Source organism: Ricinus communis, chromosome 7 (genome assembly GCF_019578655.1).
Source record: "Ricinus communis isolate WT05 ecotype wild-type chromosome 7, ASM1957865v1, whole genome shotgun sequence".
NCBI lineage: Eukaryota > Viridiplantae > Streptophyta > Magnoliopsida > Malpighiales > Euphorbiaceae > Ricinus > Ricinus communis.
Window position 1 is genome coordinate 17,840,383 of NC_063262.1, and position 72,089 is coordinate 17,912,471.

At 34.0% G+C, this 72,089-nt stretch overlaps 1 protein-coding gene, 1 long non-coding RNA gene and 1 other non-coding gene across 4 annotated transcripts; 2 read left to right on the forward strand and 1 right to left on the reverse strand.

The window, feature by feature from the left end:
- Nucleotides 1-28,519: 28,519 nt before the first annotated feature.
- Nucleotides 28,520-30,730, reverse strand: LOC112535426. Its single transcript, XR_003079559.2, has 2 exons — nucleotides 30,182-30,730; nucleotides 28,520-28,783 (listed from the first exon to the last, which is right to left on the reverse strand). It is a non-coding gene; the product is annotated as an uncharacterized LOC112535426 (long non-coding RNA).
- Nucleotides 30,731-31,258: 528 nt separating this feature from the next.
- On the forward strand, nucleotides 31,259-54,255 carry LOC8266927 (pre-mRNA-splicing factor ATP-dependent RNA helicase DEAH1). 2 transcript variants are annotated; one of them, XM_048376498.1, is made up of 28 exons: nucleotides 31,259-31,492; nucleotides 31,832-31,933; nucleotides 32,059-32,189; nucleotides 32,319-32,537; nucleotides 32,630-32,701; nucleotides 33,648-33,734; nucleotides 34,116-34,149; nucleotides 34,264-34,318; nucleotides 34,414-34,473; nucleotides 36,225-36,296; nucleotides 36,650-36,713; nucleotides 38,365-38,444; nucleotides 38,581-38,648; nucleotides 38,736-38,793; nucleotides 38,995-39,052; nucleotides 39,141-39,209; nucleotides 44,172-44,240; nucleotides 44,428-44,517; nucleotides 46,252-46,338; nucleotides 48,126-48,241; nucleotides 48,323-48,389; nucleotides 48,647-49,687; nucleotides 49,926-49,988; nucleotides 51,578-51,701; nucleotides 51,798-51,898; nucleotides 52,778-52,840; nucleotides 52,949-53,021; nucleotides 53,851-54,255. In XM_048376498.1, exons 2-28 carry the CDS (start codon nucleotides 31,837-31,839, stop codon nucleotides 53,892-53,894), a joined length of 3,162 nt encoding a protein of 1,053 aa, XP_048232455.1. In that variant the 5' UTR covers nucleotides 31,259-31,492; nucleotides 31,832-31,836; the 3' UTR covers nucleotides 53,895-54,255. The 2 variants fall into 2 exon arrangements, with proteins under 2 accessions (XP_048232455.1, XP_048232456.1); XM_048376499.1 differs by lacking the exon at nucleotides 31,259-31,492 and having other exon boundaries at nucleotides 32,042-32,189.
- Nucleotides 54,256-68,747: 14,492 nt separating this feature from the next.
- On the forward strand, nucleotides 68,748-68,854 carry LOC112535427. Its single transcript, XR_003079560.1, has one exon. It is a non-coding gene; the product is annotated as a small nucleolar RNA R71 (small nucleolar RNA).
- Nucleotides 68,855-72,089: the final 3,235 nt, after the last annotated feature.

The window sequence follows — 72,089 nt, forward strand, 5'->3', positions numbered from 1 at the left end:
ATCGGGTGAAGTATTTGATTTGGTATGTAAAATGGTAAATCTTAGATTCTCCGCGGTAGTAATTAGTATATGTATCAGTTTGTAAATTTTCCGAGCTTCGGGTCTCGCCCTAGTATTTTCCGGTAGACCAAGTAGTTTTGTAAAGTGTAACTATTAAGATAATTTATGGTTTTAATAATATAAATTTGAGTTGAGATTTGTTTAAATCGTTGAGTGTCGGGGCTTACTACGGGTTTGGTGGCCTTAAGCCTACCCATTCCCTAGTCGGCCACGGGCCCACGGGTGGGGTCGTGACAAAACATATGCCAAATTCCTAAACGATACTGTCACGACCCGATCTGTGGGCCCGTGACCGGCACTAGGGAATGGGTAGGCTTAAGGCTACCGAATCCCGTAGTAAGCTTTACTAACCAATAATTCAATAAAATGCTTATAAAAATATAATATTAATCATGACTGACATGCCATACATAAATCTAACTGGTCTGTGATAACATTTCACGTCCATTATGGACCAGAAAAATCATAACAAATAAAAATATTCTACTGCGGAAGATCTAGAGTATAAAATAACTAAAAATATGAAAGTATAGATTATCTACAATAAGCCCGATGAAGAAAGAAGTCGGGATGTCAAAATGCAGGATAGCGAAGAACTCTAATTGTCACTTGAAAAAAAATAAGATTGAGACTGTCAGTCTCGAGAGTGAGTTAAAATCAAATAATCCTGTAACTATTGCAGTCTCCTCAATAAAATAATATTTATTAACTCAGTATATCATGCCATTGTACATAAGAAATACAAGTCATATTATAATTAAAAATAAAATATATTTAAAGACTTATGGGACGAGTGGCTCAGCAGAACCGTAACCCAAAACACTAGTAGCCTTTCGGCTCTCTCATCCCAATAGGTCTGGCGCCCAGAGAGCGAAGCTCAACCAAGATCCTTACATCCAGTCTGGACACTTGATTCCTAACTAAGCCAGCACCCAGAGAGCATTATTTGACCAAGGACCTTTCTCCGGCAGTCAAGCTTTCATAGCCCAGAGAGTAGTCATACTCGACCAGTGCAAAATCCAAAAATAACCTTGTTACCTATCTCTGATTATTACCGGTGCACACACAGTCATGATGTAACCTATCAGGTGGCATGTTCTACTATAGCCTCATCTTATTGTTACAATCATAACATAAATAGAATAATCATAAGCTGACATAATTATTTAATATCATGCTGAAAATAAAGATTTGGAAACCTCGATAAAGTGAGCATGCAAAATATAGTTCTGTCGAGATAATAATAGTATTAAAATAACATTATTTAAAATATAGTAATTTTAACGAGATAAATCAACTAATAATAATATTAATATTATTCATAATGATTATCAATTAAATGAAATTTATTTATAATAACGATAATGATAGCCATACATAAACACTGATCACTAATTATCGCATTAAATTTAGACATGCCAATTTACAGCAATTATATGACTTTAACTCACAATTCTGTCGCGCTCCTCAGTCCGCTCCTATGCCTCGGGTGGAGCTGGCGGAATAGACGGATTATCTATTTATGAAAACACTCAGTTAATAGACATTCTTAAATTTTTTTCTAGGCCTAGATCTCTAGATTAGACTGCCTAAAATTATTTTAGACTCGAGAATTCTGTTAAAAATTCGGTAGAACCTCCCCTAAATTATGGACGTGTACCCCCGTAAAACGGGTCCAGAACCTTCCAAAAACACTTCAAATATTATGCGATTAATTAACGGGAGTCGGGCCACTAAAACTGCTTTTTTTTTCCGAACTCCACAACTCATCACAATCACAATTAATTAAATCCAATTAATGTTTAAATTATTCATCACTGATAATTAATAGCCACAATATTTTTCTAAAATTACAACATAACTTTTAGGGTCTAAAAAAAATTATACTGAGTCGAAATTGTAATATTTCTAAGGCCCGAAACACCGGTCCTTTACAAGGAGTTTGAAAACACAAGAGTTTCGGTTTGAAACTCAGCACCGGACAGGAAGACTTGCTTCGGGGGTTTTCGGGGGTGAGGAGTTCGAATCCAGCATCGGATTTCTGAAAGGACGCCGGCAGGAGGCCGAATCGATGATGGCAACCTCTTCGTCCTTCTTCGGCGTCGCACGGAAGGGAGGGAGGAGGGGAAGGTGACGTGCGGTAGTGGGAGGAGGGGAAGGCGCTGCTGGGCAACATGCAGGCAGTAAGGGGGAGAAGGCAATCATCAGGGAGAAGGGAGAAGAGAAAAGAGAAAAAGAGGAAGGAAAAGAAGAAGACGGGGGGGGGGGAAGGGGAATGATAGAAAAAGGAAAAATATTTATTATTATTATTATTATTTTTAAATTTGGATATTCACATACATAGGATGCATGCTTGCTTTTAGGAAGCGTTATGATAAAGTATCATATCAAGATTAGATCATGATATGGAATACTTGAATCATCATTAAAATGTCTATAACTTGCAATAATTCAAATTGATAATGTTTTATAAGATGATGAAACCTAATTTTGTGAGACATAGTTATATCAATAAATAAATGTTGCAAGCCTTCTCATAGGATATATACTCTTATAACCATTAACTCCAATATGTTCCATTTATGATATTGATCATAATAAAGTCTATATACGATATAGACTAGTATATGATGTTTAAGAGAAACATACACAATTAGACAAAGTTGAAGGACTTGATCTAATAAATGTAAGTTTGTAAGTTATCTAAAAGGATTTTAGGATATCAACACTATCATACTCTTAAAACAAAAGTGTGTTTTTGGGATTTGTTGTCTTTAAAAAAAAAAAGAGTTTTCTGAAAGAAGCATTGGGAGTTTGATAGATCTTGATAGAGATCAAGATAAACAAACTAACATTAAAATGGAACAAAACTTGAAGGTGCTTAGCATAAGTGCACAACCTTAAGCTAATCATATACATAATTTTTAGTATGTAGTAAGACACAACATATTTATAAAAAAACGGAAATCTCTTATGAAATATGTAATTATATCTTATTATTGATGAGACTACTACAGTAAAAACTAATATTTGACATTAATTTTTAGAGTTGGCATCAAGCCATAAAATTTTATTATGGATGCCATATTGTTTTTAACTAAGTAAAAACTGTGGTGGAACCATCTAAATGGATAAGATCTATTAAAGTGCAATTGAATTCTTGAGAGAAGCTAATATGAAAGTCTTTGTATAAAGTTTGAGTAAAAAAAGCTTAATCATACTTAATCAGTATCAATTCAAATAAAATAAACAAGTGTATATGAAGGAGTTAGTAGGAGTAAAATAATGCTTCTTAATATTGTATGTTGTGGACATATAGATAAAGGAAAACTAACAAATTTATTATCATGAGTCTATCAAGACTTATAAATCAATAAAGAGTTAGAACATCCAGTTTACTTTTTTAGGATTAAGATAGAGATAGATGCTTCAAACTGCATGAATGTTCTAAACTTTATATACATAGACATATATGTTAAAAGGTTTAATATGGAATAATCAAAGAAAGATTCTTGGCGATGTTTCATGATATATCTCTTTTCAAAGAAATATGCCATAAACACTCATTGAGAAAAAGGTTATAAATAGAATAATTTATGCGAAAGCATAATATTCTATTATGTATATATGCCATATTATGTACTAGAATTTATGGTTATTCTAGATGTTGATTAGGAATCATATAATAAACTCACAGATAGATTCATTTCATTTTTCAAAGGAAAGCATGACTTTTGAAAAGAGTTCCAACAAGGTCAGTCTTACATATTGAGCTTAATACATCTCATTATATTTGAGGCAATATATGAGAGATATTTGAATATTTAATATTATTTTTAAGAATAATGTGTGGTTCTTAAGTATTGTTGATCTAAAGAGTCAAATAGACAATAGAGCCATTTTTGAAGAACCAAGGTCTCATCTACGATCTATAATATTGTATTGAAGGATTACCAATAAATGACTTTGTGGGCGGCAATGTCAGGTCCGCGCCCAAGTGTCTCTAGCGACTACGAAACTACAAGGCTTTTCAATATAATTGGGAACATGCTAACTAGTCATAAAGACTAGTGCGGAGATGGAGTCACCAGTCGGATAATTCTCCGGGACACTTTTACTAATTTAAGTGGCGTACTAAATTACCAAAGGAAGCTTCGCTACATGTAGAGATGGATCTGGAAGCCAACTTCTTTATTTGTGTATTTTAATCTTTAATCTTATTATTTAACAAGTTATTCCCTATAAATACAACAGTTTATATTTACAAGCATTCATTACAATATATGATAGTCTAACCTATTTTATTAAGCCCAGCCCATATTTAATTTATTAATTTATTTTATTAATTAATTATGTACAAGGCTTTACCTAGTCTAGCCCAATTACAATTTATGTTTTGACTTCAACCTTTAAGCTTAGATGTCTACTTTTTATTGCAGAGGCCAATTATGTGATCTTAAATCTAATATGGCCCAATTAATTTATTTAGGGAAAAGGCTCAAATTTGCCTCTAAAGTATAACCGCAGGTACAGATTGGCCCTCTATGTTTTTTTTAGCCAGTTGCACATAATATCTCACCAAACGAAGTTCTTAAGCCCCTCTTTTGATTTGTTAATGACGGAGCTAAAGAACGGAAGAAAGTATCGTTAAATACAACTGAGGTATTTGATTGTCTATGAGTTATTTCTCTTTCTCACCCTCACCTGTCAACTCCGGCGACCCTTACTTTCGCCTACAATCTTCCTCAAACCCGTCAGTTTAATCAACGTCAAGCCCCTTTGACCTTTGGCGACTGAAGTTGCAGCATCCTTCCACTGTAAAATCAAGCATTAATAGATATAGGATGCGTTGAACAGTTGCCATCGCTTGTTCCAATTATTGCAGGTGTCGCCGGTGTGTGGGACTACTGGAAACCGACTCCCCACCCTTGATAATGTCTGCCTAGAAAGTCTTGGCCGCCAAAATCGTCATAGGAGGAAGAAGCCCCTGCGTTGCAGATAAAACTTCAAGGGCGCAGAAGTTGTATGGTTGGACTCCTTAATGTGTACTGGTTAGGCCTTTGTCCTTCAAACTGCATTTGCAAAAATAACTTAAAAGCTTCAATATCAAAGTCATTTACAGTACCCATATATAAAAATAAACCATGTGAACGAACTCCTCATATTTACAATACCTAGAAATAACTCACAGACAATCGAACACCTCAGTTGTATTTAACGGAAGTTTCTTCTATTCTTCAGCTCCGTCATTAATAGGCCAATAGAGGGGCTTAAGAACTTCGTTTAGCGAGATATTATGTGCAACTGGTTAAAAAAAACATAGAGGGCCAATATGTACCTGAGATTATACTTTAGGGGCAAATTTGAGCCTTTTCCCATTTGTTTAAGCATAATAAAAACCACTAAGTCTATATTCATTTTAGATTTAGCCCAATTATCATCTGATTAACCTAATGTACTAAAATTTTTATGTTGGGTCTAATTTTTTAGGCTTAAAATCTATGTGTGCAGTTTTAATTATGCCATCACGTCATAACTATTTGGCATATATCATGCATAAAACAAAAATAAAAGTGCAAAAAATTAGAGCTAACTATTACAACCCTTTCTACAACTAAAAAGTGAAAGAAAAAATACTTAAAAAACTAAACATGGTATATAAACACTACTGAAATACATCAAAAGCTTGAAAATCAGGCTAAAACATGCACAACCAATCAGTCTAGGGCATAGAGCTCATCGGTTCTACACTGAGTCGATCAGCTTTAGGGCATTAGATGGTCTATCTGCAATTCTCTTTCAAATTTTTCATGCCAAGAACCCAATTTTTTATGCATAGAGGATAAAAATAATTAAAATATGTAAAATGTAATAATAAACATAAAAGAACATAAAACTTAATGAAGAAGACCTAAAATAATATGTAAACCCTAGAAATCAAACTAAGAGTAAGCGAATATAATATTTTAAGACAAGTTTCCAATTTCAATCATGCAACCGTAAGAATCTAATTCGATTAGATAGAAATATAAATCAGTTATGTTTCCCTAATCATTTTACTAGTTAGATGCAAAATCCAATAAAATCACATTATAAGATTCAAAGCCCTACATGTTCCTATTATTATATTTGAAACCCAATAAAATCTACATGTTAAATCGAGAGGAATCCTAATCTAATAATGTGAATTATGTTATACATCCAAAAATAAACCTAACCATGTTTCCAGATTTATAAATCAATAATTAATGATGTGGACTTGAGGGAACCCTCAAGTTCTCATCGTAGGCTACTGTTGTATAAGTCTCAAGAGACGAGGAAGCAATTGAATCGAAGATTGACTGAGGATCTAGTTCTGCTTGAGATCTAAAAACATATTGTCATTCTAAGAAAAGGGTTTCCTAATCTAGAGTCTTTTCTTAGTGACTTCTAAAAAAACTCTCCATGTTTGAACGTAGGGTTTGCTCTCAAAAGTCTCTGTCTCTTGAAAAAGTGTTGCTAATGCTTAGTGATTGTAGCTCTCAATCAATGAATGTTGCTCACCCTAGTGTCAGCATCCATTTTTTGGATCAAGAAAATGGAAAATCTTATGATAAAAGTTACTACTTTCTCGGGTCCCAAAAGGTGAAGAACAAATGAATTTGAGGGTAAGGTCAAGGTTAATCCAGCTGGAATTATCTTTTTGAAATCAATTAGGACCGAATTGCCAGAAAATTTAAGTTCGAGGGTCAAAATGATAATTTTACAAAATCAGGGACTAAATAAAATTTCAAAATTTCCTCTATAGAGCCAGTTAGCTCTTCATAGATCTGATTGGATTTTGACACCCCGACATTATTTTTTCGGATGATTTTAGGTCCAAATACAAATTCTAGAAGGTGTCATTGACGATAATTATTGTTTTATCGATAATTATTTAAATTTTAAATAAATTAGATATTTATTGATATTTCATAAAATTTATTTATTTCTCTAGGGTTTCATTTGAAACCCTACCTCTATAATTAGTAAGATGTGTATAGAATTTCATGGGAGAAATCAAGAACTCAAAATTGGCAAAAGTGAGATCGATATTTGAGAGATAGTGAGAAAGAAAATACATAGAGAAAATCGAAAGAGAAAAGAAAGAAAAGTATTATCAGTCTTATTTGATATTAGAGGATCCAAGCCACTAAGAAAGAACGATTTTAGGAAACAAGCCACTAAAGAAAGTGTTGCACTTAAAGTTTTCATCAGTTTAGGATTTTGTTCGTTCAATTGACTTCTGTCACCTTTATTTTAATATTTTTTATCCTATTTTCTTTTATTTTAATCAATTTAATATATGTACATGTGAAATTCGGCTCTAGGGATGTGAAAAAGTACTGAAGAATCATTGAAAGCCAGCCTGGAACCCTAGAGCCGGTCGGTTGATCAAGCCAGCCTCCTTTTTTTGTGTTTTTTGGTGATTTTTGATGTACTTTTAGCTTCTATATAGTTCTTAAGTCTTTTCCTTTCGCAATCGTAGTTGTAGGCCAGGTTATAATTATTAGGTTTTATTTTCTGTTTCATTTTGTTCATTTCGTTTATTGTATGGTTAATTAAATATATGATTATATGATTAATCAATTAAAATGGGTCACATGGATTTAGGCTTAAAGCTGGACCTAACATAAATCTGGTAGTCTAATAGGTTAATTAATATTAATTGGGTCTAAAATCTGAAAATTTAATTAGACTTAGTGGGCTTTAGCATGCTTAGTTAAGGCTTGGACTTAATTAGAATTAGGATCACACTAAATAAGACTCATCATAATAAGCAGTCCATTCGGTCTAAAGGCTAAAAATCCAAAGCATAACATGTAATTAGGCTAGACTAGGTGAGCTATATACATAATTAATTAGCAAACTAGGTTAACAAACTCCAATACTGTTAGGCTTGAATAAAAATGAGCTAGAATTAGGTATATTATGTGTATTATTTGGTATGCTTGTGTATAAATTGCTTGCATTTATAGAGAATAATTTGTTAAACAATAAAATTAAAGGCAAATATACACAAATAAGAAAGTTGGCTTTTGGATCCATCTCTAAGCTCTGTGGCATATTTCCGATTAGGTTGAAAAACCTTACAATGCCGTAGTTGCTAAAGACACTTGGATGCGCGCCCGAAACCGCTGCCCACACCTAGACCTAGGGCAAATTGTTATATTTATAGGACTAGGGTTTGAAAACCCTAAAGATCAGAACGATAAACTTCAATTTTTAATTTTAAAATAAAAAGATTTTCTTTTATCGGTCGATAATATCTAGTAAAAAACTCTTAAAATTCTCAATAATTATCATAAAAACTTTTTAGAAACTTATTTTTATATTTTTAGGCATTTCTAAAGTCAAAATACACGTAAAACGATGTCGAACCTCTAAAAATAGTCAATTGGCACTGTGTATAGCTGATTGAGCTGTACATAGAGCCGATGGGTTTGTGGTCAAGAGATTTGTAAGATTTTGACAATTTGGTCCCTAAACTTGCTGAAATGCCATTTTACCGTTCAAAGTTAATTTTTCTGACAATTAAATCTAATTGATTCTAAAAAAGTGATTTTGCTTTAATTACTCTCAATCATATCTTGGATTCGTCCGTCCTCAATCTCTTAAAACTCGAGAAAAGTAATAACTTGATCATAGGGCTTTATGTAATTCTCTCAATATCTAAATCTAGAAAATGGGTGTTGACACACTTATTAGTAAAATATAAAGATAAAATAAATATCCATTAAGGATGACAAAGTTGATTCTTTAACAAGATTGTTTGATCTAGCAAGAATATGATCATCATAAGAAAGAGTTCAGTATTGAATACCATGATGATTGGCTTTGATAGTGCTTTAGTGCAAGTGGGAGATTATTAGAGTATTCCTTAAAGATAAAAAGCTATCAAATAAACTGTGTTAATTTATACATCACAATTGATGGTATATAATTATAATAACGGCATTGTTCGACTCTGATGGTACGATGGATGGATCAAACGTGGGAAAATTCCACCTTCCTCCTTCAAAATGCAACATACCAAACTTGATTATGGATTTCTTCACTCTATCGTCAACTTTTGGTACCTAAATGATCATGTTTGCTAATTCAATGGTTAGGCGATAGTCTCAGGCGCGCTCCCAGGTGTCTTTAGCGACTCAAGATTGCAAGGCTTTTCAACCTAATCGGGTACACGCTAATTAGTCATTGACACTAGTATGAAGACGGGAGTCACCACCTGGGTAATTCACCGGGACACTTTTACTATTGAGTGACATTTCTCAGATTCCATAAGGAAGTTTACGCCACAAATCTAGATATGGATCTGGAAGCCAACTTTCTTATTTGTATATCTTAGTTTTTAATTTTATTGTTTAACAAGCTGTTCCTATAAACACAACAGTTCATATACAAGCATACCATTTAACACATAAAGTCCACTTAAGTCTAGCCCATTTATTAAGTCCAGCCCCATGTTAAGTTTATTAATATAATTTACTAATTAATTATATATAAGGCCTTCCCAGTCTAGTCTAATTATAAGTTATGTTCCACCAAGCCTTTAATCCTAAATGGACTACTTATTATGATGAAGCCCAATTTTTAACCTAAAGTCTATGTGGTTCATTTTAATTAACAGTCTATATGGCCCATTTTAATTAAACAATCATGTTATAGTTATTTGGCATGCATTCAACAAAATAAACAAAAATAAAGTGCATAAAGTAAATCTAGCTATTACAACCAAGCTTACCACTAAAAAAAGAAAGAAAACACCTAACATCTAGTTACAATACATAAATGTATCCAGAATCCATTAGAAACTTAAAATTAGGGCTTAGAGGGAGTTAAGCCGATTGACTATGGGCATAGAGCCGATTAACTCAACACAACGATTTTCCTCCGTTTCTTCGCTACTTCCATGTCACAGAGCCATGTTTTCATGCACAAAGAGATAAAAAAAAAACTACTAAAACATGCATGATTGAACAAATAACACACAAAAGAAAGATTGAATAATAGAGAAACCTTAATGGACATGTAAACCCTAGAATATTAAAACTAATAGTAAACAAAGTCCATAAAATATCAAACTGCGATCATGGGACCTTAGAAACATTTAATTATAAGAACATAAAATCATTATAAATCTAACCTACAACCCGAATCATATTACTAATCATTAAAAAGGAATCACAACCAAAACCTTACATGTTCTTATTATTAAATTCTATTCCTAGCATGTTCTTATTATCATATATTCAATTCACATCATATTATAACATGTTATTTCACATAAAACATAAAACATATAAAACAATAAAAAGGAACCCTAATCATGATTCTAAGAAAGCATAAAAGAACATAAAAATCGGTTTATTGGAAGATGATATGGATGATGGTAGATGTAAGGAACCCTCAGGTTGTCATCGAAGGTGTTTGTTCTGTGAGTCTCAGGAGATAATGATGCAGTTGAATCAAATACAGGTTGGAAATCGAGTGCTGCTTGAGATGTGGAAAAGCTTCTACCATTCATAAAATAGTTTCCTAATTTAGGGTTCTTTCTTAGTGACTTTGCTCTCCAATTACCAAAAAACTCTCTACTTAATCGGACGCAGGTTTTTAGTATATTTAGTAATAGTAGCCTCTAATCGATGTCGCTAGCCTTAGACCTAGGGCATCATGTTCCATTTATAGCAGTAGGGTTAGAAAATCCTAGATAACTACTTAATTATTTAAATTTTAAAAAAATAATTATCTTCTCCTTTTATCAAATAATTAAACCTTTTAAGATTAATATTCAATAAAATAAATCAAAATTCTTAAAATTTAAATAATTATCACTAAAGATATATTTTAAAATGCCAATGATTATCATAAAAAACACTTCTAAAAACTTATTTATACTAATTTTGGCGTTTTAAGTAAAAAATATATGTAAAACGGTGTTCAATTTCGATAATCAACCAATCGACACCGTGTAGAGCCGGTCGGCTCTACACCGAGCCGATTGGCTTTAAGGGTGAAATTTTTTAAAAATTTGATCAATTTAGTCCCTGAACTTGTAAAAGCTGTCGTTTCACCCCTTAAACTTAATTTTTTTAGGGCCAATTGAGTCCAAATTAATTATAGAAAAGTAATTTTTGTTTCGATTATCCTCAACCCTAACTTGGACTTGCCCCTCCTCAATCTCCTGAGACTTAAGAAAGGTAGTAACTTTCATCATAGGATTTTCTATGATTCCCTTAAAATCTAGATCTAGAAAATGGGTGTTGAGAACTGCTCCCGATTTGTTAAAATTCATAAGCGTGCAATGTGTTTAAATAAATTGAGACAAATTATAAATGTCAAGAATACTGTAAAAGGATATCTTTGTGAGCTGTAGAAGTTGCGCCTCATAAGCTTGAACTTTGATTATTGATTTGATGTGGGGACCACACCCGCTTGAATTTTTAAGGATTTGCTTGCTATTTGGGGAACCATGTCTAGTGATTTCGAAACCACATTCGTTGATATGGGGACCATGCCCGCTAATTTGATATTTGCAGAGACTTTCCTCCAATTGTTTTCCCTTTTAGGAAATAATTTATCATTTCGGGTCGATTTGGTAATTTTTCGCTTATGGGTACTTTTGGTTAGAGTTTTTCACCTCGGGTGTGATCTGATTTGGTTGATGTCTTCTGGAAGCTATACTAGTACTTGGCCCGTTTAAGGACTAAAATGTAATTATGATGGGTCAAGGACGAAATTTATAATTTTTTCGTGTCATCTAAGGACTTGTATCAATACTTGGCCCATTTAAGGACTAAAATGTAATTTCAAATAATCAAGGACTTAAATGACATTGTCGCTCCTTTTTGGACATATATACATTCTTCCACCCTATTTCATTCACTTCATCTCATTCTCCCCTTTGTTTTCTCCCTAATCCCTTTTTTCTCTTTTTTTGATTTTTCAGTCAATTTTCAACAAATTTCGTGAGATCAGTTTAGTAATGGCGGATTGTTCATCAAGATTCACTGAATGCACCCCAGGTGCACCAAGTTAGGAGTTTTCACCTCTAATTTCTTGCCAAAATGACTTAGGGCTTGTGAAAGGAGAGAAAATCACCCTTTTGGCGACATTGAACACTGATCGGGCGTTTTAGCCGTCGAGGAGGTATTTTTATAGCTTTAAACTTTGCTTCATGTCACTTATATACTACATACAAGCATTATTTGCTCAAAATTCATGAAAATTTATGAAAAAATATTGAAAAATTGCATGCCTAGCCCATAGAGCCGATTGGCTCTACACAGTTCGAATCGACTACGCACCGGTCGAAATAGGGTTTTCAGGGTATTTTTACACAAAATATCAATAAATAAACATATACTTACATATTTAGAGTATTTTTATGCGTAAATTGTGTTTAATACCTGTGCGTATAGCTTTTCGAGCAACGTTGTATCGATCCAATTCGTCAAAAACTTTTATGGGGCTCATGAGTAATTTGATGAACTCCCTAGTTATGTCTAGGCCAAGATTGACGATATTGGCTTCCGTCAATCTGTGGCTACACTTCCGTTAGTCATTAGGAGGACAAACCATACCTCCGTCTGTGCTTTGCCTGAGAGGTGGATGGACACCACCCACACCTTTCATACCTTTGTCAATGAACTCACTCTTTCCCCTTTCTGATTTCCTGTAATCATAGGCATTGATTTCACCGACATGTTCGTGCCATTTGGTGACGCGATCCATGATCAGCGCTTTGATGTCTATGAGTGCTTCATTACTGATTTAGTCGGGTTCTTGCCGGTGTGTAAGCACACCCGCTGCATTGCTTACTAAAGCATACCTCTTTACTATGAGGGCTTTGTGCCTTAGAATACTCGAGAGGTGGATCATATGGCTTGAGCCTTTTTGTTGTACCTTTTTAGCATGACTTTGTTCAGTGACTCGAGGAATCCATTGAACTTCCACTATTTGGCCCCCTTGCAGGATTTGGACTAGGTCTCCTTATAAAATTGAGGATTTGCGGCTCTCGCATACTTGTATCACTAGATAAACATTACTGTCCGAGGCAAGATCTGCGGCTTCTGGCACGCAATCCATGTAAGTTATGCTGTGACTCACTTTTCTAGTTTATTTTATTTGTATTACAAATGCTAATTCTTGTTTTATAGGTTTGAAACCTAAAGCTTGGCTTCTAGTGGGCTCACAGCCCATTTGCACCTTGCGGGCTTTCTCTTGCTTAAGTGTTGGGGCTCAAGTAGGAGCGTCCCATTGAAGTAGTCCCAAATTCATGTGCACCGCATGTGGATCAACACCCTAACCTAGGATAAGGTAAACAAAATTATTAGTCATACTCGTGATTTACTTATATATTTACTTACCTTTCTAGTTTATAGATTCTGGGTGATTGGCTAGGAGAGCGCTGTCACTAGGACCCCTACATACTTTCTACAGCTGACCTTAAGTAGAAGAGTATTTTGCTGGTCAGACCTGCCTGTCAGGTGTAGTACCTAAGCGAAAGGATCTATTTGTGGGAAAAATCCTTCATTTTGGCCTTCAAATCATTTTTATTTTTATTTATTTTCCTTTATTATTGCATTTATATGAGCTTATATGCAACAAAAACCAAAAAAATAGCTAAAGATCGACAAAATTGGCTAGAATTTGCACCGGGAGTCCATACAGCCGATCAGTTGTGTGCTAAACTAATTCGGCTTTGCGTATAACCAATGGCCTGTGCACTCTGCCAATCGACTGTGCAGTTGTAGAGCCTGAATTGGACACTGATTTGAGGCTTATATATACCCATGCGCCTCCACATTTTCTCATACGTGATTTTCACTTCAAAAAGCCAAAAACATAAATGCCAAAAGCCTGTAAACTCTTATCAAAACCCTAACAGGTGATGATTGGATTAAACTTAGAAAATTCCATTTTCTTCTTTCAAAACCATGTAACACACTAAGCTTGATTATGGGCTTCTCTATTTTGCCGTCAACTTTTGATGTCCAAAAGACCATGTCTTTAGATTCAATGGGCAAGAGTTGTGCCATATAACTAAAGAATTCTTTGACATTCTTGGAGGCCTTATGACTTCTACTCATCATATTGCCTTGCTAAAACTCGATGAGCCTTTTCCCAGCAAACTGGTGGAGTTTTTCGGCATTGCCCCCAGTTGAGATACTTTTCCATTCTATTGGTGAGTACATTACCCTTGCTTTTCTGATCTCCTATTGTGAGAAGAAGGAAAAGGGCATATCTGCTTGGATTCAAATGTTGGGCTTTTACTTTTATGCCAAATTTCTACTGATTTCTCCCTAGGGAGGGAGAGATATCAGGATTACTGGCATTATTAAACAAGTGGAGCATGGAGCAGATCTAATTCCAGTCATCTTAGCTGAAACCATCGTTAGGTTAGACATGTACAAAATTAATTAATGATTTGGTGGCAGCCTCACTCTCTTATCGATATACAACCATATCTCTTTTCTTTTGCTATTTATTATTTGCCTTAATTTTTGCTAAGTCGTTCTTTCGGGTTTTTAACTTAGCAGACTTTTATCTTAATTTTTGTCTAAGCCGCCCTTTCTGGTTTTTAACTTAGCAGACTATATTTTTGCCTAAATCGCCCTTTCAGATTCTTAACTTAACAGATTGTATTTCTGCCTAAGCTGACCTTTCAGGTTTTCAACTTAGCTTATTTTTCTTCTTTTTTTCTATTTTTCTATATTCTCTTTTTCTATCTCTTTTTGCAAATTTGGCTGCGTGAAAAGCTTCAGATATTAACCATCCTGAGGAATATTGACAAGTGCGAGCCAAAGCACATGAAAACTTGATCTGTTGTTAACCCACAGGGTCATGATGGCTGGATTTCCTAGATGAAGGGCATTCTAGACATACTCATTCGCTGGACTTGCCCTTGGTGAAGAATCAAGCATGTCACACTCATGGTGTATGGTGATTGTGTACCCTTACCTGGACTACGGGCATCCACCTTTTACACACCTTCGAGACTTTATCGCCAGTATGGGTAGAAGCAATGGATCTTAGAACTTCCACCTGAATTTGAAGGCTTCCCACTCATATAGATTTCTTGGATAAGATTGAGAGATTTTGGCCCCACCGAGATATAGAGCGAAACCCCGAGTCCAAAGGCCTTCTGACCATTGATGGCAGCTTCAAGGCTTGGGTTCAACTTTAGATCTCTACTTCTTCTGGTTTTGATGGTTTTTCAAGAGGACTCGAGAACTAACTACTCTATCTAAGGATGCAGATGCGAAAAGAAAAAGAAGATAGAAAACATTCTACTTTTTAGGTCTCATTTATTTTGCTTAAGACCTTTAGCTTTGTTTTTCTTTCAGTTAGTGTGTAGAATAGTAAACAGACATATATATATTTGATAAAAATTCTAAATAATTTATTCATTTAGTAAAAGCCTAGATAAGTATATTTTGATTTCTCAAGATATAACTCATGTCATAAGCTAGTCTTTTTAGATTTTCTAGCTGATTATTTTCTCTATTGTTTCCCTGATTTTTGCCTGACCAACCTTTTTAGGTTTTCCCAGCAGGCTATTTTTTCTATTTTATACATAGTATTTCTTGAGATGACCCAAGTTAATTGGTTTGGTGAACTCGTTCCCCCCATTCTGAGATCTTACTAACACTCTTAGGCAGGATCTTCTTTACCAAGTACAGGCCTTCCGAATTAAGCTTGAACTTCCCTCTTAAGTCGAATGTAGTAGATCTTATGTGCTTCAATACTAGATTGTCAACTCTGATTTTTCTTAGCTTCACTTGCTTATTGAATGCCCTAGCTATCCTTTTTTGATACAATTGCATATGGTATAGAGCTTTCGTCCTTTTTTCATCAACTAGAGCCAACTGATGGTATCTCTGCTCGACTCATTGATACTATGGTATTTCAACCTCTAATACAACTCTCAAAGACTTCAACTCCAACTCAACCGGTAAAACTACTTCAATTCTATAAACCATAGAGTATGGTGTTTACTTAGTTGACGTTCGCTTGGTTGTTCGATATCCCCAAAGTGCAAAGTATAATCAAAACAACTAGTCTAAAATATTTCGCACCATCTTCAAGAGTATTTCTTCATGTTCTTGTTGGCTACTTCTACTGCTCCATTCGCCTGAGGTCTATACGGAGAAGATTTGTGATGCTCAATCTTATATTCTGCTAGTAGGTCTACTGTCTCACCTATGAACTACACTCCATTATCTATCACGACATGATGTAGGACCCAGTATCTGCAGATCAGGTTCCTTTCTAATAAATCTGGTCATCTGCTTTGCCCTCATGGTAGTGAACGACTTAGCTTCAACCCACTTAAAGAAGTAGTCAATCACTACGACTATGAACCTGTGATCATTCGGGGGAGGTTTTATTTCTCCAATGATGTTGATCCCCTAGGCTGCAAAAGGCCAAGGAGACGTTAAGTTGTGCAATTCGGTTAGAGGTATGTGACTCAGGTCACTATACAACTAGCACTCACGACACTTCCTCACCAATGATATGCAAATCTTTTCCATTATTAACCAATAATATCCTTGACGCATGATCTTCTCAGTTAACATCATACCATTCGTATGAGGCCTGCGCACTCCTTTATGTATTTCTTTCATCACTAGTTGAGCTTCTGTTTTAGTCACACATCGGAGTTGTACACCTGAAATCCTCCTTTTATATAAGACTCCCTTACGGCTGATGTAATTCCTAGCTTGAATCCCCAAGACGTATATCTTTCCCTAGCAGTCACTTCCTCTGGATATTCCTATTTTCTATAAAGCTTTTCAGACTATAAAACCAAGGCTTCTCTTCTAGTCCCATTTAAACTTGCATTACTTGATCCCCTTGATAACAAGGCGCACCTGATTTCACAATCACCAAAGGATTCATTAAAAGCTGCGAGTGGTTGACCTACATAGATGATAGTAGAGCCAATGCATCCGCTATCTGGTTCTCATCTCGAGGCAAGTGTACAAATGAACACCTGTAGAAATGACATACTAAAGTCCTGAGATAGTTGGCATACAACTTCAACCTCTTCTCTTTTACTTCCCATTCCTCAATGGCTTATTGGATTACCAGCATGGAGTCCCTATAGACCATCAAATGCTTCGATCCCGCTACCGCGGTCGCTTCTAATTCAAATAAACATGCTTCGTATTCCACCATGTTATTGGTCATTCTAAAGTCTAATCTCTTGGCCATTGATGACATCTCTCCTTTTTTCGTGATCAAAACTACTCTTAACTCTGCGCCTTTTTCATTTATAACTCTATCAAAGTACATCTTCCATTCTCGAGTCTCGATTTCCTTTATATTTTCATCAGGAAACTCCAAATCCCAATGGTCATCATCTTTGATAGCATTCTAAGCTAAAACTTCCGCTACAACCCTACCATTGACTACCTTCTTGGTAACATACTCGACGTTGAACTCTGTGAGAAGTACTAACCACCTAGCGCATTTTCTATAAGAGATGAAGCTTCAAACAAATATTTCAGCGGGTCTATTTTTGAGATTGCCTACACGGTATAAGACTGGAAATAGTGTCTCAACTTCCTCATAGCCCATATCATAGCCAAACACATCTTTTCTACGAGTTTATACTTTGACTCGTAAGGCAACAACTTCTTATTGAGATAATAGACCGCATGCTCTATATTATTAGGTCCGAACTGCGCTACCATTGCCCCTCTGGCTTCCTCTTCCAAGGCTAAGTATAGAATCAACAGGTTGCCATCTTTTAGCGGCTTTAGTACCGGCGGCTTCATCATATACTTTTTGATTCTGTCAAAGGCCTTCTGATAATGTTCATCCCACACAATGGGTTGATGTTTCCTCAAAAGCTTAAAGATAGGATCATAAACCATTGTGAGCTTGGAAATGAATCTGCTGATATATTGCAAGCGCCCTAGAAAACCTTTAAAGCTTGGAAATGAATCTATTGTTGTATTGCAAGCGTCCTAAAAAACCTCTAACTTCTTTTTCTGTCTTTGGTGCTGGCATCTCTTGAATAGCCTTGACCTTGTTTGGATCGATCTCTGTGCCTCATTGACTCACTATGTGCCCTAATAGCTTCTCTGATGTAACTCTGAATACACTCTTCTTCAGGTTGAATCTTCTACTCATCCTAAAAACTTATCAAGAGCCTGAAAATCTCCTTCCCTTGTTTCAAACTTTACCATCATATCATCTACATACACCTCCACCTCCTTGTGCATTATGTCATGAAACAAGCTAGTAGCTGCTCTTTGATAAGTTGCTCTCGAGATCTTTAGTTCAAAATGCATAACCTTGTAGCAATACATTCCTCATTCGGTGATAAAGGACATATTTCAGCTTGTCCACTACTACCATCATGATCTGATTATACCTAGAGAACCCATCCGTATAGGAGTACATCGCATTCGAGGCGATGTTGTCGACTATTATGTCTGTGTGAAGAAAAGGGAAGTCATTTATAAGGCATGCCTTGTTCAAGTTCTGGTAATCCATTATACATTAATAATTGAATAAATATAATAAATATAGAAATTACATAGTTAACAATATTGACATGCAACAAAATATTTGATACATGTCAGCAACTTTTTGATAGATAACTCTTAGTTTAATCTTTAAATTTAATATCAAATTATTATAATAAAATTAGTATTTCTATCGTATTAGAGCATAATTTTTTGATTTCATAATAGTTAAATTTTAGAATTTAATTAGAATAATTATATAATATTATTTTATAGATATTTTTGTACTGGTATATATATTTTTTGATTTTAAGAGATTTATAGTTCAAGTTATTTTTTACTATCTATTATTGATAAATATATGATAATTTAAAAATAATTATGAGTTCAATTTCTATTTTATAAATTAAATAATAATTTATAATTCTATAAAGAATATGTTTATTATATTTAGATAATGCTTTATGTAAATATAATTAAACAACAAATTAATAAATAAAATTTTTCTCATTTTATATGGTGATAGTAATTACACTTTTTATTAAATTATCATTATATGTAGTTAATGATATTAATAAGGTCTTTTTATATAAATATATTTGAACTAAAAATATTTATAATCAAGAGTAAAAGTAACAACCGTATAACATGTAGGCAAAATGATTAATTCTTTCATCGGCTAAAGTAAAAGGTAGTTGACTACTTGACTTGACTAAGAAACTAAACCGGCCTTCAGAACCTCTAATTCATTTAGAAGTGAATAGTTGAATAATCAAGATTAATTTACCTTTAATTAATCTTTTAATAATTTATTTTAATTTAAAATTTTGAAAATTTTTATAATTTATTAGTCTATATATCATTAAGGTTTTAATTCGATCATGGTTTGAATGATATAAAAGAATTAAGATTTTAATTGTAATATTTTGAAAGCCATAATATTTTTTAAAAATTTATTTATTTAAAATAATTTTATACATTTAATATTATATATATATTTTATGAGAATTAAAAATTATGATTTAATTTAGTTTGCTTTTTTAACTGCTAACAAGAGTAATTGATAATAAGAGGAACTAAAAATTAATATATTTGTATGCTTAATTTTTTCTGAATATAAGTGGATCAAATTTAAGGATAAAAAAATTTTATTTTTATTAAATTAATATTTTTATTTAATATTCTCTTCTTTAGTAGTTAGATTTCTTGGATTATGGTTCAGGTTTAAAGTTGGCTCAACTTTGATGTCATGTTTTGGGATGATAGTTGGATGGATGTTTTTGGGTATTTGATTCAACTATACTCTAATAAGACAAATTCTAATAATAATAAACGAATTTTGATATGAGTTTAGAATTTAATTTTATTATTGGTGTCAGGTTCAGATTCGAATTCGTGGATATCCGTTACTCGTATCTAAATATGTAAATAGTACAAGTATAGGATACCCAAACCTAGTACCTGATTTTCATTTATATAAACGGTTGCCCTGTTCCTTTATACCTCTTAAGAACATTATTATTCACTATTTTGTTTTTTTGAGATTTGAATCTTGTACTTTTTATAATAAAAAAAAAAGAACATTCTACCACCAAGTCATCTAAGAATTTTTATTGTATAAAATAAAATAATAAAAAATTAAATTTTAATTATGTGTTTTTGTTAGTTTTACCGCAAGTAAAAATTAAATTTCATTTATTGATAAAAAAATATCATTAAAAAAATATTATTATTAATACTCAATTTGTTAACATTATTAATTTATTATTACATAGTGTTAATATAGCATTAATTATATTTATTATTAATAATGTGTCCTTTAACTAATTAATATGAATTTTTATCAATCTTTTTCAATAAAATCAACACTATTTCATCGATCATTATAATTGTTAAGAATTTATCCACATAGTATTAAGATGTAAATATTATAAGATCTTTTGTTAGCAAATTAAATATCACTTATAAGTGAAAGGAAAAATAATAATAAATATCATAAAAAATTTATTATAATATCAAACCCAATTTATTAACATTATTAACTTATGATTATGTAGTACTAATATGATATTAATAATATTTATTAAATAATCTTTAATAGTAACATGTCTTTTAACTAACTAATATGATATAAAAGAATTTTATATCATTTTATAATGTAGTAGAATTTAAATATTAACATTTAATTTTAAATATTAACTAACTAGTCTTTCTTTTACTATTAAAATAAAACATTAATAAGTATATGTATTGTATAGGAAAAGTATAGAATATTTAAATATATTATATAGTTTACTTTTTGCTGTTATAATGTCAAACTCAAGATTTATGTAAAAATAGAAATATGCAAGGGCTTAATATTTTTCTAATAATTATTTTATAATTTTATTAGTAAAATAATAACAAGAGTTTAATGTTTTATATTTTTAACTTTATTATTAAAATTATTCTTTATGCAATATTAGTTAATTAACATGTAGATTTGTTACTGTAATATTGATATGGCAAAACCTTGTTTAAGATTGAGTTTTGGCTGTTTCAGGATTGCATAAGCTTGTTTAAGATTAATATATTTGTTTTGATTGATTTTATTAATATTATTTTAAAAATTATTATTATAAACGGTTTGGTAAGTGAATATTTATTTAATTATTTAAATATTTTATTTAAATGGATATTTAAAGGGTAAAATACTCACTCTCTATTTAAATATTTATAAAATATATTTAATGCTATTTGATTTAAATAGATATTTAAAGGGTGAAATACTCACTCTCTATTTAAATATTTATAAAATATATTTAATGCTATTTGATTTAAATGAGTTTTAATCAGTTTCGCATAGTATGAGGTATTTTTATTCGGATTTAGAATGAGTTCGAATAGTAAATATAATTTTTTAAATGAATTTGTGACGAATTAGAGTATGTTTTTTTTAATCAGATTTAGATATCCTTAAATGGCAATCTCCTATCCATTATCGTTACTGGTCGTTTATTTGAGTGTTGCATGGTTGTTATTATTATCTTGACTATAAAATCAAGTTAATAGATACAGTTTAATATAAATTTTAATATTTAATATTAATTTATAAAATTTTAAAAGAAAATAACAAACTAACTATTTTTAAATATTCTTAATCTTTTTAAAATTTTAAGATTTTATTAATGCAATAATATAAAAAATTATTTATTAATTAATTTTGATATTATATAAATTAAAATATCAATATAATTGATATTACTATTTTTATGATTACAAATTTATTATATAATTAAAAATTTAATTTATTATTGAATATTATATTACAAATTTATCGATTTATATAATTTGTAAGTTACATTTCTAATTAAACACTAACTATAATCCTAAAAAATAAGATATTAATTATATATTAATATTATATTAACTAATAAGTACTATCCGTGTTGGGTTTGGGTCGGTTTCATGTTTGAACATGCGGATATCCATTATCTGAATCCGATTATATAAATAGATATAGGTACAGGGTACCCGAACTCGAATCCGGTACCCATTTAGCTAAATCGGTATCAGGTATGATACCTGCATATCCTATCCTCTTAGACCCGTTAAGAATAGTATTCATCATTTTGTTTTCTATTAGACTTGAACCTTGGACCTTTTATAATTAAGAAGTTCATTCTACCACCAAGCCATTTAGTAATTTTTGTTAAAATAGATATACTAGTTTTTTATTCATGTGCGTTGCACCTAAATATTAATAATTGAACTCGTTTATAGTAAAAAAAAATAAAATAATTACTAAATTTAGAATATTAAATACTATTAATATAAAATTGCATAATTCTTAAATTATAACTAGTTCATCTTATTTTTATTTTAGAAAACTAATTAAGCCATTTATATCTGTAAATGCATTAGTTGAGTAAATTTTAAAATTTTAAAATAATTGAACTTAATGTTCTCATAATTCAAATTAATTTTTCACTAACATTTATAATTGTAATTAATAAATTGATACATTATTAACCAAAATTGAAATTTTATTTCTCCAAATATTTCATCATATGTTTGTTTGGTAAATATGACTCATTCAATTTAAATATCTATAGTCTCCTAAATTAATTCATTTTACAAACATGTTATATATCTTTTATTTATCTATATTACATCCGATGATTTGTACTATAAGATAATCCTATCACACTTTTATTAATATATAAGTAAAAATAGTTCATCTGGTGCTATTTTACAACAAAAGTACACATAAATTAAAAAAGTTTTCATTTATAATTTTTTTATATTATATATTTAGTCTACATAATACAAATTTATAATGCACAAATTGAAAGAGTTTTGGATGAAATTCATTATTAGTATTCAATATAATCTAAATAACTTTTATGATTCTATCTATTTTAAATAAAGTTTATGAATTGAGTCAACATTCTAAATTATTGACTCATTTTCTTTAGTTTTGTATAAAATAAGTATGAATTTTATATAAATTTTTGACATTATTTAAATATATTTTCAAATGTTGTCCCTTGGAACTAAGAAAGGGGATTGAATTGGTGACCTATAACTGCGGAAGATAATGATTTTAGGTAAAAATACAAGAGATTAAGGATAATATAGAGAGAATAAGGGTTAAAGAAAATGACACAAAGATTTATAGTGGTTCGGGAACAAACCTCCCTACATCCACTCTTCAAGATCACATTTGAGTGTTTCACCATAATTACAAGGATTTCAAGCTTTGGATTTTATAAGTTTACTCAACAACTTGGTGTTTCCAAGGCTCACACTAAACCTCTTTCCTTAGTGAATCAATCTCTCACTAAGTCTCTTAACTCTTGAGTATTAATAGTTACTCAAAGACCAATTTCTTATGTTTTTAATACCTAGTCTTACACAACAACCCTTTTGAGTTTTAGTTGAATAAAGAGTTTCAACTTAATACACTTTACAAAGAAAGAAATTGAGTGTAGAAAGTTGAGAAATAAATTTGTAAGAGTTTTGGTATATCTAATTCACACACTTGGTTATAATATTTTTAAGAGGGATATTTATACACATAACAACCCCTTGGAGACGTTATAATGAGGCAAAAACTCTTTAATTGCAACATTTGATAACTTGACAAAAACTACCTAAAATCACGAAAAGCGCCCTCGTGCTTTTAGAAAAGAGATATTGGGACTCCAATAGCTCTAGCCACATGGCACTGATAAGATGACTGAAGTCTCAACTGTAACACCCGGAATTTTTTTTTATATATTTAATAGTGAGTTTTTATTTAAGTTAATTTTAGCTTTATTTTTATTCAAGTAAACTATTTGAGAAATGATTATATTTTGGTTATTCAAATTTTTCCAAATGCATATTTATATAAATAAAATTATATATTGGAAAATTATGATAGAAATTGTAAGGGATGTTTTTATAAAAGAATTTTGAGAAAATTGGTATTATAATTGATTAGTAGTATTAAATTTTGAGTTGGAAATTGATTATTTAATTTAATTGTGTATAGGATTTAATTGGAGGATTATTTTGGAATAAGGATTAAAAGTATAATTTTATTTTTGTGAGGGTTTAATGGAAATTTGTGAGTTTGGTATTTTCGTAAATAAATATGTCAGTCAGGGGTATTTTTGTAATTGTGTATTTTCAATAATTCGGATTTGGCCCAAATTAAATAGTTAGGGGCTTAATTGAAAGGCTAAAAAGAAGTTTGGGGGTCAAATTGGAATTCTGCAGGATGAAATTGTAAGTAATTAAGAAAGTTGAGGGACCAAATTGCAATAAGGAAAAGTTCAGGGGTCAAATGTCGATATTGAAGGGAAAGAAATCGGGGAAGAAGAAGGGAGGAAGAGAGATGTCGGGAAAGAGAGGAGCGGAGGAAGGAGGCTGGCCGGGCCGTCTGTCCGGGCGCGGGCCGGGCTGACGTCAGCAGCTGGCGACGGCAGCCTCGCGAGGAGGAAGATGGCCGAAGCTTCCTTGCCGTGCAGCGCTTCCGTCATGGTCGCCGATCTTGGTGTCGATCGACTCCTCTCGTCCCTCGGCTTTGTTTTGGCGGCCGGCGGTGTGGTGGCCGGAAGCGGAAGATCCGGTGGAGAGAAAATGGTGGCAGCCGGCGTTTTGGGCTTTTCCGGCCGAGCTCCCGTGGAGGATGGATTATCGGAGGATGTATCCCGACTCTCCTCATCTCAAGCTTCGCGATGGCACCGGTTTCGTGGCGATCGGGCTTCGTTTGCAAATCGACGGTCGAGATCGTCCGCAAATTTCTCCGGATGATCGGTTTCAGATCGGAAAATCGAAAGCGGGGATCGTCATCAGCGCGTCGTTGTGAGTCCGATGGTGTGTTCGGATCGTCGATCGGACTCCGGCGGCTGGAGGCGAGTCGACCGAGCGACCGAGCGTCTCGGTAATTATCTTTGGCCCGTTAATTTTGGAATTCTTGGTTTAATTGTGTCTAATGGTTTATATTGAGTATTTGATGATTTTTGTGAGTCAAAAATAATTGTTTGTCGGTTACCTCGTATTTTGTCTTTGTGTGGCGAGTCGGAAATAGTGAAGTTTGGGGACCCGACTCCTATTGTTTGAATCTTTAAGTATTTGAAGTGTTCTTCTGGCAGGTCCTGGACCCGTTTTTACGGGAGGTAATGTTCGTGTTGTAGGGGAGGTTCACGGGATTTTCGGTGAGAATTCTCCCGAGTCGAGATTCTTAGAGAGTCGATCACAGGAGTCTAGACCTAGGATTAATGATGGATTGTCTCGGTATTGATAAATTATTTTCCGTGATTAGATGATCATCGTCCGGCTCGCTCCAACCGAGGCACCGGAGCGAGCTAGGAGGTCGCCCAATCCCTGTGAGTTAAAGTCATTTAATCATTGCACTATTGCTAAGTCCGATTTTAATATGCTATTTTGGAAGTTTATGTTTAACATGGTTACTAATATCTCAACGTAATTAATTTCTTGGATTATTAATTATTGAAGATAATATGAGTATTATTATAGTAATGTTATAATAATTCCAAATATCATCGATTTTCCACCGAAATTTCCGATGTTTTACTCTTAATTGTTAATCATTAATTTGATATGGTTGAATGACTTCATTATACAATGATATTTATTAAATGGATGATTGTGTCTTGGGAAACGTGGCTTGTAGAACATGCCACTGATGGGTTACATCGGACGCGTCGCACTTAATGATCATGGATATAAGGTTATTATGGATTTATGCCTCCCGATCGAGCTTGCTCTCCGGGGTCGAGTTCGATTGATTGCCGGAGTTAAGGTCCCCGATCGAGCGATGCTCTCTGGCCGGCTTATTTGGAATTCAAGTGTTCAGGCTGGAGGTAAGGACCCTGATCGAGCTTGCTCTCTGGGAGCCAGTCTTATTGGATTAAGAGAGCCAAAATGGCTGTTAGATTTTGGGGTTTAGGGTTCTACCAAACCACTCGTCCCGTAAAAGTAAATATATATTTTTATTTATTTATTTATTATGGTATTTGATTATAATGTGATTTGTATTTACGTGCATGGTTGATATTTTGATTCGAATGATTAATATTTTATGTAAAGGAAATAGTAGGGTATGATTATAGTATGGTTTGATATACTGATTTGAATAATCTATGTTTTCTGAGAAGAAGCAATAGTCCCTAGATTATTTGATTTTAACTCACTCTCGAGACTGACAATCTCCATTTATGTTTTTTTTTCAGATTCGTGACTGTTAGTTCTCCCGCGACTCTTATTCAGTAACCCAACTCCTTCATCATCGGGTGATGTATTTGATTTGGTATGTAAATTGGTAAATCTTAGATTCTCCGCAATAGTAATAGTAAATGTATCAGTTGTAAATTTTCTGAGCTTCAGGTCTCGCCTAGTTTTTCTGGCAGACCGAAGTATTTATGTAGAATGCAGCTATTAAGATAATTTGTGATTTTAATAATATTAATTTGAGTTGAGATTTGTTTAAATCAGTGAGTGTCAGGCTTACTACGGGTTTCGGTGGCCTTAAACCTACCCATTCCCTAGTGCCGGTCACGGGCCCACGGGTGGAGTCGTGACATCAACGGTTACTGACATAGTATTAATTGCGAAAACCGCCCCCTGTGCCATAATAGCGCCTTCGCGCTTGTCTTGTTTGCGCCCAGAAGCGCCCTCGCACTTCTCATCGCGCTATCTTCTGCCAGTTTTTATCTCAATGCCTAAAGCGAGGCACCCTTGCGCTTCTTGAAGCTTTGACACTTTGACTGCCAGGTGTCATGAGACAATTGGCTTGCTGTCAGGTGGACTTTTCAACATCTTATAGACTTTTAGTCATATGAAAAGCGCTCCCGCGTCTTGGCAACGCTCTCACACTTTTGGAGTCTTTTTACAATACTTACTTCAAGACTTAAGAATGTTTAGAATAAACTTGGTTCCTTTAGTGCTTTGTCATATAGACACTCAGACATGATGTTACTGATAATCAATTTGGTTGTTATGATCAAAATAGAGATCAATTGCATCTTAGGTCAACATCAAATTTTGGATTGATTATCTAACTTATTCAATAGTCAATATCTACATATTTATTCAATTTAGAAAACTTAAAGCTTTGATGTAAGCTAAAATATAATTTTATTGGTATTTTATGAGAAAAATTAATATTAATTTTATTTTTCTTAAATAATTTAGTTTTTCATTCAATAAATGTTAGTAGTTCAGTTGTTAGTGATATGAAAAGGAGAAAAGAAAACTAAATTTTGTTAAAATATATTATTATAGTACCCAACCCGATCTATTAGCATTATTAACTTATGATTATGTATTGTTAATATAATATTAATCATATTTATTAAATAATCTTTACTAGTAATATATATTTTAACTAATTAATATGATATAGAAGATCTCACACTATTTTGTTATGTAGTAGAATTTAAATCTTGACTTTCATTTTTAAATTTTAACTAATTAATCTCACTTTTACTATTAAACAAAGCATTAATTAATCTCACTTTTACAATTAAAATAAAGTATTAATAAATAATTTACCATTAATTATTTTTGTAATTCCACTATTAGATTAAAGTAAATGGCAAAAGCTTGTTCAGGATTGATTTTTCTATTTGATGGTCACTTCCTTCCTGTTTTAAGGTTGATTCTTCCTTTACCTTTTTGCTTTGATTGCACTATTGGTTTGTTACTGTATATTGTTGTTGACTGTGTGTTTGTATACTATCAACCTTTTTTCTCTTTTTCTTTTAGAATTTTATTCAACTGCAGAAGCAAATTGTTTCTTATAATAATAGTTATAAATAGATCTACTGGAAAAGACTTTGGTGCATTGTTTATATTAAAAAAATGCAAATGAAACATTACAAGATAACAGTTTGTTTGGTAATGCAAATAGATATGTATTGGAGTGCGTCTTGGAATATTCACTGCTGCATTTTATGGTTTACAAATTGTTCTGACTGAGAAGCGGAGTGTTCATGATATTCATGATGTTTTCAATGTTACAGGTGCTGGTTGGTTACATTTGATTTAATTTGTAATCACTCATGTCTTCTAAAATGTAGTTATATTTGATTTAATTTGTAATAACTCATATCATCTAAACTAATTTTCAAACTTTAGTTAATAAATTATTCGATTGAACAGATTCATGTAATGAAAAGATGGTTTTTTATTTTTTTTTTGTTTTGAGTTTATTGTTAATAATGTATACAAACTTTTCTTTTATTAAAATTGCATTTTATTTAGTTTTTATTATTTATAACATTATTTTAAATTTTATTGAATTTATGCTTGGATTGCATTAATATATCAAACATTTAATATTGAATACTTAGACTTAATTAGTTTATTGTCACAATCCGATCTATGGGCTCGTGACCGACGCTAAAAAATGGATAGATTTAAAGCCACTAAAATCCGTAGCAAGCCTAACATATCACCAAATCAATTAAATATAATTTTTATTTATTATGTCAATATTTCATTACTAACATTCAACCACACAAATATTACACATTTAATAGATTCGTCGGCACCATTAGGTATTACCTTCTTGGTTGGTTTAACATACCAAAATAAATAATAAGCTTTAGAATCACAACTGCGGAAAATCTATATTCTTAATAGTCAGTCATGCAAATAAAATTTATTACATTAAAACCTAAAGGATACAAAAGTTGGGCTGCCGAAGGAGAAGAACTGCAAAAGACCTAATTGACATCTCAAGATTAAATTGAAACTGTCAGTCCCAGGAGTGAATTAAAATCATATATCTGAATTACGTAGCTATATATTATATAATTATTTAAATAATATATAACATCACAGAATAATAAATACGCGCCATATCATAATTTAAGAATATGTAATTTTTAACACATACGGGACGAGTACTTCAGCAAAACCCTAGCCCAAATTCTAGCAGCATTTCAGCTTTCTTATTCCAATAATACTAGCGCCTAGAGCAAAGCTCGACCGGGATCCTTAAGTCCAGTCTGGTCACTTAAATACTAAACACAGCCAGTGCTTAGAGAGCAATGCTCGACTGGGGACCTTTCCTCCGGCAAATCAAGACTCTATAATACCAAAGAGTTGTGCTCGATTAGAGCACATCACTGAATATTTTTCTATTATCTGACTCTAATTTTCACCGGTGCACAGACGATCCTGAGACAACCCATTAGGCAGCATGTTCTACTACCATCTCATCCCGAGTCATTAATATCATACATTAAAAATATTTAAAATAGCATAAATAAAAAATAATCTTAATATTATTCAATGAACCATTAATTATTAAAATTAAGTATCAATTAATATAACAGACATAAATTTAAATGTAGATAAACAACAATAATAACCATTATGAAAATTATGATGGTAAAAATAAATAAATAACCAAATATCACTAATAGTAACAAAAATAATTTAATGATAATAATAATGATAATAATTATAATGGCTGTAGATCAAAACGTTGCATTAAAAGTAAGTATGACATATGTGCAGTGATTATATGATTTTTACTCTGCTCCTATGCCCCGGGTGGAGCGGGCTGAATTGATGAATTATCCATTCATGGGAATAATTCAATTAATAAAAATAAGACATTTAATAAATAATCCTAAGTCTAGACTTCTAGAATTGACTGTCTAAGAATTTGGACTCAAAAATTCTACCAAAAATTCGGCAATACTTCCCCTAAAATACAGACGTTTATAACTTACTAAAAACACTTCTAATATTTAACAAGAGTTGGATCAACGCAGCCGCATTATTCTTTTTATTTTTTCCGACTCCACAACACAACACAATGTTAATAATTATTAAATAACAGTCCATTATTAATATTTATTTCATAATCTAACCCACAAATAATTTCTCAATATTTTTAACTTAATTATTCACAGCCACAATTATTACAAAACTAAATAAATTCTTAATTACACTAATTCATCCATAATATTTATAATTAATCTAACAAATAATGTAACTAAATTAATCAATTACCTGTAATTAAGAACTAATGATGATAATAATTCCTAAATTTTTTAAATAATTTATCAAGCCTAAATAAATTTTATCGAGCAAAAAATTCAAAGTTTTACCCGTCCAGAAAACATAGAGTCCGAAAGTCGATACCGTCGACAGTGTCAAAATTTGAATCCAAAAATACCTATGCGAAGCTTGCGACGCGCTGAATCCAATTATGCAATTATTTTCTGCCTGGAACTCATCGGAAACCACCAGATCGAGGCCGGAAATTTTCGGCTCCGGTGAGGCATGGATGAGCTCTCCAATGGCTGTCCGATGGCAAGGAGGGGCTGTCTTATGGCTTTAGGGGCAGTAAATCCAAATCCAGCATCAGTTTGGCTAGAAAACACTGGCAAGGGGCTGTACCAGAGGTAGTAGCTGGTGACGCCTCCTTTCTCCCTTGCTTCGCCACTTTTCCGGTGAGAAAGTGAGGAAGGAGCGGTTGCCGGTGGAAAGAAAAGGGAAGAAGAGGGGAAATGCTGATGGATGTGGTGGTTATGATGGAGAATAGAAAAAGTTGTGGGGGGAGGGGGTGGGAGAGAGGGAGTGAGTAGCGGGAGCAAATTTTTTATTTTATTTTGTAAAATTTCATTCCGGCTCCTTTCTTAATTTATGCCACAAAAACACCCACTTAAATATATGCATATATGTATATATATAATAATTAGTTAAAATAATTTAACTTGATAAAATTAATAAAATTATAATTTAATTATTTAAAATCATAAATTAATATAATATAATTATTTAAAAATATTAAATTAAATGGTACTCATTTACTCACAGAACATATTAGTTTACTAATTTATTTTTGAGAATTAATGAAATTAAAATTTAAAATTTATGAATATTATATTTATATTTTAAATTTTTTATTAATTTAAATTATTATAAATAGATTTAATAATAAATATTTATTTAATTATCCGAATGTTTATATTAATTAGTTTCAATCAATAGTGTATATATTATTTATTTAAATAATTATAAAATTTATTTAATATATTTATTTTAAATAAATTTTAATCAGATTCGGATATTATAAAAATATTTTTATTAAGTTTTAAAATGAGTTTAAGTAATAATAATAATTTTTTAAATAGACCGGGACGGATTTGAATATTTATTATTTAAACGGATTCGAGTTTGTATATCTGTAGATGGTCGGATACCGTACCCGTTGCCACCCTAGATTAGACTACTGTTTAATAGGGGTACTATTGACATCCTAGTGCAAGGAATTTTCCTTCTAATTTTTCTGCTTAGTGGGAGTCCGGGAAGATTTTAGGGAGTGGGAATAGCGCCATCCAAGCCAGTCACCGGAGACCGATCTTTAGTTGCTCGTCGACTCTGCCTCTAACGCTAAGTCTCTCAAACTCCGAGATGTAGGGTTTTTCATTCTCTCTGCATATAGACTTTAAGGACAAGATTTTGCTTCTTCCATTCTATTTTATTTATTTATTTTTGAGTTTTCTACTTCTTTTTAAGTTCAATATAGAAACTTGGAATTGTTAATAAGGAATCAATCTCGTGAGTTTCACTCAATCGGAAGCTAACATTTGCTCCTCTATCATTCTCATTTTGTATTCTTTCTGTTTAATTCAACCCTAAAGCTAAAGAATTCAATTCAGCCAATAATCGCTTTGCTCCTCCTCGCCATCCCCCCCTATCTTAAGCATTTGTTTGATTGTGATTGCTCTGTTGTGTTGTATAACTTGATGCAGAAAAAATGGGTGATAGTGATTTAAAAACATGGGTATCTGATAAGTTGATGTCAATTCTTGGCTATTCTCAGAGCACAGTTGTTCAGTACATAATTGGCATATGTGAGTCACCTTTTCACCTCCTTACACTTTTTGCAAGATAACTTATGATAATGAAAAATGACTTTACAAAAGTATAGATTTTAATGTGCTATAATGTGTTGAGTTAAGGTCACTTGTGGTTGCAGCTAAGCAAGCAAATTCACCAGCTGATGTGCAGGCCAAGCTATCCGAGTTTGGTTTTTCAACATCAGCTGAGACCCGGTCTTTCTCTGAGGAACTTTTTTCTAGAGTACCCCGGAAACAATCTGGTTTAAATGTGAGTTCTCATTTGATGAATGCATGACTTGCAAGTTTGTCTAATTTACTATAGTTTTTTGGAAGCATAGGTTTTTGTTTCCTCCTCATTCATAGATGTATTATCTATGTTTTTGTCCTTTTGCCCCAGATTTATCAGAAACAAGAAAGGGAAGCTGCTATGTTGGCAAGGAAACAATTGACTTATACACTTTTGGATGCTGATGATGATGATGATGCCAATGGTAGTGATGCCAGTGCTTATGGTAACCAATCTTCAACTATAACTGGCTTTGAGCCTGGAAGAGCCGAGTCACATAAGAAGCGATTCAGGAAGAAGATTGAAAGTGAAGAGGATGAAGACAAAGAGGTAGAGTATTTCTAATCTTTGTGGCAGAGTTTTAATTTTATTGTTTTTACCCTGAGTTGCTGGATTGAGTTGTACTCCATCCAATATTGCAGCTGGTCTCACCTGTGGAAAAGGAGAGACAGGTTAAACGGCGGATTTCCCAAGATGAAGAGGATGATTCAGAGGTATGCTATGATTCCTCAAATAAGGACCTCTTAAAATAGTCTGTCTTACACTTTCTTCCATACCTTAGAGTTTGTTATAAATGGAAATTTGTTGTGTGCTTTTAGTGGTGATTGATGATGGGCTCTGTCTTTATAAATCATACTAGTGTTGCTTGTCATGTGCGTTACGCCCATAAATTATTATTATAAAAATTATAATAGAAGTTATTTAATAAATTAGTATATAATATAATATTAAATAGTAAATAATCATACTAATAAAGTATTGTAATTATAAGAACATATGAATTAATATGTCAATAAAATAAAATTGAAAGTATCATACCTTTTTCCTATGACTTTCTGTCTTCAATTATTATAAAAACTTGTATTGAATTATTTGAATTCTATTATAGGTATATACATAGTGTGATATATAGTAATTCATCCTAGTTAAAAGAAAAGATATATAATAATTTATCAATTTCTTATAGGATTGGGAATGTATATAAAATTATTATAGGATTAGGATTGAATTAGATTAACTCTATTAGGATTAGGAGATTAATCACTAATTTATTCTATTAGGTTTGGGAAGTTAAATTAATTACATATAGAATTGGGATAAGATTAGCACGGCTCCCAGCCCCGCGCCCCTCCCCCCATAGTTTTCTATAAGTAAACATGCTCTTAGTATTTCATTTTATTATTTTTATAATAAGAAATATATAACTTTCTTTTATTATTTAATTTACGACACATCGCTTCAATAAAATTAAAAAAAGAAAGAATTTATCCCATTATCTTATCAAATAGGTCTGGTCCCCATTCGTGCTTTTTCATATATTATAGATAGATTGGTTAATTTCTTGAATTCAGTATTTAAAAGAGTTCATTTTTCTGCGTAGTTTTATTATTTGTTATCCTGGTAAACCTAAATGTGGTTTGTTAATCTTCTGACTTGCAGTCGGAGGAGGAAAGATTGCAGGATCAAAGAGAAAGGGAGCAATTAGAACGAAATTTAAGAGAACGTGATGCTGCTGGGACTCGAAAGGTTTGTATTTGCACATAACAGTCTTAGTTGGCATTTGGTATTTCTCTCTCAGTCTTATGCTGTTGTTTCTGGGATTTGCTTAGATTTCAATTATTTTTATATGCACTTGTGGTTCTCTAAAAAAAAAAAAAAAATTTTATGTAAATGCCATGTTGTATTAGTATGCGATGCAAGTAGATAAGGACTGGCTTCATTTCTTGCCACCTAATATAAAAAATACTTAATAAGTTAGATTGTTGAATGGGATTAAATTAAACCTTGTCTATGAATCATCATTTGAAGCATTCTCACAGACGTGTTTAGCTTCGTAATCTATATATCACTCAGCTTGTCCTTTCTTTTTTTTTTTTCTTTTTCTTTTTTCTGGTCTGTTTATCACAGCTGACAGAGCCAAAGATATCAAAAAAGGAGGCAGGTATAACACCTTATATGCATCAACAAACTTGTACCCTTTAAAAGTCCATTATATTTTATTTTAAATTATGTTATCACATCTGCACACCCCCTTTTTCTTCTTTTTGTGCAACAGAAGAGGCAGTGCGAAGATCACATGTTTTGGAGGAAGATGGAATTGGCACTTTGAGGTTTGACCTTTAGGATCTCTTGCTTTTTTTGAAATTTGAATATCTTTTACCTATGAGAATTTCTAATCCTTCCTTTTTTCTTGGCTCTGATTTAGAAAAGTGTCACGTCAAGAATATCTTAAGAAAAGAGAGCAAAAGAAATTGGAAGAACTCAGGTATTTTAGATTACATATAGCTGTCCTATTGCTGTTTCCTCATTTTATTCATTACGATTATATATTATTTTTGTCTCGACATAAAAATATAGATTATACTTAGATGTGAATATTTGCAAGAGTTTTTAACTTTTGGCTGAAATTATAGTTGTTAGAAGGTATCATCAGTAAATATGCATAAAAAACTTGCATTTCTTTTAAAAATTGAACTAGTAATAGTCGAACGCAAAGAATCTTAGCATTCATAATTAGAGCATTCGAAATACTAAAAAAGAAGATAACCCTTGGGACTAGGTTGCATAAGTATTGCATGTGGAAGAAAGCAAACAAAAATAAACAACAAAATGTGTTTGAGTTGGAAATAAAAAAAATATATTAATGCTCAGACTGAAAAGGGCAAAAATGGAGGAGTTGAAAGATGGAAAAGAGGTAAGATTGGTACATTGTATAATATAGGGGGAGGAGATAGAAGAAAAAATCCTACCAGAAGGAGAAAAGAATGAAGATGTAGAGGGGTGACTGATGCCCTAGATGTGTGCAAGAGCAACTAATGAAGTTCATGTGGGCAAGGGCAATTAATGAAATTGATGTGGGCAAGGTTGATTAATGAAATTGATGTGGGTAAGGGCAATAATTCATGCAGGATAGAGGTATAAAGTAGAAGAAGAATAACAAAGTCAAGTAGTTGTCAAAGTCGCTCCTGAGGCGAGAGGAGCACAAGGCGCAAGTTGAGAAAGGTCGGCGACTTCACTAAGGCGCGTGCCTTTGTGCGCCTCAGACCTATGCGCCTCAGACCTAAACGAGGCATGCCTTTGTGATATATTGACTTTTAATTTTTTCTTTTTTCATTTAAGATATGAAATGATCTCAACCCTTCATCATAGACTTAAAATAGGTTATGTAGGCCTACCCACACCTGATTATCTCCAAAAAGAATTAAGAAAGAAAAAGAAGAAAGAAGATTAGGGCAAAAAGACATCTGATCGAGAAAAAGAAGAGAAGAGGAAGAGGATTTCAATGAAGAAGAAGAATACTATATGGAGCTTAATGATGATTGATGAGTAATGTGATGACTGTAATTAATATTTAGTGGGAGACTAGGAGTGTAGGAGTAGTACCGAGACCATATTTATATAGTAAATTAGTGAAGGAAGATGCTTTAGGATTTCTACTATTCTAGGACTTCTAGCTATTTATAAGACTATATTTTACTTTTATTATCTCCTTTGAACATGTCTTTTTATTGTTTGTTAAATGATTCTTGAACATGATTATCATGATCTTTTTATTTCTTTTCTTTGGTTGTGTTTTAAGTTTTATATTTAACGCATGTCTTGTATTATGCGTCCTAGTTTTATTTTATTTTACTTTTTTGCACCTCACTTTTGTCAGGCGTGTGCCTCGCCTCACGCCTTGTGCCTTAGGCACCAAGAGCCCTTATTGCCTTGGTGCGCCTTTCGCCTTTAACATCTATGCAAAGGCATAAAAATAATAAAGCAAGCATTTAGAATTAAATAACAAGGGCAGTGATTGCAGATCTATATGACAAAGGGATAAACAAATTACACTCAACAGAAGTAAATCAAATGAGTAGTAAAATAAAAAAAAAAATTCCTCGAGCCTAAGGCATGAGCCTTAGCGTGGTATCTTTATGCACTGTGACTATCGGGAATGTCTTTGTTAGTTGTGCTGCAAACTCTTTTTTCTTATTGTAAATGACCATCATTTTTCTCTCTGCATGTCTTTTTCAGGGATGACATAGAAGATGAGCAATATCTATTTGATGGTGTGAAACTGACTGAAGCAGAAGTACGTGAAATAAGGTAATATATTTAGATTCTTGCTTCTGATCTTGTATATGGTTAAATCTAACTTCCTCTCTCTCTCCCCGCCTCTCCTAGAAAAATAGTATGGCCATATCATAGGAAAATTTCCAAGTTATAAATAGTGAAACACATTTTTATTTCTGAAACTTTATGAGTTTATGTGATTTTTATTGGTCCATACAAATGGAAAATAGTTGTACTCTTGTCTTTGTTTCTCTTTGCCTTCTCCCCTTCTTCTCTTTCCCCAGTAATTACATTTGATATTAGAACCCTAGTTTCTTAACCCCTAATAGTATAGATCGACTTTAAACTGAATGTGGTTAAACATTATGGATATCTTGTTTTGGCAGATACAAGAAGGAATTATACGAGCTCATAAAGAAGAAGTCAGAAGATGCAGATGATACCAATGAGGTACTCAGCCATTTATTTTGTGATTATTGAAGAATATGCTTTTGGGGCTATTTATAGTTGAAGGTCTGCATTATGAGCAATGCCCCTAGTCTTTTTAGGAAATTTGAGAAATTTGGTTGGGGTTTTAGTGGAAGGTTTATAGCATTGGATGGAGTGAAATCAAACGTCCTTTTTGTAATAGTGGGGGGAAGAGAATCTTAAGTTATTACTTCTATATAGACCTCCATTTTGTTAAGGAAGGTAGTTTGATTATTCTAGTTCGGTTTATTTTCTAAAATGTGATGTTGATATAATAAAGGAACAAAGTTACAATAATATTGCACATTTTTATTTCATCACTTCTATAAACCTTTTAGCTATATGATACAGCTGATGAAAGTTCAGTTATACTTCTACTAATATCTTTTCTTTCTTCTTCTCTTATAACATGCACTTAGGGCAGGTTTAGTACTCCTTGGAAAATGGAACTAGAATGGAAATGGATGTTTTAGATCCAAAGCATCCTGTCCAAAATTATTTGAGATAACTAAATAAATTTAATGGCACCTGTAGAAATTACACTTATGAGTAGATGCCATTTTCACTAAAACTGAAGCTATTCAAATATAAACAAGGGCGCCGCTATTGCCACAGCCTATTAAATGCTATAATTGATTTTTTTTCCCCTTATCTACTCCTGAATTTCTTTTGCCCTGCCTCCATCCCTTCTCCCTTTTGTGCACACAATTTGTTTCCTTTTTGTGTTACTTAAAGCAAAATGAAAGCCCTATGCTTTAGTTAAAGTTTCATCTTCTTTTTAACTCCTTGACTATTTTTTCCATCCCGTCTAATCAAAATTAATGTTGAATAAAAAATATCAATCCAAAGTTTCTAACTACTAATTCTTGGTAAAACCATCAGACTGCATAACAATAAAACCTCTCTCCTTCAAGCTGCTCAGCAATTCTTATTGGTGTTTTTTTTTTTTGGGCAAAGCAATTCTTGTATGGGGCAAGAATCAATTTGAGTTCTTGGATGGTTGATCTACCATTTCCTGTGATATTTGCGATTTCAACATCCTTAATTTTAGTGTTTAGCTCCTCTTTAGAATTTCTTTCCTCTATAATATTCTGCTAGTGAAATTTTAAAGATTATTTAACACCTAATTGAACAAACTAATAATATGAACTTCGCTCTGGCGGTGAGCTTTTTAATTGAATTATGGCCAAAGGGAGCTCTTGTGGACATGATTCATGCTTGTTATTTTATTGGGTATAAGAAGGTTTCCAAATTGCAGATGAGAGTGAGTGAGTGGATGGCGAAGCTGGGATAATAAAGGAGAAAAGAAAAGATTGAAATTAGCATTTAGTAGGATGTGGCCTAAGCCATTTTGGTGTGGCAATAGTGCCCCTATTAAATCTTTTTTATTTTTAAGAAACTTGTTTTCCTTGTCTATCAAACAAGAAAGTGAATCCTATTTCAACAATCACATGCCATTCCCAATTCCAGAGCATACCAAATGTGCTCTCTATAAGTGGAATCATGAAAACAAAAACCATGTGTGGTTTTTAATGAGGTATTTCATGTATGTTCTGCACACTTATGTTTCTTGTGGTTATTATATGTCATTGTTGCTAAGTAATTGCATGTTCTACGTCCTTTTGAAGTGCAGTACAGAATGCCAGAAGCATATGATCAGGAAGGGGGCGTTAGTCAGGAGAAGAGATTTGCTGCAGCTTTGCAGCGCTATAGGTCAGTTTGAAAACAAAATGCTCCTTAGTTATGACTACACAAGTTTTTGTTAGAAATTTTCATTACTAGTAACTAGTATATTCAGTTGGTTGTTCTCTCTTATTGGGACTATTTTTCTTCTTACTATTTTTTGTAGGGATCCCAATGCCGGTGACAAAATGAACCCCTTTGCAGAACAGGAGGCTTGGGAAGATTATCAGATTGGTAAATTCTTGTGAAGGTTTTACCAATGCTTTTAGCTTACATGACTCTAGGTTTGAGACTAATTCTGAACTTGTTATATTCATCTAGGAAAAGCAACTTTAAAGTTCGGGTCAAAGAACAAAAAGCAGATTTCTGATGATTATCAGTAAGTTTAAGTAATCATTGCCTATCAAAGTTGATGAAATCCTTGACCTAGCATTTCTAATTGTATCTGGTTTTACATTCTTATTTGATTCTTTCAGTTATTTTATCTTTTCTCATTTGGTTCCTTTCTTTTCGTTTTCAAATTCTCATATAAGTTGTCATTTTATATGACGCATAATTAGGATTTTCTGAATATGCTTAGGTTTGTGTTTGAGGACCAGATTGAGTTTATCAAAGCATCAGTGATGGACGGTGACAAGGTAGATTTTTTCACTTCCCCCAAGTTATGAATGGTGGTTGTTCAGTTTTCTTCTGAAAATAACAAGAAGTGCCTTTTCTTTTATGCAGTTTGATGATCAATTACCTGCTGAGTCCCTGGACAACTCTATGGAAAAATCAGCTTTCGAGAAGATTCAGGTGTGCATTTTATTTTCTACCTTTTTCCCCCTTCTTTTGCCTAATGATTTTTCTCTGTCCCTTCATTCTCCGAAGTGTGTTTGCACTAAAACATGTGACTTGATGTTAGGAATAAGTATTTTGGTGCTGTAATTTGGCTTTTCTTCTTTCCCTCTTAAATTTTATTATTTTCACCCAAAAATGGAGAAGAAAAGAAAACTGATGTTGATTCCATCAGTTTTATAGAAATGAATTCACACTATTGGAGTGCTACACAGGCTCCTTCTCCCAGCCCGTAATCCCTACAAAGATTTATTCTTTATTGTTGTCCATTCCCTTGAATGCAACACATCAAAAAGCCTCTCGCATAACAATCAAGCATCTCGATCCTCAGAATGTTGTTCCATAAAATCAAAATCCCTCTTGTAGAACCTGATGCAGAGAGATGCTTCCATCACTTTTTGTGTGATTAACAATTTTACAAACCAATCATTGGAATACTGCTCTATTTAAGTAGGCCATGCATGCCAAATTTCAACATAAGTGGATATTTAGAGGTTTGTATAAAAGTGTCTCTCATAAAACTGAATATTTTATTAGCTCTGGCAAAATTCTTTTATTATAGATGACATAAGATGTCTGATTGACATGAAATCTGGTGTGCGCAATGTATGCCAGTAGAAAGGTGAATTCCATTGTAATTTTTTTAAAAGTGACTCATAGAAAAAGATGTAAGACTGTCTAAATAACTGGGTAATGTACAGATATGTAACATGTGTTTATAACTGTATGTTGCATGTGTAAGTATAGTCTGTCATTAAAATGTCTAAATATGCATGTTTATTGTCTTCAATGAGTATTTACCATAAAAGGTTTGTAATTATCTTTTTAGTGATTTTGATGACAATCATTTACAATAGTTCAACTAGAAATATGATCAGAATTATGAATTTCTGTACTAAACAAAATTTTAATCCAAGTCAAGGGACTAACTTCTAACTAATAGTACAGTACACCATTAGAAGAAGTCCTATTTGTAGTGGTGAACCAATCAATTTCATATACCGTTTTAATTATAGGATTCATATCTGCAATAACAATATAAATAACATTAAAATTACTTTTTAGGGTCCATTTCTTTTGATAGGAATTTTGAAGTTACAAGTCATGAGAATTTTAACAGAATTTTGAAGTTACAAGTCATGAGAATTTTAACAGTGGTTGTCCTTTACATAATTTAAGATGAAAGATTTAAAACTTTTAGAAACCTAACATAGGAAAAGGAAATTTAAAAAGTATCTTATTAGAGTTAAAATTCTTAGTATTAAGGTGAGTTGTAAATAAAGATTAAGATCCTCTCACATTTGAGTGGGAATTATTTTTGCTAATGTTTATTTCAAAATGAGTAGTTGAGATTTTATCATATCATAATCATATCATAACATATTTAAATGTGCAAAGGGGGGAGGACAGACAAATTTACTAAAATGACCTTATTGAATGTTTAGTTAACTGAGTTAATTAAGTTATTTATTAATTAATTTTATTAATTAAAATATTAGTAATTTATTAAGTAAAAGTTTAACTCTAGAAGACCAACTCTATTAGAATTTTAACCTAAAAATGATTCTAATCCTTAAAAAATAGCATTATAATTATATTTTAATATTATATTTGACTATATTTTTTTATCGAGTGATGTAATTAATTAAAGAATATCCACAATCCTAATTTATGCTTATAGAGTAATTGAATAGGGAACAAAAACAAGTTTGTCACAAAAACAAGAGAAAAAGTCTGAGAAAAAATACGGATGAATATTTTAATTTATTTGAAAAACAAATTATAGAAAAAGAATTTTTTTAATTGTAGTTAACTGTTAATCATTTATATTGAATCTCAGTTAGTTCTATAAATTAATATCACTTAGTTAGTTCTACAAATAATTTTTTGCGGTTTAATTTATTATCATTTAAGTATGAATGTCAGTACTTGTATTTATTTATAATTTTTTAGTCTTATTTATATACAAATTGTATTTCTATACTACTATTTATTATATTTATTTATCACAACATTTTTTATTTATTTAGTTATTTATTTATTAACTTTATTAACAAATAATATTAATAATTTATTAAATACATGTTTAATTCTAAAAGTCCAACTCTATTAGCATTTTCAATATTAATTATAAAGTAGAACTTTTTTTTTTATTAAAGACGAAGGTAAGAAAATTAGCCAAACCATGTACTGCTGAGCTTGCTTCTCGATATCTTTGCCAATCAATTTTGTTGTAACAAGCTTTTAATTGCAAAAACTAATGGACGAAAATGGCTATTAACATTTATAGTACCAATGGTGAGCTTAACAAATTTAAATTAAAAAAAATTATAACTACGAGTCTTTAAAATGCAGATTTAAATTTGGGAGGCTATTTGAATATGTCTGGAATGATTTGGGACTTTAATGGATTGGTAGTATTATAAATTTGTCAACCATCATGAGTTTTCTTTTTATTTTAATTGCTTATCTGAAAATTCTTCTAATATTTTAAGGTATTATTAAAGACTTTATTGATTGTTTAGTTTAATTAAGTTAATTAGGTAATTTATTAATTAATTTTATTAATAGAATATTAATTATTTATTAAATGTAAGTCTAAATCTATAAAAATAAATAAGTTAAAACAATACACATAACCAATTGATAAACTTAATGCTAACTCTAATGAATAATAAATTAATAATAATTAATATGCACGTGTTTTAAAAATATATATAGTTTATATGAATAAAAAATATAATTATCCAAAAGTATCCATTATTATTATACCGTAATATATTGTCACTATGCTCCTTTAACGAGAGACACTAAGATCACACTTCTTCACACACGTCACATGGAAAAGATTATTAGCAAAAGATACATTTGAAAAATCTTAAAATTCTTCTAATATTTTAACGTATTATTAAAATGGTCTTATCGATTGTTTAGTTAATTGAGTTAATTATATTAGTTATTAATTAATATTGTTAATAAAAATATTAATAATTTATTCAGTATAAGTCTAATTCTATTGAAATAAATAAGTTAAAACATTACACGTAGCCAATTGATAATCTTAACGCTAGCAAGTTAGAGACAAACTTGGGTTCATATAGAGATACAAAATATGTATGCCCAAGAAAGAAAGTGAAAAATAATTTACGAAATATATAATTGAGTTAAATATATGTTTCTTATGAGATTAGTATTTTATACTTAAATAAGATTTATAATTAACAAATAGTTAAGGGTATTGTAAACATCTAGCATACCAAGTCTTGCTTTTTTAATTATTTTATCTTCTGTTAAATGCATAATAACGAGTCCAAATATTAAATTCACGAGCAATGAACGTGGAGAAAATACTAGTTATTCCATAAAGGAGCATCCATGCTTTTGGAATTTAAAATAAATTTTTAATTAAATCTCAACTGTTAGTTTATGATTTATCATGTTTAACCAAGCTTTTGAAATTTAAAATAAATTTTTAATTAAATCTCAACTGTTAATTTATGATTTATCATGTTTAACCAAGCATGAGAGTATCCAACTTTAGAATTAAAAAAGTTGTAAAGAAAATTTGAATATAAGCAACTAACTTCATCAATAGTAAGAACAATAAACTTTAATGTCCTAGGAAATAAAAGAGTCTAAGATTTATAAGCTTTAAGACTTCAAATTCTTAAGAATTTGAAATCTCAGCAAAAGAAGAGACCTTTAATGGCTAATCAAAATCCAGTTAGAAGGATTATTTGGTAATGCTATAAGTGTTCATATATGTTTTTGTCCAATGAATGTCTTGCACATCTGTGTCGACCGTTAATGGGCTAATCAAAATCCAGTTAGAAGGATTATTTGGTAATGCTATAAGTTTTCATATATGTTTTTGTCCAATGAATGTTTGCACATCTGTGCTTTTATATGTAGTACCAAATATAGATATGGATTGTATCAGAGATGTCTTGGATTCACAAAACATTCTCACTTATCAGTTGGCATTTATCGTCCTTTACTTTAATCTAGTTCTTTTATCTTTCATTGTTTTCTATAAGAAACTCATACCAGTTCTCGGTCTCTGTTAATTGTTTGAAAAAACTGCACCAACATATATGAATTATTTATATTATGTACTGGGAACTTGTAAGCACTTGTAAATTCTAATGGAATTCTTCATTGTAGAAGAAAATTGCCATCACATATTTGGGGACTTCATTGTATTGTATTTCAGATTGCTAATTTGATAAAAGTAAGGAAGCACGTATGGTATTTCCATAATGAGTCTTGCTCGTGTAATCCCTGTGGAATAGATAATATTTGAATGTAATGGTGCTTGATATTCTCATTGTTTAAAGAGCTTGTAAGCTTTTGGGATTACTGGTTAACTGACCTGATGTTGGACTTTGGTTTGCTAGGTTTTGGTTACTAAATATCTATTCTTGGCATTCTCTGTTTCTGGTCATAAATGTCAGTGCACGATTGTTTTGGTTTCTGGTTATGATTTAGATTTTTTGGTCAAAACGCTTAATTAATTTAACAGTGTAAGCTTTAGGCATTGACAATCAATGTTCCTGATTTGTTTGCAAAGTATATTCAGTTCTGATTTTATATGAGAAGATATGTTTAAACTCTAAATATAAGTCATATATAGAAATATGGCAAAACTTGCCTAAGTAATTCTGAAGAAGATGTGAGAATGTCTCTAAATAGTATCTAGATCACCCTTGATGGTTAGGTAGCACAAATCAGTTGCAAAGCCTTAAGTACCAGCTCTCATTCTGGATATGGCAAGTGTGTGTTCTTTTCAACCTATCATTGCATAGTCTTTCAGGAATTTACAGTAACAAGGAATATCTGGTATGAGATGGGCACAATATTTAGTTTTTATATCATATCTCTCAACGGGAAAGTTACTTATCGGAAATACTGCTTATGCAGGAGGATCGAAAAAGTTTGCCTATCTACAAATACCGGGATGAACTACTTGCTGCTATTGAGAAGTTTCAGGTTTTTCATCTTTTTGTGGTCACATTCTTATGTTTTTATTTGACATCAATATCTTGGCATATGGGATGCACATCTAACACTTGTGCTCGACTTTTTTTTGGGTGGCATTTGGCAAACTATGTGTTTACTACTTACAAATGGGTGCATAAACATCTTTTTTAATTGTCTTAAATTATTGCTGCTATAGGTTCTTGTTATTGTGGGAGAAACTGGTTCAGGAAAGACCACACAGATACCCCAGTATCTTCATGAAGCTGGGTACACCAAGCGTGGAAAGGTATAATCTTGCTGCTTAATGTGTTTTTGATAGGGCCAATTTAATATGACTATTTGAAATAGCTATAGCTATTGATAAAAGTGCTATTAGAAAAATTCTATTTGTAGAAGTTAGTGATTGTTTGGTAAGTGTATTCCAAAGGTGCTTTTACAGGCCTTTTTGTCCATAAAATTAATTTTTAATGGGTAATTATGCTAAGAAAATTACTTTTGAGGGGTACATTTGTCTCTAAATCTTAAAAGCAACTTCTACTTGGAAAAGCTTGAAAAGCCAACTATTCCCAAAATATGATATTTAGCTACCAACGAAAGCTATTTCACTTGATTTTGCATTTACCAAATACATCCAGTAATATTTTTGACCTAATAGCTGCTTTTACCCCTAGAAAGAGCTGTGCTAAACGGGCATGTAGTAGATTTTGATGAAATTCATTGTTAAAGCTGCTGTAGCCTTCTGTCGAACTGTATATGGGACAGGGGCACGTCAAGCCGTTTATTTCGGAAAATTTAGGAAATGACATGGGATGGGTAAACTAACATAAAAGATATATGTATATTTAAAATATAAAATATATAATTATTCATATTTAACATTATAATAATAAAAAATTATACATTTCGTATAAACAAGGTTTAATTTATTTTTAATAATACCCTTTTAATATACTAGTATTAAATTATTATTATAGAAGTCCTAATATAAAAATATTTGATAAATTAGTATATAATATAATATTTATTAAAAATATTTAACTATTTATGAGTATTTGTTTTTAATTGTATGGTAGGAACTCATGTGTTATTATATACTTTACAAATTTAATAAATACTTAATACTTCAAATAAACTAATAAAGTATTAATAACAATGAACACATAAATTAATATATCAATAAAATAAAATTAAAAGTATCATATATTTTCTGAATTCTTATCTTCAATTTTTGCGAAAATTCATATCGAATTATTTAAAATCCATCATAGATACATATATAGTATAAGTAGTTCATCAATTTCTTATAGGATTAGGAAATATGAAATTATGATAGGATTCGGATTGGATTAGATTAATTACTAATTAATTCTTTTAGGATTAGGAAAAGATTAATCACTAATTAATTCTATTAAGATTAGGATATTAAATTAATTACATATAGAATTAGGATAAGATTAGTGAGGGTATTTTAGTCAGTTTAAAAATCTCTCCCCCCACTCTTTCTTCGTGCTTTTATATACATTATAGATTTGAAAGTAAATCTTTTATATGTGCGTTTGTTATACACTTAAATCTTATCAAAAATTAATAATATTATGGCTATTTAGATTATAAAATTTAATTTTAGGAGTAATTGTAGAATTGCTTGTAAATTTAAGGGGTTAATTGCTATTTACTTTAATTTTTAAAATTTCAAACTGCCTCATTGTGTCTTAATAGTATCAAAACCATGTTCTAAATGTGTACTAACTGTGTTCGTACTGTGTCAGTAAAAATAAAAATAATAAAATATAATGACATGTGCGAATGCGTCTGGGACATGTCGAGCCACTGTCAGGGTCGGAGAAGTGTCTGACATGAACAATTCTGCCTTTCAGAAGTATCAGTGTTTCCTAGGTGCCATCATATGGTCACAATTGTTGAATATGCTGATGCATAACACCTTATTTTGATGTTTGGTACTTTTAAGAAAGTATAAAGCTCACACCTGAGATATGTAAACATGTATTGTGTCCCACAGGTTGGCTGTACACAGCCAAGGCGTGTTGCTGCTATGAGTGTTGCTGCAAGGGTTTCTCAAGAAATGGGTGTCAAACTTGGGCATGAGGTTTGCAGCCTCCCTTTGCTTTAATTTTTTTGCTTTTGTTGGTAATTTGTTTGTATGTTTAATTTCATATTCCAAATAGATTCCGTCTGGTTTAGATTTCTGAGAGCATCTCCAAAGGACTCTTTATATAAGCTAAACTCTTTATTATAAAGAGCTATTCAACAAAAATAAGACTCCAAGACATTCTCTATTCTTAAAATATAAGATAGAGAGTGGATTTGGCTCTCTACATTTGGAGAGCCAAATTCACTCTTTATCTTTCTTGTAATTAATACATTGCAAGTTCCTGTATATTCTATTAATTGATATCTACTATCTTTTAGCTTTTTTCTTTGAAAATATTTTTTTTTCTTTTTCTAAAGAAAAAGACAATCTCTCTCCTTTTTTTCTCTCCTGCATGAGATCTTTTCCCTGGGATTGGCTTTGAAGGAAAAGATTGCCTTCATTCATATATGAAGTTGCCCGATTGGATATTGATGAGGGAGAGGAGCCAATACCAGCATAAACAATTTAAAATATTAATACTTGTTGGATAAAGTAAAATAAAGATAAAAATAAATAGAGCATTGGACTCAAAAAAAGATTTTTACTCTTTATAAGTAAAGATACTCTTTATTAAACAAAAGATGCTCTTTAAAATAAAGAGCACCATTGGGGATGCTCTGAGTTTTGTTGTGGGAAATTAGGAACACATCATTTTACATATTAGGATTCAGGGATTAGAGGTACATATGATGGATCAGTTTTATCCTGATTGTGATTGTGAATTAGCCTTCAATCTAGTAAAAGTTTTCTAGCATAGTAATCTAACATCTTGAATTTGGATTAGTGCAAATTAAGCTTCAACTTTTCAAACATTAGGGGCCTGTTTAGTTGTGGGAAACTGAAGCTGTTTCCTATAATTCTTCTAAGAAAACAGAAAAGTGTAGCTTCATGTTTAGTTAACATAATTTTCTAAAACTGAGAAATAGAAAAGCATTTTCCAAATTTCCATATTTATACTTGAGGGTAGGAAACGTTATTTTGATGTTTCTGTTTAGAAAACACGAAGCCATATAGTGTGGGATTCCACTATTACTTTTTATTATGTCTATCCAAACTAACACTTCTTTTTCTTAGTGGTTCTTATCTTAATTCTTTTTCATTTTTTAATTTTCCAAGTGGGAAACAAAAGATTAGGAAAATTGGAAATAAAGAAGAAATCTGAAAATTGAAAATGAAAAAAATTCTCCACAACTAAATAACCCCTAAGATGTCTATCCAAGTCTTCATTTTAGCTTCCAGTTCCCATTCTTAGTGAGTTCTCTTTTGAAAAATCTTTTAGACCATTTTTCACTTGACAATTTGTTTTAGGTATTAGAAACCTAGAGGATAAATTTTAATTCAAGATATGTTATACAAATTTGTTAAAAAGTATTCTGTATCTTTGTGAAGTTTTAAACATTAAGTTGAACCTTATATCAATTTAGTGACAGTTCAGTTTTTGTTGTCTATTAAAATTGAGGGCAAACTTTTTTGACTTGATAAAGATTTTCTTTGCAAAATGTACTAAATTGAGATGATGATTTTGCAAGATCTTCAAATACAATCAACTATACATTTCAGGGTTGAAATTTTGTGACATTTTAGAAACATGGACTCGATATACAATGACCGTCAAAGTTCCAGGTGCTAATTGTAGTTATCCTTGTTGCATTTTCTATAACTTGTTGGATTTTAGAGTTGAATGCCATTAGTCTTGCTGCTGAATGAGCAGCCAGCAATAACTCTTTCAATGATATCTTCAGGTTGGCTACTCCATTCGTTTTGAAGACTGCACATCAGAAAAGACACTTCTGAAATATATGACTGATGGAATGCTGTTGCGAGAATTCCTTGGTGAGCCAGATTTGGCAAGCTACAGGTATGCCATGTTTTCCTGTCTCGTTAATGTTACAGTCTCATGTTTTTACTTGTTTACTTACTTTCTGTAGTACTTTATTAGTGTAGTGATGGTGGATGAGGCACATGAAAGAACATTGTCAACTGACATACTGTTTGGACTAGTAAAGGCAAGTATATTTCTTCAACTTGATGATCATATCGCAGATCCAAACACCTAGACAAACACAGATGTAAATTTATTTTGGCATACCTGTGAATTTTAGCGATGTGGTTGCATGTGCATTTACGATCTCTTAGCCAGTAATCTGTGAATGATTTCTAGCATGGTCAGATCTCTACAAGACTTACTATCACCTTGATGTTTCATAAGACAATTTAATTTTTTTTAATTTCTAATTTATTGTCTGGTCCATGTGGATGATAGGATATAGCCCGGTTCCGTCCAGAGTTGAAGTTGCTGATTTCAAGTGCAACACTTGATGCTGCAAAATTCAGCGATTACTTTGATTCAGCTCCAATTTTCAAAATTCCTGGGAGGAGGTTTCCTGTTGAAATACACTATACTAAAGCTCCAGAAGCTGATTATCTAGATGCAGCTATTGTAACTGCGCTTCAAATCCATGTGACACAGTCACCTGGAGATATTTTAGTTTTCTTTACAGGTCAGGAGGAAATAGAGACAGCTGAGGAAATTTTGAAGCATAGAACAAGAGGTTTGGGGACCAAAATTGCAGAGCTTATTATCTGCCCGATATATGCAAATTTACCAACTGAGCTTCAATCCAAAATATTTGAGCCTACTCCAGAAGGGGCTCGGAAGGTTGTCCTTGCAACAAATATTGCCGAGACATCATTAACAATTGATGGGATAAAGTATGTTATTGATCCTGGCTTTTGCAAAATGAAATCGTATAACCCAAGGACTGGAATGGAATCTTTGCTAGTAACACCTATTTCAAAAGCTTCAGCCATGCAACGTGCTGGTCGTTCTGGACGAACAGGTCCAGGGAAGTGTTTCCGGTTGTATACTGCCTACAATTACAATCATGACTTGGATGAGAATACGGTACCAGAAATACAAAGAACAAATCTGGCTAATGTTGTGCTATCATTGAAGAGTCTTGGAATTCATGACTTGTTAAATTTTGATTTTATGGATCCTCCACCTTCTGAGGCATTACTAAAAGCCTTGGAACTTCTGTTTGCACTAAGTGCACTGAATAAACATGGTGAGCTGACCAAAGTTGGTAGAAGGATGGCTGAGTTCCCACTTGATCCCATGCTATCTAAAATGATTGTTGCTTCTGACAAGTACAAGTGTTCAGATGAGATAATTTCTATTGCTGCTATGCTTTCTATTGGAAATTCAATATTCTATCGTCCAAAGGACAAACAAGTTCATGCTGACAATGCCAGAATGAATTTCCACACAGGAAATGTGGGGGACCATGTAGCTCTTCTCAAGGTTAGTACATAGGTGGTATTATGCACAGACATATGTACATGAATGCGAATGAAATAATGGCTTAGGCACTATGTCTACTCTTATGCATTTTAATGACTTGGTGGATTTGTCAATCTGATTTTAGACCTGCAAACCACCAGACCCACCCCACCCCACCCACCCAAACAACAAACAAAATTAAAAGAAAAAGACTGTTAACTCCTGTATTTATATTCTTCACCTTTTCTGTTTGTTTTAGGTGTATGATTCTTGGAAGGAAACTAACTTCTCAACGCAATGGTGTTATGAAAATTATATTCAGGTATGACCCTACTGTCTATTATGATAGTTATTGTCATCTCGATGACTGATATCAGTGGATGAATGATGAGTCCAAGGGCTTGAATGTACAAAACTTTGATACTTTGGGTTATGGGAATTAATGCCATAATTAGATAAGAACAACAGACTAGGGAGAGTACATTTTACAGTAGATATAAATAGAGGAGAGGGAGGTTGAACAATGAAAGTAGATTACAGGAAGGGAAGCAGAGGAGGAACTGGAGCAAAGAAGGGAAGGTTTTGAAACTAAGAGGAGAAATTTGCCGTCAATTAAAACTTAGACTTCATTGAGTCTAAAAACCTAGTAGGCTTGTGCTCACAAATGCATGAAATCACTGCAAAATAAATTAAATATAAAGGAAATAAATTGCTGGCTAATTAACATTAAATGCCTTAATCAGAAGAGTTTAATAATTTAATTAAAATGGCCCTCAATGTTGTTTCAATGTTTAAAGAGACTGATATTGAAGAACTGGGCAACATCAAATTTAAACTACATGGAAGATAGGATGTATAGCCATATAGTAGCCTTTTCCCTTTGGTTGCATTGCACCTGGAAAGTAGCATTTGCTTTCTTTCTACATTGTACTGTGACCCTTTGTGCAACGCTGAAGTTTCTTCTTTTTACTGGGAAATCAAGAGGTTCAAGACCTGGAAATAGCCTCTTTGCAAAACTTGGCCTGAAGGGTGTACACAACAGATGACACTCCCCAAGCTTTGCACAGCAGAGTGTCTATTCTTTTCCTCCTTCAGTTAGCCATTACAAAGCAGAGTCTTGTTCTTATATTAGTCTATTGAAGTTAAAAGTATTTAATGTTAGGAGATTCTCTCTCTTGAACTCTATCAAAGGTTTGATCTGATAAAAGGCCTTTAAGATTAGTTCTTATCTGATAAAATCTGGCCTGTTCTATTTAAACACATTGAGGCTAATGTAAATTAGTATACTAAAGGGAGAATTCAATCCAAGTGAACCGATCTAGTGGCTGCTAACTATACTGTCTAGCTCTCTCTGTCTCTCATGCATACTCACACATGTAGAATGATTTTTAGTTTTCAATCTAGAAAATATTGCCTTTTCTTTATGAATTCAGTTTGGCATGATGGGAAAGTTTTTGGTCAACCGGTATTCATCTTTCAATCTTTAATTGGGAGATTATACTTTCATTTTCTCGGGGTTGGAAAGTGAGGCTGTGACCGACATTTGAGCCAACTGCTGCACTCATTATCTAGGGTTGTATACCCGGGCCTCATTAGTTATATGGTGTATAGTTTATAGAATAGATTGCATCTTAAAAATGCAACTCTACATCGTGCGCAGGTTGCTAGGGATATTTACACTTTACTGAATCTCAGACTCGCATTGAAGTTTCTGCTGACTGATTTATGATAATAATTAGGTCCTTATGATGTCAAGTATACATGTCAAGTAATATTATGAATCTGTCCATATATTTTAACCTTTTTATACTGTAGCAATACCTATTTAATTCATTCAGGGTTTCCTTTGTTAGGCTTATTTCTGTATCTGATTTGTTATCATTTTGTAATCGATTTTCTTAATCTTTCAAGGTGAGGAGTATGAAACGAGCTAGAGATATACGAGATCAGTTGGAAGGCCTACTGGAACGGGTTGAAATTGAGATGACGTCCAATCCCAATGACTTAGATGCCATAAAGAAGTCCATAACATCTGGTAAAGATTTTAAGTACCATATATGCTTGGTGACTTGGATGGTAGTACTTTCTTTTGATGTTTGTCTTTGGATTTCATTCTGATTTTTCTTTCCAGGCTTTTTCCCTCATTCTGCAAGGCTACAGAAGAATGGGTCTTATAGAACAGTGAAACATCCTCAGACAGTTCATATACACCCCAGCTCAGGGTTGTCTCAGGTAAGCTTTGCCTACCATTTATTAATTTTATGACATGACAGGACAGTTATTTAATTCCTTTTACTTCAAAGCATTTCAGAAAAGGTACGGCGTTCATCTCATTCTGTTGTATTGCTAACTGCAGTTTGGAAGTAAAGCCTGAATACTTTTTCATTTCTTTTGCATTATTTTGCTTCGCTCATTTCAAACAATGAGCTTGAAGATTTTTCTTCTTAGTGATTGGTTGGGGGAATGGCTGGTGGCTTTATGTGCCTATGTAGAAGAAGTAAGCAGTGGTAGAAAAAAAAATTCTCAGATTTGTTCAGATAACATGTGGGCATTTTGGGTTATTTTGGTTTCTAATTCGTATATAAATGTTAAATTGGAAATGGATCTAACTTGGAGATGGCGAAATGACAATTTTAGAATTGGATGTTCTATGTTTCAGATCAAACAACTTTCTTATCATGGTTATATGTATGGTCTCAAGACTTTTAAGAAACAAAATTTACTTCTAAATGTTACGTGGAACAGAGAGTTCCATTTACTAGAAATGGTTCTATTTACTAGCAATTGTCAGTTAGTGTCAACATATCTGGTTCAAGATCATCCATCTATATATAGGACTCTTTAAGTTATCATTTTCAGTACCTCTCGTTGTGGGAGTATGACTCGGTTATATACACTTATCTATAAATAAAAATCCCTAATCGTTTCACCCGTCTATACCTTGATGGCCATGTAACTCTGATTCTGTGCATAAACATGTCAAGTGGGTTCTCTTTTTTTATGGTGAAGACTACAAGGCAACCATGTGGTTGTGTTAGAAATGCACCTTACAAGAACTACATAAATTAATAATATGTACATTTTTCATCTGTTCTACTTGTTTATATTCAGGTGCTCCCAAGGTGGGTTATATACCATGAGTTGGTTCTTACAACCAAGGAGTACATGAGGCAGGTGAGTTTTAAAACCTACAATTTCAGATGTTTCCCCCTCTGCAGTCTTTTCACATATCTTTGGCTGTATAATGATATTGTAGCTAAACTCAGGAACATGAATATGCAGGTAACTGAGCTGAAACCGGAGTGGCTGGTAGAGATAGCCCCCCATTATTACCAGATGAAGGATGTTGAAGATCGTAATCTCTCTCTCTATTGATCTATCTATCTATCTATTTATCTATCTCTCTCTTCCCTGTGTCTATGCATGTTTTGTGAATACGTTCGTACTTGTGATTTGTGCTGTGATTTGGACAATGGCACTAGGGATCAGAAACGCAGCATAAAAGACCCACCTTAGAAGTTTCTAGTAATTAAATATTTACTACAAAGACTACAGGAATTATGGATCTTCGTCCATTGGAATCGTATGGTTTTGTTGTGGTTTGTACAGTGTCACCCCCTTCATTATGCTTATGCTCGTTCATGTGACCCTTGTATCATTTGATTAGTTTTATCACTTTAGTCATGTAGTGCTAAAAAATTCGTCAATTTTTTTCCATTTGATGTCTCTTTTTCTGCCAATTTAAAAAAAGAAATTTCGGACTGCTGTGTCCCACTAAAGAATAACTAGGAGCTGCTATGTGATCAAAAGCTAATAGTTGCTACAAGAATTGAGTTACTTTCTGAGTAAATCCTGATTGATCATTTGACTGTATTTACACCTTGATATCATATTTTAGCAAACACCAAATAGTAGCTTAAATTAGTAATTTTTCAAAAGAACTACTGTATTTGTACTATAATTGAGATGTAAGATGCTTTTTGATGCTTCACTATAGCTGTCTCAAGAAAGGGAAATTGTTGCTCTGTTTGCTTGGCAAATCTAATAGTGCGCAAGTTTACTGTATTAAATAATCTGTTGACTGCTTGTCCTATAAAGTTTATTTTAGGTTTTAGTAGTTGGCAAATGCAAATGGAGACTGATTTCTGATTTTGAAACCTCAATTGCTTGTATGAATGTGACAGCGGGGTCAAAGAAAATGCCACGAGGGGAAGGACGTCCATCATAGATGAGTTTGTTAGAGACACAGACAGTTGTAACTAATCATAGGGGGCACGTTCAGTGCGGCAAGGTAATGAAATCCTTCGGCCGAGGATGAGATTGTAAATACAATTTTGTAAATTTAGGATTGATACTTCTGTTAACAAGTAGAGATAGTACTTCTGTGTTTGCCCGCTCTTCTACCATTTTGCGATGCAGAAGGGAATGTACTGTATCCCATTTAATTGGCAAAAGGGATAGAACTGTAAACTGTAGGTCAAAATTCAATTTTGCTGGAAATCATGTGTAATCCAATGATTAATGTGCTGTACACTGATTCTGTAAAAGTTCTCCATAAATTCATTTTGCCCAGCAAGGGAATCTGGAAATAGTATTTTCAGGACAACAGAGCTACTGATTCAGGAAGAGTTCCTGCAGGACAAGGCTTAATTGTTAAATGAACTCTGTACTTTAAATTTATTTTTAAATTTAGCACGTACGTTTCAATTTTTTAATTTTAGCATTTTGTTTTGCTATTATTTTCAATTCTATTTGCGAAGCTATCACTATATATATATATATATATATATTACTCATTGGTATTAGCGTTCAAAAGAAGATCTAACAGGCTAATTTTTTATTTATCGGATTATAGCAAGTATTTTTTTAATGATAAAAGTGATTCGTTGTAATAATTTTTAGGCCTAATTATTGAAAAATATCTGTGTTTTATGCGTTTTTCTATTATTCAGTTCTATAAAAAATTTCACCATAATTACCATTGTTTTAAAAGTTTTTCTATTGTAGGAATTTAACAATTTTGAAATTAAAATTCGGCAAACTTAGGTGATGTGTCACCGGAGTTCATAAAGTACATAAAACACAGGATAAGTGAGCAAAGTCCCCTAGATGACATGGACATGTATTAAAACGGTTTGTTTTGCCTTTAGAATTAAAACACACTGTTTCGAGAATTAGGGAGAGCTAAAACCCTAGATCTATCCCTTTACAGAGTAAAAAACAAACTTATCAAATTTAAAGTTGCTGTCACCATTGTGGGAAAAGGTTTGGTCTTGTGGTCCTTAAATCATAGTTGGCCGCTCGATTAGTGGAGGAGAAGCTTTGTGGCATTCGAATTTCTTGGAGTTTGACAAAAAAAGAGGAAGAAAAGGTTGAAGTGGAAAGCACATTAACCACAGGTACCCACCATATCTTATTTATTAAATGGATTGCTTTCATAAGATATTTGTAATGGTAAAATAACGGTTTTTGATGTTAGCGAAGTATAATTTTTAATATGTTAAAAGAATATTTGTATGTTTAAAGTATAATGTGATACTGTGAAATTGGTGATGTTACTAGGTTACAAACATGTTTAGGGTAATTGCATAAGAGAGAGAAACTATTTTATTAAGTTGACTATCAGTTTAAGTTTTTTGTTTATTCTGCTTTTAAGTTAATGGTTTTCTGAATAAACAATTTGTATATGTTGACGTAATAATAATATAACCATTTAAGTTTAATTAACAGATGGACTTGTATATAACGGTTGTACACCATGGTGGTGTTTTTAAAGAAGATGAGATAGGAAGGTTTTCCTATATTGGTGGAATGGTGGTGTGTTATGACAACTACGACCTAGATAGGACTAGCTTCTTTGACATTGAAAGTGATTTGAAAGCCTTAGGGTAATACTAAGATTAGAAAAATAGCTTATAGGAACCCTCATATGATGGAATGCTATGTTTTTTTCATGATGATAAAGGTGTAATGGAGATGTTGACATTCATAAGGGGTAAGAGTGTGTCTATATATGCAGAAGTTGACTTAATCATAGAGTTTGCAGAAAAGAATGATGTTGGAGATAATGATGTGAAGGATATTTTTGGGGATATGAATAATGTTGTTGCCAAGGGTGACTGCGTTCCTGCTGCTTCAGTGGTTAGTGGGCAAGTTCCTGAGCATGGTATTGTATTGCTTGATGATGTGGAGACAACTAAAGATCCTAATTATGAGTCCACAAAAGTCAGTGACACTGATGATGGAATGGAGAATTCAAACTTCAGTTTGGAAGATGAAGAACATTTGGAAGTTAGGAGAAATCTAAAATGGGCCAGAATGCAGAAGGATGTTGATGATGATCCAAATGAAGCAACAAGTGCTGCTCCAGCAAAGTGGAAGAGATCAAATAATGGTGCAACCTGAAAGAATACAACAAATATATCAGCTCCAATGGTACCATATGTATCTATGGCAGATGAATTCCTCCCTCCAACTCTAGTGAATAAGGAACAAGAGAGTAGATATGTGTCTGAGTATGTTGATTCAGATGACTCAGTGTTGACACTTGTTTCAAGTGAGGAAGGTGACATAGTCCAACTAGAAAAAGGAGACTGAAGGCACCCGTATATGCAACTATTTGTGATCACAAATAGTTGAATCTTGAGATTGGTTTAAGGTTTAAAGATTGTAAGGAGTGCAAGGGTGCGATTAAGAGATGGGCTATTATTAATGGTCATAATATAAAATGGAAGAATTTTGGTTGTGGTAAGCTTTCTGCATGTTGTGTTGATGGCTGCCAATGGAAATTGTATACTTCAAAGCTACAAGGTGAAGACACAATGCAAAGTAAGACACATAGGCAAGTAACTGTAGAATGGATATTAGATGAGTATCTTGATGTATTTATGAGGAATCCCAACTATGGGGTAAGTCAGTTGAAAGATGATGTTAAGTTGAAGTATGATGTGGTTGTTAGTTTGATCATTTGCTATCGAGCTAAGTGGAAAGCTTTAAACAAGTTAAGAAGGACTTTTGAACAATATTATGCGAAGCTTAGATCATATGCAGCTGAGCTGCAAAAGGTGGACAAGGATGGAAGGTTTGAAATTAAAACTGAATTAGATAATGAAGGAAGAGCAGTATTTTAGAGATTTTATGTGGGTTTAATTCTCTAAGAAGAGGGTATCTTGTTGGGTGTAGGGTAGTATTGGGTCTTGATGCATGCTTTCTTAAGACAGTTTTAGGTGGGGTCTTACTGTGTGCAATAGACAAAGATGCTAACAATAAGATGTTTCCAGTTGCTTAGGCTGTAGTCAAGAAAGAAAATGAGGCTATATGGACATGGTTCTTGGAAATATAATTTGAAGAATTGGCTGTAATATGGTCTTGGTTAGGTCTTCATGAGTGACCAACAAAGGTTAGTACGGTATATAAGTTAACTTTTGTTTTTCTTTTCACTTTTTGTCCTTTACAGCCTGACATATTTAATGTGTCTGCTTATGCCTAGGGTCTACTCAATGCTATCCAAAAGCTTGCTCCAAATGCAGAGTATAGGAACTATGCGAGGCATATATATGCTAATTGGAAAAAAGTGTATCCAAAGTTTAAGAAATGTTTTTGGGATGCAGCCAAGTGTACACGTGAGACATAGTTCCCATGCAAGGCTAAAAGACCTTAAGGATGAATATGTTGAAGCTTATAACCTTTTTGTTTCCAAAAATCCAAATGTCTTATGTAGGAGTTTGATTACTCAAGCAAAGTCAGATATGATTGACAACAACATCTGCGAGACATTCAATTTCTATATAGTCAAGTTAAGGACTATGCCAGTAATTGACATGCTTGAATGCATCAAATTGTCAAAGACATGTTTACTAGTAAGCAAATTTTTTGTCCAAATGTGATTAAAATGATTGAAAAGATTAAGAAGCTTGTGAAGTTTTGCAATGTACAACCAGCAGTAGGGAGAAAGTACCAGGCAGGGCTTTTTTGAAGAAGGGTATATAGTTGATTTAATGGCTGGAGATTGCACATGTCGAGCTTAGGAATTGAATGGATTGCCATGTTGTCATGCAATAACATGCATTTATTACATGAGGCAAGATTCTTTAAAGTATGTGGATGGTTTCTACAGCAAGGAGGTATACTTGGCAATATATAAAAATGCTCGTGTCCCACTGCATGAGGAAATGCATTGGGCAGTTGTGAATAAGAACCTTATATACCCTTCAATATTTTTTAAGCCCTTTGGAAGACCCAAGCTTTCTCAAAGAAAAGATCCTCATAAGGAGAAGAAGAATCCACACAAACTGTCAAGGACAAGAATTTAGATGAAGTGTCAAATCTGTGTGAAATTTGGACATAATAAGAGATCATGCCTTAAAAGGAATCCTGGAGCACAAGTGATTGCACCAGCCCTAAAACCCAAGGTAACTTTAAGTTAGGTATGTTTTTTTGGAATTTATTGCTTTGTGTTGAGTGCATTGTAAAATAATTTCTCTTTTTCATCAAGGAAAAACCTGGCAGACCACTAAATGTGGGGACTTCAAAAGCTCCACTAAAAAAAAGGGGTGCACCAAGGACTGCTCAACCTAGGTTAAGGAAAATAGGAACAACAGTAGATGAAAATGTGGCAAATGAATTTCGAGAAAGAATGCAAACTAGGCAAGGTTATTGATGGGCTCTTTATGCAACCTACACCTAAGGCAGTGAACCTACCGATGCAGCCTAGCACTAGTGAGTATCAAGGTCGTATCCCTGGAGATCGGGTGAACCTAGAGTTACTACTATTGCTATGTTATCTAGTCTGAAATAAGGTGTGGAAGTTCTAACGTACCAGTTAATGGTTATGAGTGCAAATAAGTAAATAAAGAACAACGGACAATCAAAAGACAATTACAAAGAGAGAAACAAACCCAAAAGGGAGCCTAAGTGATGGAATTCTAAATATGGATTTTATGGATTGCCGATCTTGCTTACCCATGCCTAAATCCTGAATTGAATCCCGGTTCCTCTCTCGAGCTTACCGGATTCCTAAACCTGCACTAACCTAATGGAATCTCTTTCTATCGGATTACTACAAATTGGCATTAAGTATGATTTAAAACTATTAAGAGTTATTAATTCTTAATCCGGCGAGTAAATCAACCTTATCTCTAAGTGTTAACTACCAGTCCTTACTATTCAATGTCCAGTTGTAACAAGCATTTCTCAATGTCAAGAAACAAATTTAATAAACAATTAATTCAACGTCTCAAATTAACTGAATCAAACTTTTATTACTAAATAGCAAGAAGATTACAAGAATGACAATTATAAAACTAACAATTAAGCATAATCCATCAACAAAGGTGAACCCCAATGGGTTCAAAAGATCTAGCTACTCATGTTCATGGTTAAAGCAATTAGGGAACAAAATAAGGAAAAGAAAATTAAAGGCATGTACACCCTTCTCTTTCAAGCTGAATGAGAAACCCTAAATTTGCAAATTCGAAATCTCAAACCCTATTTGCCTCTTGAATGCTCCCAAAGTTTGTCTTGATCTTCAATTCGATGTTGGAACAAGTGAAATCCCTCCTTCAATTGATGAATTTGATCTCTCAAGGTCTACAATTGAGGTATAGGAAACAATTGATTAAGTGTGTGTCTTGGAATTGAGTCCAAAATTCGTCTCTCTCCAAAAGAACTCAAAATTGCCTATATAGTTGATTCAGCATGGCCAGAGTCCAGGCTGTGATGATTCAGCACGGCCGGAGTCCAAGCATTGCTGAATCTATAGAGTCTGTTGTGCGGACTCCTTCCAAGCCGTGCCCAAGCCGGTGCTGAGCCACCACAGGCCGTGCTGGAGGTCGTGGTGGCTACGGAAGTCGTGCTGAAATGGCACAATTGGAGATAGCCTCTTGGTAATTCAGCACGGCCGGAGTCCAGGCCGTGCTCAACCCTCGGGGTGCTAGTTCTCACCCAATTTGATGGATTTTGGTCCGTAATCACACGTATTTCCCTCGATTATTGATGGTGTCCTTCGAAAATGACCTGAAACGAGAAAGGAAACAAAAGACAGGTGATTCTAGCATAAAACGGGATAATCATGCATAAAAATGTAAACAATCGGGCATGAAAACATGTGTAGTATGATGCTTATCAAATTACCCCACACTTAAACTTTTGCTTGTCCTCAAGCAATCAACAACTCACTCCTCAAACAGATACCAAATAACTCAATCAAATGCATTGCAGGAGGTTAGCTGAAAACAAATTTCAAAACTCCATAATGATTTTTCCCAAAATCCCCAAATTACTAAATCCTTAAGAGAGAGAACAAACTTGATAAAGTTGCTAAAGTTAAAATGACAAACCATCTAAATTGAGAAATTGAGAACCATGCCTCACAAGATGTCACTCAAAACACACAAGTGTATATAGGTGAAAGAAGATCGCCAAGCTCTCAACGCAAAAATACAGAAAAAGTGTTTACCATAGGCTTGCTTATAGATCCAATCTCCACTACTACGAAATAATCAATAATCATGATCAAAGGGTCTTGAGCCAGGTTGTAATAGGGTTAAGGTAGGGTACGTATGGAAAGTAGGCTACAAGTTGCTGGAAGTTAAGCAAGTAATGCAAGAAAGTGATGAAGGATCAAGTGTTGTACCAAAATGAACACTAAGTTGCTCTAAAAATAAGATGATGCTCAAAATGAACTAAATTAATATTCTTTTTTTTATTGAATATATATATACTATGTATATATATTACAACAGCTTATGTAGGGGTTGTTGGTTATTGACACATACAATAAGACTGAATAATTTTTTTTTTTTCAAATTGAAGGGAGCATCTATGAAAAATCTAGCAACTTAGTGAAATATATGATTGCAGATTGATCCAAAATAAAATGCAGCATAAACTTACATAATTTCCAGCAATAATGGTAGAAAGAATGGTCAAATGAATAGAAGTGATAAAATGAGTGTCACCGCGTATTATTATCACGAAAGGAAAGGCTAAGGCTCAAAATTGGTTCACTAAGGGAAAAACAGGGTTAGGCTTTTTGGCCAAATTGTGTAAATCCTAAGTGCCCAAATCATCTCACGATTATTGACAATTCATGTAATCTCAAAAGATATCGTAAAGCAAGTTCTAGAAACAGAGATTCTGTAAAATGCTCACTAATGAAAGAAAAGGGAGCATAATAGTGATGCACCAATTGGCTCAAAATCTCACCATTTGAGTGGGTTAAAATTGCATGAATTCTCAAACCAAAGTTTAAACAGTCAATCACAATAATAAGCAACAATATTAACAGTGTTCTATATCTAAGATAAAGTAAAATGGAAGAATTTAAGAAAAAATACCAGTTTTACCTGGCTGGATTATAATTAAGAGATTCGTTCATTGCCTTCTTCCCAACAAGGTTCGATAAAAGCTATAAGGGAATCCATTCAAAGGAGAAAAAGTCATCAACTACTTAATTAAAACAAAACTCAAGATAGGCATAACATCGGTAGATACCTACCCCACATTTTAGTATAACACTGTCCACAGTGTTAGAGAGATTAAGACTGAGCAAGCATATGATTCACATATTATGGTTCTGAAAGGTCATGTTTTTTTTTTTTTTTAACTAAAAAGGCATAGTGTTCTACTTAACATAAACAGACAAATGCAAGGAAATAACATAAAATTAAGCATGCTACAAGCAAGAAAGTAAAAGGAGATAATAAAAAAAATAAAGAAAAAGGAAAGAGGAAAATATCACAAAATTTTGTTTCGCTAGGAGTCTACTGATGGTGTATCCTCACTGGTTGGATCTGCTGGAAGTTGGGGGGCAGGGAAATTTGTTGAGGAAGGGGGCGGTGGTGGATCAGGGTCCGTGAAGCATGTTGCCAAATCGAACTCCATATCATCAATGAGCCGCTGATTTTGTGCTCCAGTCTCTGCCATCTTTTGAATTTGCACTACTATGAAGTCTGTCTGGGTGGCCTGCCTTTCTAAACCACTCATGAGCTGTTGAAGCACACTGTTCAAACCGCCAAATTGTGCCTTTGTTTCTTCTTGAAACCGCACAAACTCGATACTATCTGTCTTCGTCAGATCGAGACTCGATCTGATTTGGCGGCCATGCATGACCGATCCAACGCTCGATGTCCCTGCCGAATGAGAGGATGAGGCTCCAGATGAGGGCATAAACACTCTAGCTGGGTTAGGAATCCTAACATCCGGAATCTCGGCCGACGGATGTTGGGCTCCTCTAGCCGCTGCCTCTCTAGCCTCCCTGACTATTGTGCTCACGAGCCTATATTCAATATCATGTGGATGTCTAGTGGGAGTGATCATCTGCATGTTGATCATCTGTCTAATCCCTAGTGGTGTCATGTCACCAATATTTGAAAGCTCCGAGAGACAGTTGTCCAATACATCCAGTCTCTTAGCTAACCTAGTCACATACGGACCGAAACAACAATGCATCTTCTTCTGGGCGTCTACTATAAATGAACGGACTTGGCGAGCCAATAAATATCCCAAGTCTAGCTTCTTCTGATGTTGCATAGCCTAGAGAATAAAGACATCAATCTGTGTTACTGCCCCAAAACTGTCCCCTCGGCCTGTAATGGTGTAAGCTAGTAGGGTGTGAAGGTAGCGGAGATGGTCCAGTAGGCTAGACGCCTTAGACCTGCTTGGGTAGTATGTTTCTGGCCTCATTACCAATGAGTCCCACATGGTGTCGTATGAAATTGGGTGGATGTAGAGACATCCCTAATACTCCTTCCCCGAGATTTCTTGTTTAGTCCATAATCCCAAATGCATGCCAAATTGTGGGACCGACATCGAGAACTCCCTTCCCCTAAGCCTGAAATAAATTGCATCAGTCGATGCCGGGCCAGGTTGTGATCTCGCTGCACGCAGGAAGAAGGTGCTGAGGAACTCAATCGTAAGCTCACGGTAGGTTGGCTCAATGATGTCAAAGAATCTCGCATACGGCAGAGTCTCGAACAGTGTGTGCACATCTTGAGCCAATCCCACTCTCTCTAGGGATGTAAAGTCTATGCAATAGCCCGCCATCACTTGCTTCCATCTCATGACTTGGAATCTACTTTCATTGTCTGCATTAGGGAATGTCCACAATGGATGACGGCCAGGTGTGGATGGGTTCACAGCAGGTGCTTTCCGAGGTCGGACTAATTGCTGTTGTGGTGGAGGTGGAAGTGTTGGTGCTGGTGCTGGTTCTGGTGCAATGGAGGAAGACGTTCCTTCACCACGCAATCGCTTGCTGGTAGCGACGCGTCTCAGTTGCTTTCTACGAGATTTATCGCGGTCCGTCATATCACCTGATGCAACGAATTATTAGTTTAGTTTTTTTTTTTTTTGTAAGAATTCAGGTTAATGAAAGAAATAATCTACCGAAAATTAACAACATAATGATTATAATTTGACTAACCAAAAACTTGTATAAACTAATAAGCCGATACATACCAATCTAATTTATCGTGAACCAGCAATTGCAATTTTAGTCTAAACATTATTCATGCTTTGCATGGTGTAGGCAAATTTTATTTCCACCAAAACCCCACACTTATCATTTTCATAACCAACTACACCGCAAACACAACAATTAATGTAAATTAACCTAACCAAGGTCATATGGTTACAATATAAAGCCACCAAGATATCCTAGCATGTCCTAACAAAAGTATATGTATAAAATAAAGCAACAAATGAAGAGACTTACTTGAGTTTGCTGAGGAAAGTAAGAAGGGTGAGATAAGGGTATAAGAACAACACCTTTGAGCTAAGAAAAACAAAAGGGAAGTAAAATTTTCGGAGGCCTCCCCTTCTTATAGGCACGCACGACGGGTGAGGTATGGCCATGCCGACCAAGACGGCTAGGACTCGGCCGAGTCTTTAGCTTGTGATGCACCTTAGGCACGTGGTCGGCACGGCGGTGTGCGTCAAAGACGGCATGGGGTTGTATCCTGTGATGCCTTCAGAGGCCGTGACCATTTATTCTCTATCCTTCAATACGGGCTTGACTCTGGCCGTGCTCCTCAGCACGGCCTGGTGTTGTAGCCCGTGATGGTCATGGAAACCATGATGAAACGGGGTGTTTCTGGGCTTTCCTTTGCCATCTCGAGTCGCCTTGCTCCATACCTGTATTTAACACATATACGCACGTAATTAGATCATAGAACAAGTAGACATGGTCAAACGGAAGAGTCTGTCCTCTCCGATTACATAAGTCCGAAAAATTAAAAACACTAATTACTGTTAAGCAACTATAATAAAGTCAAAGGAAAATAATGAAACAATCACAACTAATTAAAAACATGAAAGTATAATCCAAGTCGAATGTATAGAAGTACTTATTTATTTATTTATTTATTTAGCAGAGTCTTAAGCTTGACTCATTTGGATCACCCTTCCTGTGCATACAAAGCCAGGTCAACTCGTTGCTCACTAATCAACGAGTTACAATAGTATTGCTTTAGCCGATGGCCGTTCACTTTGAAGTCTCCCTTCTCTGAATGATGCAACTCTACCACTCCATATGGAAAGACTTGTCCGATCTGAAATGGTCCAGACCAACGAGTCTGCGAGCTTCCGGAAATGACGAAGGCGAGAGTTGTAAAGCAACACTTGATCCCCAACCTGAAACTCCTTAGGCTCACGAATCCTTTGATCATGCCATTTCTTAGTCCTTGCTTTGTGAGTCGAGGAGTTTTCGACGTCACGGGCGCCACTTATCCAAATTTCACTCACCGCCATTGTCGCCTCCTTACCCTGCGAATCAATATCAAAGTTACAAGTTCTAAGGGCCCAAAGTGCCCTATGCTCTAACTCAATGTGCAAATGACATGACTTTCCATAAACAAGGCGATAGGGCGTAAAACCTATAGATGTCCTAAAAGCGATCCTAAACGCCCATAATGCATCATCTAACTTAAGGGTCCAAATTCTTCCTACTAGTACTAATGGTTCTCTCTAAAATACGTTTAATACCCCTATTAGTTACCTCGACCGCCCCACTAGTCCGGGGGTGATAGGGAGTAGAGAATCGATGAGTAACTCCGCATCGCTTAAGTACTTTCTCTAATTGGGCGCTGCGAAATGTGTTCCTCCATCACTAATAAGCGCCCTAGGTATGCCAAACCTAGCAAACAATCGCTTAAGGAATCTGCAGACAACCCGGCATCATCAAAGGCTACAAATGAGCTCGTGCCACTTAGAGAAATATTCAACAAAGAACTGTGAATGTACTTATTACCATATGAAGAGGGAAAGGGTCCCATGAAGTCGATGCCCCAAACATCAAAAATCTCAACGACTTGCACACCAGTTTGGGGCATCTCATCACGAGAAGAGATATTACCTGCGTGCTGGCAAGGGTCACAAACCTGAACAAATTTCCATGCATCTTGGAAGAGCGTAGGCCAATAGAATCCTGCCTCTAGCACCTTCCTTGCTGTATGGTTTGCTGCGTGATAACCTCCAGTGGATCCCTCATGGCAATGCTTCAATATTTGGAGAGTCTCTTCGCCATATACACAACGGCGAATCACCTGATCTGCACATACTTTAAACAAAAAGGGATCTTCCCAAATATAGTATTTCAAATCAGCGAAGAATTTCTTCTTTTGTTGATAAGTCATACCCTTTGGTAGAACCCTAGCAACCAAATAGTTAGCATAATCTGAAAACCAGGGAGTATCAGTGTATACCTGAGTGACATATAAATGTTCTTCTGGAAATCGATCGTCTATGGCCGTCTCATCAAGTGCATCCAAGTGAGGATTTTCCAATCTCGACAAATGGTCCACGCCGGATTCTCCGCCCTTCTTATCCTTGATCTCGACATCAAATTCCTGAATAAAAGAATCCACCGAATCAATCTCGGTTTCGCATCATTTTTCAGGAATAAGTACCTCAACGCCGAGTGGTCCGTGAAGACAATGGTTTTGGAGAGGACGAGGTATGATCTAAACTTGTCGAAGGCGTAAACAACAGCCAATAACTCCTCTGTGGTGGTGTAGTGTTCCTGGGCTCCTGTCAAAGTCTTGCTAGCGTAGTAAATGGGTTGGAACTTCTTTCCAATCCTCTGTCCAAGCACAGCTCCAACTGCATAATCACTAGCATCGCACATCAGTTCAAAAGGCAGCCCCCAATCAGGAGAAACCACGATTGGGGCTGTAGTTAGAAGTTTCTAAAGTAACTCAAAAGCTGCCAAGCATGCATCATCAAAAATAAAAGGTACATCTTTAACTAACAATTGAATGAGAGGCCTAGCAATCTTAGAAAAATCTCTAATAAAACCCTGCATGGCCCAGAAAACTCCTAACAGCCTTAACAGAACTAGGAGGAGGTAGCTTAGATATTACTTCTACCTTAGCTCTATCCACCTCCATCCCAGCCTGAGAGATCTTATGCCCTAAAACAATCTCCTCTCTTACCATGAAATGGCATTTTTCCCAATTTAGTACCAAGTTAGCCTCAATACACCTAGCTAACATGCGCTCCAGGTTTGCCAAACAAAGAGAGAAAGAATTACCAAAAACAGAGAAGTCATCCATAAATACCTCCATTGACTCCTCAATCATGTCCTCAAAAATAGCCATCATGCATCACCGAAATGTAGCCAGGTGCATTGCACAGTCCGAATGGCATCCGTCTATAAGCGAACGTCCCATAAGGGCGGGGTGAAGGTAGTCTTCTCTTGGTCCTCGGTGCAATAGAATCCGAAAGTAACCTGAAAAGCCATCAAGAAAACAATAAAACATGTGACTGCTAAACGTTCAATCATCCCGATCAATGAAAGGAAGAGGGAAATGGTCCTTCCGAGTTGCATCATTAAGCCTACCAGAATCAATGCAAACTTGGAAGCTCATATCCGTCCGAGTCGGGATCAGCTCATCCTTCTCATTCCTTACCATTGTGATGCCTCCTTTCTTGGGTACAACCTGCACAGGACTAACCCACGAACTGTCAGAAATGGGATATATCAAACCTGCATCAAGAAGTTTAATTACCTCCTTCTTTACCACTTCTTTCATGTTCGGATTGAGTCATCTTTGAGGCTGAACAACCGGCCTGAAACTATCCTCCAATGAAATCTTATGAGAGCAGAAACTTGGATTTATGCCCGGGATATCGGCTATCTTGAAAGCAAAAGCCTTCGTGTACTTCCTTAGAACTTCCAACAGTATGGCTTGTTCTTCAGGAGTTAGATCGGCTGCTATGATTACTGGTAAGCGCTTCTCTTCATCTAGGAAGGCATAAACCAAGTGGCTCGGTAACTCCTTCAGTTCTAAGACTGGTGGGTCCTCGAATGAAGTCTTTACTTTCTGCACCCCAGACCTGTCAAGAAAAAGATAGGGATCAGTTGACAAGCTCGGCTCAGAAGCCAATAAAACAGCGAGTTGCTCCAACACTTGCTCGTTGGACAACTCCTCCTCATCCTCAGCTAATGCTACTTGCAAAGGGTCAGAACATAAAATTTCTTGCAAATGGGACTCAACCACATCATCAATCACATCAATAGAATATACAGTATTATCATAGTCCAGTGACTGTCTCATGGAAGTGGCTAGGTTAAAGGTAATGGTCTCATCATCAACTCTAAGCTTAAGCTTTCCATCGCTTACATCGATAACAGCCCTCGATGTAGCTAGGAAAGGCCTACCCAGGGGAAAGATAAATTTATCTACCTTTACAAGTACATCTTCAACAATACCTCTAGGAATTTTAACAGTCCTATCTGCTAACTGAACACTCATCCTAGTAGGCTTAGGTTCATGCAACCCTAATTTGGCAAATAAACTAGTGGGCATTAAGTTAATACTAGCTCCTAAATCAGCCAATGCACCACTAATTGATAAATCACTAATCATACAAGGGATAGTAAAACTCCCTGGATCTCGTCGCTTGAGTGGCAGTTTGTTCTGGAGAATAGCTGAACACTCCTCATTAAGCACCACCTGACCAAGATCCTCCAACTTCCTCTTGTTGCTCAAAATCTCCTCTAAAAACTTGGCGATTTCCAAGACTGTGAAATTGCCTCAACAAAAGGTAAGTTAATTTTCACCGCTTAAATAAGTCAAGAAACTTACTCATATTGCTTGTCCACCTTATCCCGCCTCAATCTTGCAGGGATATGGAATCGGTGATGCTCCCACGTGGCTCTTTGTATGTCTTCTTTCATTCTCTCATTCTCTACCACCTCAAAGTCCGGTCCTTCCTTACCGGCTCGACCGCACGATTGTATTATCCGTGACGGCCTAAAGGCGAAGAACCAGTCAATTTCTTACCCTGAACGCAAGGTGATAGCCTTGCAATGCTCCCTCGGGTTTAACTCATAGTGCTGGGAGCGATCCAAGGTCTCTGAAAGCATCTTAAAAATTTGGCCAATTTGAGTCTCCAAGTTCGAATCGAGGCTGATTCCTAAGTGCACTATCGGTCATCTGGAATCTCGTTTGTAGAGCGTCCACAAACTTCATCATAAGCTCCTCTAAATTTGACTTCTTTTCTTGTGGAGGAGGAGCTTGTGCAGCCCACCGGTTGTCATACGAGGTCGTTGATGAAGTCTTTGAAAACTAGCGGACCACAGGCATTATTGTTCCTCCAACTAAAATTGGGATGATTGCGCCATCCAGGGTTGTATGTATTCTTGTAAGGGTTATTCTACGCCTTGGGGCATTCCCCATATAATCAACTGTTCAACATCGGAAGACATAGCAAAATTAGATGGAAAACTAGTAGAAGATGAAGCAAACATACCTCCTGCAATACGACCGTAATGCGGGCCACCACAAAACTTCGCGACCAACGTCATTTGCATGAACCCAAGCATCCTGGAGTTGGTCGATCTTCTTGGCTAGAAGCTCCACTTGAGCCGCTAAGGCTGTAGAGTCCACTTGGTTGACCACTCCCTGTCTTCCTAGTCGGCTCTAGAGGATTGCCAACGATAGTTGTTCATGGCCATTTCCTCTATCAAGTTCGAGCCCGCTCAGCGTCTTATTGTTTAGCGCCCCTCCGCCGCAAACATCCACCATCGCCTCGTTGCAAGGTTCAACCCAACGTAGAAGGTCCGAACTGCATCCACACCGGCAATCCGTGATGTGGGCAACATCTTAAAAGATCCTTAAACCTCTCCCATGCATCGTACATGCTTTCATCATCAAACTGCACAAAAGAAGATATGTCATTTCTAAGTTTAGCAGTTTTAGCGGGAGGAAAATACTTATATAAAAATTTTTCAGCCAACGCCCTCCAGGTAGTAATTGTTTATTGTGGAAGAGATTACAGCCATCTCTTTGCTCTGTCCCTCAAGGAAAATGGAAACAATCTCAGCCGAATGGCATCATCAGTTGTTCCATTTATCTTGAATGTGTCACAAATCTCCAAAAAGTTAGAGATATGTGCATTGGGATCCTCGCTGGGCAATCCTCCAAATTGCATGCTTTGCTGGATCATCTGGATAACATTGGCCTTTATCTTAAAATTATTGGTCACATAAGAATTGACTATACTCGTTTTCGTCCCATCTAAAGATGGTCGAGCAAACTCGTACATCGTCCTCTGATCGTCATTAGCCTGGGGGTCATGGTTTTCCATCGTGTCTAGTCTATCCACAGGTACCTCAACCTCAATCTCCTCCTTTTCTAATTGCAACCTCTTCCTTAAGAGTCTGAGGGATCGTTCTGGATCAGATAGAGGCTCTATAAGATTCGAGTTTGAGCTCATGGTCATAAACTACCTGAAACTGAAAGTCCATACAACCACCAATCAAAAAAAATAATATAATAATAAATAATAAATAATTAAAAAATATTAAAAAAATAATAAAATAAAAAATAAATAAAGAATAAATGAATAAACAAATAATGACTAAATTAACACAAAAATAATTCACTCTAGTTCACCGTTATCATGTCCCCGCAGAATGGCGCCCAAAAACTTGATGGGCTCTTTATGCAACCTACACCTAAGGCAGTGAACCTACCGATGCAGCCTAGCACTAGTGAGTATCAAGGTCGTATCCCTGGAGATCGGGTGAACCTAGAGTTACTACTGTTGCTATGTTATCTAGTCTGAAATAAGGTGTGGAAGTTCTAACGTACCAGTTAATGGTTATGAGTGCAAATAAGTAAATAAAGAGCAACGGACAATCAAAAGACAATTACAAAGAGAGAAACAAACCCAAAAGGGAGCCTAAGTGATGGAATTCTAAAGATGGATTTTATGGATTGCCGATCTTGCTTACCCGTGCCTAAATCCTGAATTGAATCTCGGTTCCTCTCTCGAGCTTACCGGATTCCTAAACCTGCACTAACCTAATGGAATCTCTTCCTATCGGATTATTACAGATTGACATTAAGTATGATTTAAAACTATTAAGAGTTATTAATTCTTAATCCGGTGAGTAAATCAACCTTATCTCTAAGTGTTAACTACCAGTCCTTACTATTCAATGTCCAGTTGTAACAAGCATTTCTCAATGTCAAGAAACAAATTTAATAAATAATTAATTCAACGTCTCAAATTAACTGAATCAAACTTTTATTACTAAATAGCAAGAAGATTACAAGAATGACAATTATAAAACTAACAATTAAGCATAATCCATCAACAAAGGTGAACCCCAATGGGTTCAAAAGATCTAGTTACTCATGTTCATGGTTAAAGCAATTAGGGAACAAAATAAGGAAAAGAAAATTAAAGGCATGTACACCCTTCTCTTTCAAGCTGAATGAGAAACCCTAAATTTGCAAATTCGAAATCTCAAACCCTAGTTGCCTCTTGAATGCTCCCAAAGTTTGTCTTGATCTTCAATTCGATGTTGGAACAAGTGAAATCCCTCCTTCAATTGATGAATTTGATCTCTCAAGGTCTACAATTGAGGTATAGGAAACAATTGATTAAGTGTGTGTCTTGGAATTGAGTCCAAAATTCGCCTCTCCAAAAGAACTCAAAATTGCCTATATAGTTGATTCAAGATGGCCGAGTCCAGTGTGATGATCAAAGACGTCCCGAGTCCGTGTAGTGTCAACTGGGAGTCCCAGCGGACTCCTTCCAAGCCGTGCCAAGCGGTCTTGAGAGCCACCACAGTCGCGGTCAAGGCCGTGGTGGCTACCAAGTTGTGTTGAAATGGAACAATTGGAGATAGCCTCAATTCAACACACAGTAGTGCTCAACCCTCGGGGTGCTAGTTCTCACCCAATTTGATAGATTTTGGTCCGTAATCACACGTATTTCCCTCGATTATTGATGGTGTCCTTCGAAAATGACCTGAAACGAGAAAGGAAACAAAAGACAGGTGATTCTAGCATAAAACGGGATAATCATGCATAAAAATATAAACAATCGGGCATGAAAACATGTGTAGTATGATGCTTATCAGTTGTGGTTTGATGCATGCTGATTCAGGAAATGTTTATCTAAAGGTGTATATTTTATACAAAGTAGTTTGATTGCTTTATGTGGTAATTTGGTTATTTGACTAACTATGTCCAATTTTGGTGTGTAGAATCCAGGGTTTAAATAAGATTCATTATGTTAGTGGAGGAGCTGCAGCTGCAATAGCAGTAATTGGAGGTTCAAGCTTTAAGCATAATGTTGTGCCACAAGTTGGACCATCCACAGCTAGACCATCAATAGTTGAACTATCCACATTTGGACCACCAACACTTGGACCATCCCCTTCTACCCAACCATTAGCCATATGCCTTTTCCCATCAAACACATAATGCTCTAACAGTAACAAATCAAGAAGTTGACAATTCCTTTAGCAGTCAAAGGAATTCTGTCACTGGAGGAGCAGGAAGAATTGATGTTTAGTGAAAAAAACTAAATTTTGTGGCATTCATTGCCAAATGTGTTTAGGTTACTCTATTTAGTGTAGATAAGGTTTGCAATGACACTATTTTATTTTTGTGGCATTAATTGCATTTAAGCATATGCTATTTTGAAACAATATTTCCATTTGGATGTTTTTGAAATTAGTTCAAGCAAAGCAATATTGCATGTGACACTTTTTAAATATGAGTAATATGATTTCAATTTTCTTGGCAAAAACACAAATGTGGAAAGTAGATTGCCATTTTTTAACTTCTTCGATTCCAATAACTTAATCACCATTACAGTACAGGCATCACCAAAACTAGTGCAAGTATAAAACAAATGGTTGTTTTTCAACTCATGACTTCCAACTAAATATTTAAAAATTACAATGACTATAAACACTATCAACCGTTGAAGCATTTGAATTTTCTTTTTCAAATATGCAGGTTCTTCGTTCAACATTCTATTCTCCAGCTTTAAATTTATCATCTCCATCTCCATAATTGCCTTCTTTTCAAGAACAGTCTCAAGCTCCACCAATAAGGCCCGATGCTCTTCCACATTAAACTTTATCTTTTTCTCTAGCAAATTAAGCTTAGCAGTTTGAATC

Excerpts from the sequence above, each read along its gene's own strand:
- LOC8266927 (XM_048376498.1), top strand. The coding sequence starts at position 31,837 with ATGGGTGATAGTGATTTAAAAACATGGGTATCTGATAAGTTGATGTCA. Across the intron at positions 32,190-32,318 it reads GGAAACAATCTGGTTTAAAT|ATTTATCAGAAACAAGAAAG; the intron begins GTGAGTTCTCAT and ends CTTTTGCCCCAG. Across the intron at positions 32,538-32,629 it reads AAGAGGATGAAGACAAAGAG|CTGGTCTCACCTGTGGAAAA; the intron begins GTAGAGTATTTC and ends CCAATATTGCAG.